This window comes from Salvelinus alpinus, chromosome 27, assembly GCF_045679555.1.
Source record: "Salvelinus alpinus chromosome 27, SLU_Salpinus.1, whole genome shotgun sequence".
NCBI classification, from domain to species: domain Eukaryota; kingdom Metazoa; phylum Chordata; class Actinopteri; order Salmoniformes; family Salmonidae; genus Salvelinus; species Salvelinus alpinus.
The window spans coordinates 35,670,173-35,722,513 of NC_092112.1; the positions used below are offsets into that span (position 1 = coordinate 35,670,173).

The 52,341-nt window shown below is 40.6% G+C and overlaps 2 protein-coding genes and 1 long non-coding RNA gene across 3 annotated transcripts; 2 read left to right on the forward strand and 1 right to left on the reverse strand.

Annotated features, from left to right (window-relative positions):
• Positions 1-12,765: 12,765 nt before the first annotated feature.
• LOC139556472 (phospholipase B1, membrane-associated) lies at positions 12,766-41,547 on the reverse strand. The gene is made up of 16 exons (XM_071370459.1): positions 41,370-41,547; positions 40,710-40,774; positions 39,425-39,515; positions 38,054-38,112; positions 35,022-35,089; positions 34,740-34,783; positions 33,961-34,081; positions 32,268-32,319; positions 31,662-31,742; positions 31,492-31,557; positions 26,642-26,733; positions 25,773-25,854; positions 24,341-24,442; positions 22,469-22,564; positions 21,896-21,967; positions 12,766-14,062 (listed from the first exon to the last, which is right to left on the reverse strand). The coding sequence occupies exons 1-16, from the start codon at positions 41,422-41,424 to the stop codon at positions 13,901-13,903; spliced, it is 1,308 nt and encodes a 435-aa protein (XP_071226560.1). The 5' UTR covers positions 41,425-41,547; the 3' UTR covers positions 12,766-13,900.
• Positions 41,548-41,745: 198 nt separating this feature from the next.
• Positions 41,746-42,951, forward strand: LOC139556473 (protein sel-1 homolog 2-like). Its single transcript, XM_071370460.1, has 2 exons — positions 41,746-42,185; positions 42,270-42,951. Exons 1-2 carry the CDS (start codon positions 42,138-42,140, stop codon positions 42,645-42,647), a joined length of 426 nt encoding a protein of 141 aa, XP_071226561.1. The 5' UTR covers positions 41,746-42,137; the 3' UTR covers positions 42,648-42,951.
• A 3,173-nt stretch (positions 42,952-46,124) lies between these two features.
• Positions 46,125-50,070, forward strand: LOC139556475 (uncharacterized). Its single transcript, XR_011671126.1, has 2 exons — positions 46,125-46,637; positions 47,316-50,070. It is a non-coding gene; the product is annotated as an uncharacterized lncRNA (long non-coding RNA).
• Positions 50,071-52,341: the final 2,271 nt, after the last annotated feature.

Below are 52,341 nucleotides of genomic sequence, written 5' to 3' on the forward strand. Positions count from 1 at the left end.
TGTTAAACAAATCAATATATGTTTTGAGCACCGCATTTTTAGCAAAACAAAATAAATAATAATAAATGGAGCATATGTCTTAAAGGGGAGCTAACTCCGATGGTGACAATACGCTGGGTCTGGGAAGAAACCCCAATGTCAACATTGTTTTTACTAAATGCTTTGCCGCACACGGGAAAGCGTATACTTCTTTTTACAGTCATGAACCGAAAGTTTTTCAGCTTTGGGGGTTGGCAACCCGTCATTCAGGGCAAGTGGGGCATTAATACGTGTCACATATCAGTTTGCAAACATATTAAAAATATATATATATATCATTGAGTTAATAAAGCTGCATACAATCATGGTCTCTTTTTTGTTTCCTTGAGTAAGGCTGCTCCAAAATGCAGATGTTTCAGCCTAGCTCAGTGCTTTCTGTGGTGCTGGGGCAAGCCAGCAGAAAATATGGAGCGTTGCGCCGTGATTGGCTCAGTGTTCTGTCACTGTAATTAAATCTAGACTTGGTTTGCTCTATCGTAATTACTCCTCTTTCACACCAGCTGCCAAACTAACCCTGATTCAGATGACCATCCTACCCATGCTAGATTATGGAGACATAATTTATAGATTTAGCGGCTAGATGTTTGCTCTCGAGCGGCTAGATGTTCTTTACTATTCGGCCATCAGATTTGCCACCAATGCTCCTTATAGGACACATCACTGCACTCTATCCTCCTCTGTAAACTGGTCATCTCTATTTACCCATCGCAAGATGCACTGGTTGATGCTTATTTATAAAACCCTCTTTGGCCTCACTCCCCCCTATCTGAGATATCTGAGTTACTGCAGCCCTCATCCTCCACTTAAAACACTCATTCTGCCAATCACGTTCTGTTAAAGGTCCCCAAAGCACACACATCCCTGTATCGCTCGTCTTTTCAGTTCGCTGCAGTTAGCGACTGGAACGAGCTGCAACAAACTGGATAGTTCTATCTCAATCTCTTCATTCAAAGACTCAATCATGGACACTCTTACTGACAGTTGTGGCTGCTTTGCGTGATGTATTGTTGTCTCTACCTTCTTGCCCTTTGTGCTGTTGTCTGTGCCCAATAATGTTTGTACCATGTTTGGTGCTGCTACCATGTTGTGCTGCTGCCATGTTGTGTTGCTACCATGTTGTTGTCATGTTGTGTTGCTACCATGTTGTGTTGTCATGTATTGCTGCCATGCTATGTTGTTGTCTTTAGGTCTCTCTTTATATAGTGTTGTGTTGTGATGTGTGTTTTGTCCTATTTTTTTTTTTTTTATATCCCAGCAGGAGGCCTTTTGGTAGGCCTTCATTGTAAATAAGAATGTGTTCTTTTAACTGACTTGCCTAGTTAAACAAAGGTTCAATAAATAAAAAAGAAAATACTACATCACTGCCAAGTCTAAGGGTAGAGCTAGAAAATTCAAGCCCCTTGGGTCCTGCCATAGAGTTACATTAGAAGTGCCCATCCAAGAAGGCTCATGGTCATTGGCCACAGATAAAATGATGTCAAATCACATATCTGCAGTATCTATGATTGGACTGAATCAAGTCAACAATCTACTGGCAAATCCTTTATAATCCTAGTTTAAAAATTATAAACATTCAACATTGGCGATGCTGTGAATGAGATGCATGATTTGTGCTGCACTCAAAACAACTGTTAACTTGGAACTGCAAAATCTGACTTTAGTGAGTTCAAGACAACTGGGAACTCAGGGAAAAATAAGCTAAAACTGGGAAAATACGTTTTGAACTTTCATCCAACTCGGAATTCGGAACTCGGGCCTCTTTCTAGAGCTACGAGCTGAAGATCACTGACGTCGTCATGATTAAACTTTATTTTCTTTTTTTTGAGTTCCCAGCTCTCTTGAAAGCATCATAAATCCAGAGAATGCCAGACTTTGATGACAAAGTTTGATGACAAAATTTGCCCACGGAGGACTGCCGAGCCACCTTCCTGTTTAAGTGAGCACAGCACAAAAATGTATTGTATGCTGCTGCATAAATTATGTAATACGCCAGGAAGATATGTATACTGTAGCTAAGAAAGTAATACTAAGTGTATGTTGTGTAGTAAGCTGTTAGTAGCCCATGTGCTTCACCCTAATCATTTGGTAGATTTTCACCTTTTAATTTCACATACTGTTCTGACTTGGTGGTGCACATCGAATATTGTAAGAGCTTTCATTGTCTGCTTATATGCCCCCTTTATTTATCCTACGGTTCTGACTTGGTGTACAGGGAGAACACTGTAAGACCGGTGTCACGCCCTGACCTTAGTTCCTTTGTTATGTCTCTATTTTGGTTTGGTCAGGGCGTGAGTTGGGGTGGGCATTCTATGTTTTGTTCTATGTTGTCCTTTTCTATGTGTTTGGCCTGGTATGGTTCCCAATCAGAGGCAGCTGTCAATCGTTGTCTCTGATTGAGAACCATACATAGGTTGCCTGTTCCCACCTGTGTTTGTGGGTAGTTGTTTTCTGTTTTCTGTTGTTTCACCTAACAGGACTGTTTTGTGTCGTTCACTCTCTTTGTTGTTTTTTGTCATTCAGTGTTCAGTTTATTTGATTAAATTTACTATGAACACTTACCACGCTGCGTGTTGGTCCGATGATTCCTATTCCTCATCATCAGACGAAGAGGAGGAGCGTTACAACCGGCCCATGTTCTGAATTCTGTCGCTGTACATCTCTGGAGTGTCAGGTAGCCTAGTGGTTAGAGCATTGGGCCAGGAACCGAAAAGTTGCTAGATCGAATCCCTGAGCCGACAAGGTAGAAATCTGTCATTCTGCCCCTGGTAGGTGTCACGTTCGTCATAATGATTGGACCAAGGCGCAGCGTGGTATGTTTCCATTTATTTAGAATAGAAAACTCAAAGGGAAAAAAAACAAAAAAATGAACAAACGAAACGTGAAGCTAAATATAATGCTCACAGGCAACTATACATAGACAAGATCCCACAAAGCACAATGGTGAAATGGCTACCTAAATACGATCCCCAATCAGAGACAACGATAAACAGCTGCCTCTGATTGGGAACCACACCAGGCCAACATAGACATACAATTCCCCTAGATAACCCACCCTTAATCACACCCCAACCTAACCAACATAGAGAATAAACAGCTTTCTATGGTCAGGGTGTGACAGTAGGCCATCATTGTAAATAAGAATTTGTTCCTAACTGACTTGCCTAGTTAAAAAAAAAAAGAAATGTCAAAAGTGCTGAACAAATAGTATTGTAATACAAGTAATATTGACTATGTCTGTCCTAGCTCGCTCGTTAATGTCTTAATCGAAATTACGGATTGCCTCTTATTTGCTTGTCGTCCCCTTATGCCATAGTTTGTACATCTCAATTGTCAGTAGAAACCACATTTGTTTAAGTAAGTCAGCCATACCAGCTATGTTTTTTTTAAAGGCAGTAAATGAGGCTGAATGAACTGTTTCGCTGTCAGACAAGGCCCCGCTGATAGCCTGGTGTGGCAGTGGTAAGGTGTTGGGACTGCTGTTGGGACTCTGCTGTTGGGACAGCTTTATGTAGGCCCTAACAGTTTGTTTACCCTAGTTTCGTCTCGTTCTCCACACACGTACACATACAAGATCACGTTTTGTATATGCTTGTACAAGATAGTTTGACTATGTAAGGCTTCTATACTCCTTGTGTCATTGAGCTCTCAGCCTTACACCTCAGAGTGCCTGACTGACCAGGTTCATTATTGCAATGAATGATTGTTTTAAGAAATAACAAAGCCTCTCTCACTTGGTCACAGTGGCGATTTTAGCATGTACAGTTGAAGTCGGAAGTTTACATACACCATACACATTTAAACTCAGTTTTTCACAATTCCTGACATTTAATCCTAGTAAAAATTCCCTGTTTTAGGCCAGTTAGGATCACAACTTTATTTTAAGAATGTGAAATGTCAGAATATGGTAAAGCCTTTACCAGAGCATATGTCTGTGTGACTTATACTATCAACCCTATATAATGACTTTTTTAGACAACTACATTTTAAGATGTTACCTTAATAAATATCCGCCAAAATGTGTTTTAAGTATACATTGCAGCCTTTTGGCTGACTAAATATTAGGCTATTTAACTTTATATCATTAGTATTATATTAGAACATCATAAAAGAGCATCATAATTATACAAGGAGCTGTTACAACAGCAGCAAAATAGCTTTAAATGCTTTGTCCAAATATGGTAGATACAACCAACAAAATAATGGACGATCTGACCTGAGAGGTCCAGGACAGCAGTTGCAAATCAGAGATATAACATCGATAGAAGAGACAGAAAGAAATAGGGTAGGTATCGCTGTATATGTTCATATAGGATAGCACGCCAAAGGTTGTTGAAGTGTTGTGGTTACAGGTTCATGTGCCACATCTAAAGCCTATTCTTTTGGGGGGCTGCTATCGGCCACCAAGTGCTAACTGTTAGCATCTGGATGATATGTGTTGAATGCTTGATAGTGTATGTGATGTTAACAGAGAGGTCTATTTTTTGGGTGACCTAAATATAGACTGATTTTCATCGAGTTTTCTGCTCAAGAAGAAGCTGCTTACTGTAACCGATGCCTGTCATCTGGTTCACGTTATTAATCAAGCTACCAGTTTACAAACAGTACAGGAACTATATCATCCACGTACATTGATTATAATTTTACTAATGCTGCAGAAATTTGTTCTAAAGATGTATCCCACCCATTGGATGTAGTAACCACAATATAATAGCTGTATCCAGAAAAGCCAAAGTCCCAAAGGCTGGACCTAAAATAGTGTATAAGAGATCACGCAAAACATTTTGTAGTAATTCCTATGCTGAAGATATAAAGAAGATTGATTGGTATAATGTGTGTACTGGGGAGCATACAGATGCTGCACTTCAAGCATTTATGAAATTGCTCCTTACAGTTATTGATAAACATGCACCTATTAAGAAACTCACTGTTAGAACTGTTAAGTCTCCATGGATTGATGAAGAACTGAAAAAGGCCATGGTGGAAAGATGAAGCAAAAGGAGTGGCTAATAAGTCTGGCTGCACATCTGATTGGCAAACTTACTGTAAATTGAGACATTATGTGAATAAACTAAGCAAAAATAATACGAAACTGTATATGTCGGCTCAATCGGAAATTACCTATACATTTCAATCGCGATATAACGTGGATCTTCCGGGCTACAGATTGAATCTAGCCCATGGTCTGCGAATTTTGTTGGAATAAACTGAAACTGAAAATAGAATTGATTTGTTATTATATATCTCAATGGACTAGATTCCATTGTCATTGTAGCCTATAATGGACTAAAAAAGCAGGCTACTATTTTATTCTGCTATGATATTCAACAATGTTACAGACAGGCCAACCAACGTCAGACAGTAAAAACAAGGACATATAAGTAGCCTACACTATATAGATACAGGATATAATAAAGTGTATCATTTTAATTACACTTCATGGTACATCTAGTGGTCTGTAAAGTGCTAGTACATGAGGGAGAGAGAGTACAAAGATATATGGGGAATGGGTTATTAAAAGTTCCGGGTTTGCACTGCTATGTTTTTTAGGCGTGTTGTCCTGATTGTTAGTGCTCTGTAAACACCTTCAGGAGAATACAAGTACCCTTCGTCTGAAGGGAGCTTGTTGAGAAAGTGTGAGGGTATGCATTTTGACAGGATCAGACAAGATGAAAGTGATTCAAATGGAAATTTCATGAGAGTGGCTTGTACCACTGTGTCACATGTTCCGTTAAACACATGAGCCATCCAATCCAGGTCATGTTCAGTAGTCTGGTAAAGTAGCACCACCCATAAAGTCGCCTACAAAATAAAATGAATCGGTTAAATCCAAACATATCCACGAAATAAAGTGAGAGTAGTCACTGTTTGCTCAAGGTGGCCTTGGTTCAATAGTGTTTATTACACCCCTGCACTAACTGCATAATCTGGGGAAAGGTTGTGATGAATGAATAGGGTCCAGCAGAGCAGTATCAGGCCATGGCGCTATTGTTGATTTATGGGCACCATAAAGAGGGCATTTGAATTAAGTAGGCCTCTAGTCTTAGCCAGAGAGTGGTGAGAGAGAGAAAAGGAAGAAGAGAGAAGGGGTAGGTAAAAAGCAAAGGGAATAAAAAGGAGGGACAGACAGACATATTTATTGTATATGATCTCTGACACATGGAGTTGCATGGGAAACGGTCCAGGAACAAAGGACAATGCCAAAGGACCAGTCAGCTCATCCCCCCTCTGATGGGCTAAAATGTATCTCTGCTATAGTATCCAGAGGACTATAGAATGAGTGATAGAATAGTACTATATTATCCATGTCTGGTATCTATCTGAAACTAGTTCACTGAGGATAACTCTGATGCTATCTAAAGGGATGTATGATCTGCCACTCTGACATTGCTCGTACATGTATTTCTATATTCTTAATTCCATTCCTTTACTTAGCTTTGTGTGTATTGGGCATATGTTGTGAAATTGTTAGATATTACTTGTTAGATATTACTGAACTGTCTGCTAGAAACACAAGCATTTCGCTACACCCGCAATAACATCTGCTAAACACGTGTATGTGACCAATAAAATTTGATTTGATTTGATCTCTGTGGTTACTTGTGTCTGTATAGGGTGAACTCTGAATTACTATATGCAAAAAGGTTTTATGGTCCTCTCAGGAATTATGTCTTATTTACTTCGGTCTCATTCCCCACACAAGCATTTCAATCACAGGAGGTTGGTGGCACCTTAATTGGGGAGAACGGGCTCGTAGTAATGGCTGGAGCGGAATTGGTGGAATGGTATCAAATACATCAAACACATCGTTTCTATGTGCTTGATGCCATTCCATTCGCCCCGTTCCAGCCATTATTATGAGCCGTCTTCCCCTCAGCAGCCTCCACTGATTTAAATGCTGTGACACCCCTTCGAGTGTGGGAGTGTTTAGGTTACTGTAAACTTGGTATTGTTTGATTGGTCAATGGTGGTTGGTTTTGGGTTGAAAGGTTATACCTTCATTTGTTATAAATGGAATGAAATGCCTTTGTTCTCTCTCTTATCCTGTATCCAGTCCATGGAGGAAGATCAATTATAATTATAATGATCAATTATAATTTCGTAGGCTTCTAGCCTTTGTTCATGCTTTGTCCTGTAAATTAAATCTATATACTTGAAATAATGCCTTGTAATGCTTGTAACTGAAGCTTTATGCATTGTATTTGAACCCATTAATTGTACAATGTTAATGAAATATCGGCCTTTGATATAGACCATTCTCAGAGAAATTCTTGCTAATCTATGTCAACTCATTGTCTAATTTACATTTACATTTAAGTCATTTAGCTGACGCTCTTATCCAGAGCGACTTACAATTTGGAAAGTTCATACATATTCATCCTGGTCCCCCCGTGGGGAATGAACCCACAACCCTGGCGTTGCAAGCGCCATGCTCTACCAACTGAGCCACACGGGACCAATGCTTGCGTGTATATTTTAATTATCTTTATGGAGTCAGATAAACATTTTAATAGGCTAACTGCTTGGTCTTATTACGAGTCACATGGGAGGGGTATATATAATATCGTATATACTGTATATACACATTTCAAATATTACTGCCCACTACACAGACTGACTCTAAACCCATTATGAGTTTAAATCTTATGTATTTCCTTGGTAAAATTTTTATAAAAAGTTGGGTCACTATCTGTATTCAGGCATTCTGTCCCACTGAATCTTAAGTCATTTGATTAGTCAAGAGCACACTCTGTTTTGATTATGGGACCATTTGGCATTCAGTTTAATAACCTCTTGCATCATTGGCCTTTTTAGTACTCTAATGCTCTAACGCACAGATTCATGCCCACCAGCCCATAGTTCAATGAGACAAAAGCTGCATCTCCTCTTTTGTGTACTCTGAAACAGATATATCTTATTTACATGGATGAGTTGCTAGGTGATAGGTCCCTGAAACTGAATTATCTTTGCCATGACAGTGTTTGACAAAGTTTGATCCATTTTGTCAACTTGTGACCTGATTGGAAGGGGGGGTCGGTGGAGGGGTTAGGGGCAGATTGAAAGGGATTATTTTCCATTTCATAACCCATGAATGGGACTCAAACAATATATGGATATCATGAGTTGGACAGGTAAATATTTGCGTTCCATCTCCATCATTCACAGAATAGGAGTAAATATTACAGTGCATATTATTACGACTATTTACAACGTTTGTGTTCCATCAAATGAGCAGGTGCTTTTAGTAAGCCTATGCTACTTACCATCACATTGTTACTGAAGGTCTTTGTTTAGACAATGACTAGTTGTCATGTAAAAAAGCAAATTAATAGAAAGACATATAAATGGTAATAAATTATGTAATCTGATGCACCACTACACTTTTTAAAGTCACAATGTTTCACAGCTAAAATTTTATTTAATGGACACAGCTAATGGATAAGACTTACTTGGCCCAGATAGTCTCCTCCCTACATTGATATGAAAAATACTTAATTGAATTACCCTGAGCTTGGGAAAAATAAAATTGCAGTCATATTAGGATGAATAGTGGCTGGAGCGTCAATAGATAATGTTATGAAATGAATATATGACTATAAGTAGAGATCAAGCACAATGATGGAGCATCACAACTTTCACTTCCTCCTTGTGACCTCATCCTTGACTTTCAGATTGAAAGTTATTGCACAATTAAACACTGATTTAGACAGTTATAGAATATCCATTCATAATGAGACGTGGGGCTCTATTCAATCCGCATCACGGAAGTTCAGCTTTACAGTGTGATTGAAATTTAAAGGTGCAATACGCAGAAATCACTCCGCTATTTCCTGGTTGCTAAACTGACTAATTTCAGTTTATGTGACAAAACAAGTTGTCACGGTCGTCGAATGAAGTAGACCAAAGCGCAGCGTGGTGAGCGTACATATTCAGCGTACATATTTAGGATGACGCTGACAAAAAACAATAAACAATACAAAACAACCGTGAAGCTTACAGGGCTATGTGCCACAAACAAAGTTAACTTCCCACACTGAAAGGAGGGAAAAGGGCTACCTAAGTATGGTTCCCAATCAGAGACAACGATAGACAGCTGTCCCTGATTGAGAACCATACCTGGCCAAAACATAGAAATACAAAATCATAGAAAACAAAAACATAGAATGCCCACCCCAAATCACACCCTGACCAAACCAAATAGACATAAAAAGGCTCTCTAAGGTCAGGGCGTGACACAAGTAGTTATTGTGTAGAGAATCATTGTACCATCTAAACCCCTGTGAAATATATTTTTCATAAGCAAAAATGTAGAATTTTCAGATGTTTGAAGCTGGTGTTTCTCAGATAGCACAGAATCTAGAATGACGTAGCGAGGTCAGCACTTTCCTAATGTGGAGAATGACCTCCCTGCAAAAACAACAGCCCAGACTAACCAAGTTTCACCGAGTTATCAACAAAAATAGGTTTTGAGCGATGTAAGTAAAGTAACGGACCCAGAAGTGTTTTTCGGTTGTAAAGTTGTGTTGAGTTGTTTAAGGTTCCAAACTTATGTAATTTTTTAAAACCCATCTATTGACTAAATGAGAGCATAGGTTTCAAGTATCATGCTAGCTAATCTTGGGTTTTAGCCTGGGAGAAGTTACAGGAGAGACGGGTGGGACCAAAGTAACAAAATGTAAACTGATGACCTGGAATAAAATGTAAAAACATTTAAGCACAGGCCATTGTCTCCTCTAGTTCATATTGCTTTTATAATGTCAGCAAAATATCAACAAGTGACAATGTTAGAAAATGATATGACATCATAAGAATTATCCATTAATCAATTGAGCTTTAATCGACAGGTTAGTGGTACAAAAAAATATATATCTTTATGATTCTGGTGGTCAATTACCTTAGGTCAAGCCATGGAAATGTCATAAGCATGATGAGTTTGCCGTTTGTAAAGAGAATAAAGATGTTTATTCTATCAAGACACGAGGAGCGTGCATTACAAGGACAGCTGGAGCGCACCTGATTGGTAGGGCTAAGTATGAACAGTCATTGAAAATGGGGAAAAACATCTCCTACTACATTCTCATTAAACTGATATGAGAAAATTATGGTTAAATCTGCAATTAGTATCTTTTTGGGCGACCAGACCAAATTCATATAGAAATTTGTGTTATAGATCTGTCATTCTCATTGAACGCAAGTCTAGTGGTAGATGTATTCTATGTGCACTATTTCTGTTTCATTTTTATGTCTTTTACTTTCGTTTTGTACACCAGCTGAAAAAAATATATTTTTGGTTATGGAAAGTATATTTCACAACGGTTCAGATAGTACAAGTATTCTCTACACTATACTTGCTTGTTTTGTCGCATAAACTGAAATTAGGCAAACTATTAGATTTTTAGCAACAGGAAATGGCGGAGCGATTTCTGCATAGTGCATCTTTAATACAGCTATTATGTGATCCAATTTAGTCAGATTAATATTTTAAGGCAAAATATTGTGGTTGTGCAACATTGCAATGTTGACGCATGGTTCATTTTCATAAATTGTTAACCATTAATTAACCAGCATTAATTTTTCAAATCGACACAAACATGAAAGTATGGCTGACAGTACATTTGTTGAAAGTAATGAGCATTACAAACCAGAAACGTGGAGATAAGACATTGTGCACTTCTCATTAGTTGTTACTTCCATCCCAAGGCTGTGTTACTCTCACCCTGCCTGCAGGTACAAAAATAAGGTTGCGCTAGTTCTGTTCTCGGTCTATTTGATTTCAACTCATTTACCCTAGAAATTAAATTACATTTGCTAATGGTAGAGGACATGTAGAAGTCATTTGTCATAAAATATAGTATCTCTAGCTCTATCTACAGTATCTCTGAGTAATTAGTTTAAAAAAACAAAGTGTACTTTCCTGCTGGTTCTCCCCTACAAAACCAAAAGTAAAAGATGCAAAAACAAAACTTAAGAATAGGAGGCATAGAAATAGCACACATAGAACATATCTACAGCTTCTTAGACTTGCTGTCAATGAGAATGACAGATCTATAACTCACATTTCTATGTGAATTTGGTGGGGTCGCCCAAAAAGTTACATATTGCAGCTTTAAAGGTCATGTTCCTGCTTTAGCGGAGACTGCATTCACGGTAAACGCTGCATATGTAGGTTCAATCTGAAATTACCTTTACATTTCTGTCCCAGAATCTTTAAACTTCAGCTTTACAGATTGAATAGAGCCCTTACCTTAGATACATGATTCACGAAAGTTGTGTCTATTTTCAAATGATTGTACATCCAGCGCTCGTCACACTTTAGATTTCGACTGTTTCTGCACAGACTTCTCATTGTGTTAGGAGATGGCACTGTCATAGGATTTATATACAATCATTTACATGTTGGTTATTTAGTAGCAGACACTCTTATCCAGAGCAATTTACAATCAGTAGTCTGTAATACAACACACTGAGTATACTAGATTTACTACAACAATAAACAGGAGGTCAAAGGTCATTCTCCAATCTCCATGGCAAATCATCAAGAATCTGATGCATCCTTCTGGAGTATAAATGCATGATTATGTTTTCATCCTGTTTAGTAAGTATAATCATCTTTTTGTTCGTTACTTAAAGGTACACTTAATTATATTATTTCAATAATGTTCCATATTACAATGGGATGGGAAGTTGTCAAAAGTCCTTTATGAAGTGACAGCAGCTATTTTCAGAACAATCCCTTTTTATGGATGTATATTTTAATGTATTGTTGATGGCTGCTGTGTTAGGTAGGTACAATACACTATATAATTTGAAGGAAGAACAAACCTGATGAAACAACAACTTTTCTCCCGTCTTCTTTCAATCTTATAATGGATTTTAAATTTGCTTTAATGATTTTTAAAGCAGTTCCTGGCCTTGCACCTAAATATGTGCCTGGTCGATCCGTCAGATCCTCTGGCACTGATCTTTTAGTTGTTCCAAAGGTCAGAACCAAAATGTTTGGTGAGGCTGTATTCAGCCACGATGGTGGTCCTGCCGTAGGACCTGAGGGCCTAGGTAACTGTAGACATTTTTAAGAAAGATCTTAAGATGCACCTTTTTAGCCATGCTTTACTTATACTTATATAGGACTCCAACATACAGTATACAAGTCCATACATCAATTACAAATATTTTTTACTGTTTCGACCTCTTCACCGTTCCTGCTGTATGACTAAAATCTTTGATGAATTGGGTGCTCAGATTGTGAATCCTGTTACTCTTTCCACCTCTTTCACCAGAAAAGAAGGACAATTTAATGAGAAGCGAGAAATAGACGTACGGACATTCAGCAGTGTTTGCAGGCTCAAATTTCCAATTGCACAGCACTCCGAGAGCTCAATCGGAGTGCTTTCTTAGAACTAATAAAGGCAGTTTTGCGTCAGAGGTGGACCTGTGTTTGTCCTGTATCAAATGATTGTAAGGTTGTGTTTGCACAAAAACAGGGTTTACAATGAACGCAATAACAAAGTCATTATTAAATCCACTGAAACACTTACACTGATGGCAATGACAGTTACGTAGAACCAACCAAGATAAATTGTCAAAAAGGTCAGTTACAAAGAAGACTATTAGGCCTAATAATCATGGCAAATATGAGACATACATCAACCTTTATTCATTTTACCAAATTAAATGTAGTATTTGTTATACTAATGTTATAGGAATGACCAATAAGACACTTTCCATGAGTTTAATTGCCAAACTGTTTATTGTCCTTTAAAACAGATACACAAGGTTAAGTTTGAATATGTATGAATATGCCTCAGTCAGGAATTAGGAAAAATATCATTAATTAAATTCACTGTGCACGGTCAAAAGCAGTGACTGCAAACTGTCCTTCTGTAAAAGGCTTTCTTTGGGGGGGGACAAAAAGTGTTTCTCAGGTTACCCGTTGAAAAACCAATTATCTCATGCCTATAGCCTATGGGAGACCTCACAGTTTACATGTTCACCTAAATACGTTATTTTCAAAGCCAGTCCATTATACTCTCAATGCAACTCAATGTTTATTATGCGGTTCTTGCTATTCTAGTCTAAAGGAAACAGAAAATGCTAAAATAATTAGCCTCAGAGCAAACCCATTGAAACAACATGAGATGAGCTAAATTTAGCCATCACCTGGCCTTTTTGTTTGATGTGGATTGTTATTGTAGAAGAGGTTCACAATTAGATGAATGATGAACAGGCTCTGCCACAGCACAGGGGAAAATCACAATGCCTATTGACAGTCCCATCCCACTCTCAATGATAGATACATAGATTTCTAAAGCAGCTTGTGTCATTCTGTGTGTATTGGGCGTCACCAACACGCACATATTGCACTGACATATCACGTCCACCTCCAATATCAGATTTCCATTGTTGGTCTTTTTGTCTTCTCAGTCACAGCCATAGAGATAGATAGAGAACTCATATTTGTATCTGTGCCATTATAGTGTCTGTGACAGCATGGGCATCTCCATTTTGAAGTAGTCAATTTTCTTCTTCACGATAAGCTGATTCCTCCTGATGACCCGGTTGGACATGACTCCAACAGGGTCACCAGGAGGGATCAGCCAGTTGTCTACATGAAAATGGTAGAAGACCTCAATGGCGCTGCCCATGCTTATAAGGCCTTTTGGCCACTAGAGGCCTCTATCATTCTCTATGGTCACAGAACACAGGGGTTGGTAGAGACCCAGGGTCAGTGGGCCCTCTTGTGTTCAATACTTGACAATGCAGGCATGGCAGCAACAAAGAAAACACCCACAGTCATTACAACTGCAACCGTAATATTGCCTATATTCACCCCACGTAGAGGTTTATTAGAGTATTATAGAGAGTGTTATAGAGAGGCTAAAGCAGTGATGGCCCAGGACAGAATACCAGCCAGGACCACAAGGTGAGACAGAAGAAGGGTTTCCCGCGTTGGAATAGCCGACCTGGGGACAACGGGTATGGTGGACTGGCCTCTTTTGGCAGGTCGGGTGTAGATGTAGGGGTGATCCTAAACATCCAAAACAGCTTTAGTCACGAAAGAAATTGGTCAACAATGCATTTGAGATCACTGATAAACAGCTTCTATCTCCAGGCCATCAGACTGTTAAACATTCATCACTAGCCGGCCTCCTCCCAGTAGCCTGCCGTGAACCTGAGACACTGTCACTAGCCGGCTACCACCCGGTACTCAACTCTGCACCTTAGAGACTGCTGCCCTATGTACATATAGTCATTGAACACCTGTCACTTTAAAAATTATTTTCCTCACTTTATACAGTGCATTCGAAGAGTATTCAAACCCCTTGACTTATTCCATATTTTGTTGTGTTACAGCCGTATTCTAAAATTTATTAAATATACACAACCGTTCAAAAATTTGGGGTCACTTAGACACTTCCTTGTTTTTGAAAGAGTTGCAAAGAAAAAGCCATATTTCATACTGGCTAATAAAAATAAAAGATTAAGATGGGCAAAAGAACACAGACACTGGACAAGGAACTCTGCCTAGAAGGCCAGCATCCCGGAGTCGCCTCTTCACTGTTGACATTGAGACTGGTGTTTTGCGGGTACTATTGAATGAAGCTGCCAGGAGGATTTGTGCGGTGTCTGTTTCTCAAACTAGACACTCTAATATAGTTGTCCTCTTACTCAGTTGTGCACCGGGTCTCCCACTCCTCTTTCTATTCTGGTTAGCGCCAGTTTGCGCTGTTCTGTGAAGGGAGTAGTACACAGCGTTGTATGAGATCTTCAGTTTCTTGGCAATTTTTCACATGGAATAGCATTCATTTCTCAGAACAAGAATAGACTGATGAGTTTCAGAAGAAAGTCCTTTGTTTTTGGCCATTTTGAGCCTGTAATCGAACACACAAATGATGATGCTCCAGATACTCAACTAGTCTAAAGAAGGCCAGTTTTATTGCTTCTTTAATGAGGACAACAGTTTGCAGCTGTGCTAACATAATTGCAAAAGGGTTTTCTAATGATCAATTAGCCTTTTAAAATGATAAACTTGGATTAGCTAACACAATGTGCCATTGGAACACAGGAGTGATGGTTGCTGATAATGGGCCTCTGTACGCCTATGTAGATATTCCATTAAAATGCAGCCGTTTCCAGCTACAATAGTCATTTACAACATTAACAACGTCTATACTGTATATCTGATCAATTTGATGTTATTTTAATGGACAAAAAATTTGCTTTTTTTTCAAAAACAATGACATTTCTAAGTGACCCCAAACTTTTGAACGGTAGTATACATATGTGATGAGTAAAGCAATATGTAAACATTATTAAAGTGGCCGGTGATTCCATGTCTATGGAGACTCCAATCAAGTAGTAGAAACATCTCAAGGATGATCAATGGGAACAGGATGCACCTGAGCTCAATTTCGTGTCTCATAGCAAAGGATCTGAACACTTATATAAATGCGCTTTTTATTTTGTATACATTTGCAAAACTTTTGCTTTGTCATTATGGGCTATTGTGTGTTGAAAAATATACAGTACCGTAAAAAAAATTGGGGTCACTTAGAATTTTCCTTGTTTTTGTAAGAAAAGCTTTTTTTTTGTCCATTAAAATAACATAAAATGTATCAGAAATACAGTGTAGACATTGTTAATGTCCATAGACTGCTTACAGAGCAAGGAAACCAATATGTTTTTGTAATTTGGGTGAACCATCCCTTTAAAGACGTTGCCACCTGACATTATAACACAAATCACTAGCTGGCTACCACCCGGTTACTCAACACTGCACCTTAGAGGCTGCTGCCCTATATACATATAGTCATTGAACACTTATCACTTTAAAAATCTATATCTATATATATAGTCTCCATGTAAATTCAGTTGATTGCACATAATTTGGAAAGGAACACAACTGTCTATATAAGGTCCCACAGTTGACAGTGCGTGTCAAAGCAAAAGCCAGGCCACGAGGTCAAAGGAATTGTCCGTAGATCTCAGAAACAGGATTGTGTCAAGACACAGCTCTGGGGAAGGGTACCAAAAAATGTCTGCAGCATTGAAGGTCCCCAAGAACACAGTAGCCTCCATCATTCTTAAATGGAAGAAGTTTGTTACCATCAAGACTCTTCCTAGAGCTGGCCGCCCGGCCAAACTGAGCAATCGGGGGAGAAGGGCCTCTATGGAGATGGGAGAACTTTCCAGAAGGACAACCATCTCTGCAGCACTCCACCAATCAGACCTTTCTGGTAGAGTGGCCAGACGGAAGCCACTCCTCAGTAGAAGGCACATGACAGCCCTCTTCGAGTTTGCCAAAAGGCACCTAAAGACTCTCAGAGCATGAGAAACAAGATTCTCTTGTCTGATCTAACCAAGATTGAACTCTTTGACCTGAATGCCAAGAGTCACGTCTGGAGGAAACCTGAAGCATGGTGGTGGCAGCATCATGCTGTGGGGATGGATTTCAGTGGCAGGGACTGGGAGACTAGTCAGGATCGAGAGAAAGATGAACGGAGCGAGGTAAAGAGAGATCTTTGAAGAAAACCTGCTCCAGAGTGGTCAGGACCTCAGACTGGGGGCGAAAGTTCACCTTCCAACAGGACAACGACCCTAAGCAAGTCTCTGAATGTCCTTGAGTGGCCCAGCCAGAGCCTGGACATCGAACATCTCTGGAGAGACCTGAAAATAGTGGTGCTGCGATGCTCCCCATCCAACCTGACAGTTTGAGAGGATCTGCAGAGAAGAAATGGGAGAAACTCCCCAAATACAGGTGTGCCAAGTTCTAAAACCCTTCTTTTGCTTTGTAATTATAGGGTATTGGGTGTATATTGATGAGGAAAATGTAACAACGTGGAAAAAGTCAAGGGGTCTGAATACTTTCTGAATGCACTGTATGTATATACTGTATTCTTATCATGGCTCATCCTATGCAACTACTACTGTACACACCTTTCTATTCCCATACTGTCCATACGGTCTATGCACACTATTCACATACATATACAGTGGCAAGAAAATGTATGTGAACCCTTTGGAAATACCTGGATTTCTGCATAAATTGGTCATGAAATTTGATCTGATCTTCATCTAGGTCACAACAACAAACACAGTCTGCTTAAACTAATAACGCACAAACAATTATACGTTTTCAAGTCTTTATTGAACACACCGTGTAAGCATTCACAGTGCAGGGTGGGTAAAGTATGTGAACCCTTGGATTTGGATGAGGTTTTGATGTTGGTGTGCTGTGCCTTTTTTTTCTCCACACATAGTGAAGTGTGTTCCTTCCAAACAACTCAACTGTAGTTTCATCTGTCCACAGAATATTTTGCCAGTAGCGCTGTGGAACATCCAGGTGTACTTTTGCAAACTTCAAATGTGCAGCAATGTTTTTTATTGACAGCAGTGGCTTCTTCCGTTGTGTCCTCCCATGAACACCATTCTTGATTAGTATTTTAAGTTTCGTAGACTCGTCAACAGAGATGTTAGCATTTCTGTAAGTCTTTAGCTGACACTCTAGGATTCTTCAAAACCTCATTGAGCATTCTGCGCTGTTCTCTTACAGTCATCTTTGCAGGACAGCCACTCCTAGGGAGAGTAGCAACAGCGCTGAACTTTCTCCATTTATAGACAATTTGTCTTACCGTGGACTGATGAACATCAAGGCTTTTAGAGATACTTTTATATCCCTTTCCAGCGTTACGCAAGTCAACAATTCTTAATCTTAGGTCTTCTGAGGTCTCTTTTGTTCGAGGCATGGTTCACATCAGGCAATGCTTCTTGTGAATAGCAAACTCAAATTTTGTGAGTTTTTTTATAGGGCAAGGCAGCTCTAACCAACATCTCCAATCTCGTCTCATTGATTGGACTCCAGGTTAGCTGACGTCTAGGGCTTCACATACTTTTTCCAATCTACACTGTGAATGTTTAAATTATGTATTCAATATAGACAAGAAAAATACAACACTTTGTGTGTTATTAGTTTAAGCACACCATGTTTGTCTATTGTTGTGACTTAGAGGAAGATCAGATCAAATTTGATAACCAATCTATGCAGAAATCCAGGTAATTCCAAAGGATTCACATACTTTTTCTTGGCACTGTATATTTATATTCTCTGGTCTGGAAGCTAAATCCCTTCAATTCTATCCATTTTGCCATGGGGTTTTGTACTGTGTATTTAAACGCTGTATTCTCGACATGTTCCTTCTATTATTTCTACTACTGTACATTTCAGTTACCCTGCTTATACACACTGCATTTGTGTATATACTGTATTCATTTATATACTGGATACCACACTCTAATATATCTACTATTGCACATATTATATCTTGTGTAAATGATTCCGGTGTATATACATATAGATTGCATTTGGCTTACTGTTACAGTGCTACAGTATTTTGCATTATTTTTTGTGTAGTTTGACATTTCACTGCATTTTTAAGAGCTAGTAACATCTGCTAAACTGTGTACGTGACCAATAAACTTTGATTTGAGTTGTATCCTATTCCTACTTCCATTCCCTTATCATAATATAATATATAGTCTGTTATATATATATACAGTTGAAGTCGGAAGTTTACATACACTTAGGTTGGAGTCATTAAAACTCATATTTCAACCTCTCTATGAATTTCTTGTTAACAAACTATAGTTTTGGCAAGTCGGTTAGGACATCTACTTTGTGCATGACACAAGTAATTTTTCCAACAATCGCTTACAGACAGATTATTTCACTTATAATTTACTGTATCACAATTCCAGTGGGTCAGAAGTTTACATACACTAAGTTGACTGTGCCTTTAAACAGCTTGGAAAATTCCAGAAAATGATATCATGGCTTTAGAAGCTTCTGATTTTGACATCATTTGAGTCAATTGGAGGTGTACCTGTGGAGGTATTTCAAGGCCTGCCTTCAAACTCAGTGCCTCTTTGCTTGACATCATGGAAAAATCTAAAGAAAACAGCCAAGACCTCAGAATTCTTTTTTGTAGACCTCCACAAGTCTGGTTCATCCTTGGGAGCAATTTCCAAATGCCTGAAGGTACCACGTTCATCTGTACAAACAATAGTACGCAAGTATAAACATCATGGGACCACGCAGCCGTCATACCACTCAGGAAGGAGATGCGTTCTGTCTCCTAGAGATGAACGTACTTTGGTGCGAAAAGTGCAAATCAATCCCAGAACAACAGCAAATGACCTTGTGAAGATGCTGGAGGAAACAGGTATCTATATCCACAGTAAAACTAGTCCTATATAGACATAACCTGAAAGGCCGCTCAGCAAGGAAGAAGCCACTGCTCCAAAACAGCCAAAAGAAAGCCAGACTACGGTTTGCAACTGCACATGGGGACAAAGATCGTACTTTTTGGAGAAATGTCCTCTGGTCTGATGAAACAAAAATAGAACTGTTTGGCCATAATGACCATCGTTATGTTTGGAGGTTAAAGGGGGACGTTTGCAAGCCAAAGAATACCATCCCAACTGTGAAGCACGGGGGTGGCAGCATCATGTTGTGGGGGTGCTTTGCTGCAGGAGGGACTGGTTGACACACTTCACAGTGACACACTTCCCAAAATAGATGGTATCATGAGGATGGAAAATTATGTGGATATATTGAAGCGACATCTCAAGACATCAGTCAGGAAGTTAAAGCTTGGTCGCAAATGGGTCTTCCAAATGGACATTGACCCCAAGCATACTTCCAAAGTTGTGGCAAAATGGCTTAGGGACAACAAAGTCAAGGTATTGGAGTGGCCATTACAAAGCCTTGACTTCAATCCCATAGAAAATGTGTGGGCAGAACTGAAAAAGCATGTGCGAGCATGGAGGCCTACAAACCTGACTCAGTTACATCAGCTCTGTCAGAAGGAATAGGCCAAAATTCACAAAACTTATTGTGGGAAGCTTGTGGAAGGCTACCCGAAACGTTTGACCCAAGTTAAACAATTTAAAGGCAATGCTACCAAATACTACACTAATTGAGTGTATGTAAACTTCTGACCCACTGGGAATGTGATGAAAGGATTAAAAGCTGAAATAAATCATTCTCTCTACTATTATTCTGACATTTCAGAATTTCATTTCATTTTAAAATAAAGTGGTGATCCTAACTGACCTAAAACAGGGAATTTGTACCTGGATTAAATGTCAGGAATTGTGAAAAACGGAGTTTAAATGTATTTGGCTAAGGTGTATGTAAACTTCCGACTTCAACTGTATATATACAGTGGGGAGAATAAGTATTTGATACACTGCCGATTTTGCAGGTTTTCCTACTTACAAAGCATGTAGAGGTCTGTCTATGAGAGACGGAATCTAAAACAAAAATCCAGAAAATCACATTGTATGATTTTTAAATAATTAATTAGCATTTTATTGCATGACATAAGTATTTGATCACCTACCAACCAGTAAGAATTCCGGCTCTCACAGACCTGTTAGTTTTTCTTTAAGAAGCCCTCCTGTTCTCCACTCATTACCTATATTAACTGCACCTATTTGAACTCGTTACCTGTATAAAAGACACTTGTCCACACACTCAATCAAACAGACTCCAACCTCTCCACAATGGCCAAGACCAGAGAGCTGTGTAAGGACATCAGGGATACAATTGTAGACCTGCACAAGGCTGAGATGGGCTACAGGACAATAGGCAAGCAGCTTGGTGAGAAGGCAACAACTGTTGGCGCAATTATTAGAAAATGGAAGAAGTTCAAGATGACGGTCAATCACCCTCGGTCTGGGGCTCCATGCAAGATCTCACCTCGTGGGGCATCAATGATCATGAGGAAGGTGAGGGATCAGCCCAGAACTACACGGCAGGACCTGGTCAATGACCTGAAGAGAGCTGGGACCACAGTCTCAAAGAAAACCATTAGTAACACACTACGCCGTCATGGATTAAAATCCTGCAGCGCACGCAAGGTCCCCCTTCTCAAGCCAGCGCATGTCCAGGCCCGTCTGAAGTTTGCCAATGACCATCTGGATGATCCAGAGGAGGAATGGGAGAAGGTCATGTAGTCTGATGAGACAAATATAGAGCTTTTTGGTCTAAACTCCACTCGCCGTGTTTGGAGGAAGAAGAAGGATGAGTACAACCCCAAGAACACCATCCCAACCGTGAAGCATGGAGGTGGAAACATCATTCTTTGCGGATGCTTTTCTGCAAAGGGGACAGGATGACTGCACCGTATTAAGGGGAGGATGGATGGGGCCATGTAGATCTTGGCCAACAACCTCCTTCCCTCAGTAAGAGCATTGAAGATGGGTCGTGGCTGGGTCTTCCAGCATGACAACGACCCGAAACACACAGCCAGGGCAACTAAGGAGTGGCTCCGTAAGAAGCATCTCAAGGTCCTGGAGTGGCCTAGCCAGTCTCCAGACCTGAACCCAATAGAAAATCTTTGGAGGGAGCTGAAAGTCCGTATTACCCAGCGACAGCCCCGAAACCTGAAGGATCTGGAGAAGGTCTGTATGGAGGAGTGGGCCAAAATCCCTGCTGCAGTGTGTGCAAACCTGGTCAAGAACTACAGGAAACGTATGATCTCTGTAATTGCAAACAAAGGTTTCTGTACCAAATATTAAGTTCTGCTTTTCTGATGTATCAAATACTTATGTCATGCAATAAAATGCTAATTAATTACTTAAAAATCATACAATGTGATTTTCTGGATTTTTGTTTTAGATTCCGTCTCTCACAGTTGAAGTGTACCTATGATAAAAATTACAGACCTCTACATGCTTTGTAAGTAGGAAAACCTGCAAAATCGGCAGTGTATCAAATACTTGTTCTCCCCACTGTATATATATAATATAATAGTATCAAATACCAACAAAGGACACTCAGTCACAGCTCAGGTCTTACCATGGGTGGGCAGATGAGCTCGATGGGGTCAGAAAAGCTTGACACCATAAACTTCCCTCCCTCTGGCTGGAACTGGGGAAATTAGATAAGAAACATCTGATGGTGACATCGCCAATGTTTCAACTATTGTACCTTTCTGTTATTTCTTGTCATGCTCACTTCCAAATACTCCATGAACAATTACAACATTCCTCACATATGCAGTGTATAGAGTCACAATCAGCATGTATATAAAAGGGTGTTGGGATAATTCTGACCTTTCAAAAGAAAGGCTCACAAATCAACACAATTCAGAATCAGCTACTGTCCCTCTTCTTTGTTGATGTGTCATGGTTTTGGATAGTAGTATGTTTGACAACGGGATCGTGGCATCTTTCATTTTTAGACCTTTCCGGGAATGAAACATCTCGAGTAGGACTAATAACCAGCCTTCACTCAGCCAAAGTGACATAATACCAGTCATTAGCAGCAGACTGAATGGAGAAATTGTATGAGCAATGCTCATGACCTTTGACCCTGCTAGCTAGATATTAGCATCTTGTTAGCATCCTGTTAGCATTATGTAGCGCTCACCATATTGTTCCACAGCCCCTTAGCTAGCTCCTCATGGCCCTTTATGGTGAAGTGAAAGCAGTCATGGGTGAAAAAGGTCATGTCGATCTTGCCATTCTGTTTAGAGAGACACAAACATCACAACAGTGACAGGTCATGAAATTATTCCCAAATATTCACACATAAATGTCTCTGTGAATGTGTTACCATGCATGATTATCTCACATAGTCTTTCATATACAGTATCAGTCAAAATTTTGGACACACCTACTCATTCCAGGGTTTTTCTTTATTTTGACTATTTTCTACATTGTAGAATAATAGTGAAGACATCAAAACTATGAAATAACATATATGGAAGTAACCAAAAAAGTGTTAAACAAATCAAAATATATTTTATATGTGAGATTCTTCAAAGTAGCCACCCTTTGCCTTGATGACAGCTTTGCACACTCTTGGCTTTCTCTCAACCAGCTTCGTGAGGTAGTCACCTGGAATGCATTTCAGTTATCAGGTGTGCCTTGTTAAAAGGCATTTGAGCAAATTAGTTGTGTTGTGACAAGGTAGGGGAGGTACACAGAAGATAGCTCTATTTGGTAAAAGACCAAGTCCATATTATGGCAAGAACAGCTCAAATAAGCAAAGAGAAATTACAGTCCGTAACTTATTTAAGACATGAAAGTCAGTCAATGCAGAAAACTTCAAGAACTTGAACATTTCTTAAAGTGTAGTCGCAAAAACCATCAAGCGCTATGATGAAACTGGCTCTCATGAGGACCGCCACAGGAAAGGAAGACCCAGTGTTACCTCTGCTGCAGATTATAAATTCATTAGAGTTAAATGCACCTCAGATTGCAGCCCAAATAAATGCTTCAGAGTTCAAGTAACAGACACATCTCAACATCAACTGTTCAGAGTAGACTGCGTGAATCAGGCCTTCATGGTCAAATTGCTGCAAAGAAACCACTACTAAAGGACACCAATAATAAGAAGAGACTTGCTTGGGCCAAGAAACACGAGCAATGGACATTAGACTGGTGGAAATCTGTCCTTTGGTCTGATTAGTCCAAATGTGACATTTTTGGTTCCAACCGCCGTGTCTTTGTGAGACGCAGAGTAGGTGAACGGATGATCTCCTTATGTGTGGTTCCCACCGTGAAGCATGGAGGAGGAGGTGTGATGATGTGGTGGTGTTTTGCTGGTGACACTGTCTGTGATTTATTTAGAATTCAAGGCACACTTAACCAGCATGGCTACCACAGCATTTTGCAGCGATACGCCATCCCATCTGGTTTGCGCTTAGTGGGACTATCATTTGTTTTTCAACAGGAAAATTACCTATCACACCTCCAGGCAGTGTAAGGGATATTTGACCAAGAAAGAGAGGGATGGAGTGCTGCATCAGGTTACCTGGCCTCCACAATCACCCGACCTCAACCCAATTGAGAGGTTTGGGAAAAGCAGCCAATGAAAAGCAGCCACAAGTGGTCAGCATATGTGGGAGCTCCTTCAAGACGGTTGGAAAAGCCTTCCAGGTGAAGCTGGTTGAGAGAATACCAAGAGTGTGCAAAGCTGTCATCAAGGCAAAGGGTTGCTACTTTGAAAAATCTAAAATCTAAAATATATTTTGAAATGTTTAACACTTTTTTGGTTACAAAATGATTCCATATGTGTTATTTCATAGTTTTGATGTCTTCACTATTATTCTACAATGTAGAAAATAGTAAAAATAAAGAAAAACCCTTGAATGAGTAGGTGTGTCCAAACTATTAACTGGTAATCTATATATAAACTATGTGAGATAATCACGCATAGCTTATAAATATATATACAGTATATTGAAACAGGCTTGAAACAGCAAAAGGATTCCAGGTAACAGTCAAGAGACTTTACCGGGAGGCGAGGAGGGTCTGCTTGTTTCATGAAGGGCTGGAGAACAACGGCGAAGTCCTCCCTGAAGAAGCTATCGCTGTGGAGGAGCTGCTCCAGCCGTTTCTGGAGAGTTAATGAGGTGTGTGTTAGTGTAGGGCTAGAACAGAAATACGCACACTGCTGTGAGGTCAGACATTGAAAAGACGTATTTTCCAGACGTTGAAAATACATTTTTTTCCGGACATTCAAAATAAGTATTTTCCCGAAGTTGACATTGATAAAACTACATGTCAATGAAGAAATAATTATTTCACATTCCAAAATGTTCATTCAAATTTAAATAGGAATACGGAGCCAACTGAAGATTGCAGTACGGAATATTTACTATTGCTCCCATCTATCACATGTATTTATGTTGGCTTTTTCAAAAGCTTAAGAACTGGCAGTGGTCAAGTTGAAAGTTTCCAGACCAACAGAAAGAAACAACAGAAGAACACTTCAACTACATTAACAATCTCAGTAACGGTTTCAGAAACGTTTTTCTTGTTATGATTGTGATATGTGGTTGTTTATCTACCTTAGTAGAATGTCACTCTGGATAAGAGTGTCTGCTAAATGACAAATGTAAATGCAAAAATTAACACTGGGTATTATTTTAATGAGCTCCGCTCTCCAAACAAGACCATATTTGGTCAGTCCGAACCTTATCTGAAACAATCATAGACATCTACTTTTCACAAGCATGGACAGCAGAGCACAGTAGAGTACAGTAGAATGCAGTGTAGTACAGTACAGTAGGGTATAGTCAGGTACAATACATTACATTATACTGTACTATACTCTACTGTACTGAACTATACTACTTTTCTTTACTGTCCTGTACTCTGCTTTGGTCTACTGTTTTGTACTATAGAATACTGTCCTGTACTATGCTGTCCAAACTTGTTTATGTTTGGGCCAAATCAAGGCCAGTCCGGACCAAATCTTAAACAACTATAGATGTCTGTTTGGGCCAAATCAAGTCTGGTCCATCCCAGACATCTGTAGATGGTGGAATTAAATTGGATCAGATTTGGTCTGGTCCGAATCGGACCAGAAATGAACGGCTGGGGACGTTGAAAACACGTCTGTGAATGGGGTGGAAATCAAGGCCAGGGCAGACTAAGCAAATTTACACTACTTTTCAACGTCCATGGACGTCGGTCAGTGCCCTCGGGCTAATTTTCAAATACTCAAAAAATCTGTTAAAATACTTTTAACGAGTCTGCCTGGAGTGCCAGATAGGAGGGTTTTCCGGGTTTGAGTCTTTTCTATTAGTTTATTAAGCCAGACAGGTTCAAACAGGCACAGATAAAGTACATTAATAGATTTTTTTTGTTTTTGAAACCCAGGTCTGCCGACACTGATAGGTTTGTGTGCTGTAGGTGGCGGCATTAACCGGTACGCCACCCACCTGAAACTCTAGGTTGATCTCCACTAGCTCCTTCAGTTCAGGGGAACCAGCCCCGGGCTTGATCAGGCAGGAACAGAATGATCTGGAACAAATGATGGGTCAAGAATCAAGGTCATGTTCAATAGGCCCGAAATGTGGTACCTTCTAAACTTCTACCAATAAGAAACGCTGTGAAACATTTTGCTACGGTATGTTCTAATGAGGACGACCCTAGGATCCAACTCAGTTACATAACAATTCAGGGCATCCTACGGGTCTTTCAAATATTAACGTGGGGTTCCACATATGCGACATCATCATACACAATAGAGCGAGTTAATCACACCAATATTAAAAATCTGCTACGATTGCCATTATTGGCTTGTCTTAATTTGTTCCCTCCTTAGAGGAACATAAACATTGGGAAGAGACAATAATAGCATCAGAAGTTGCCCTGTTGATGCTTATGGGGAGCCCCTAGAGCCCTCAAACTCAACTCTGGACCTCAAAGCCAGTTCCACTCTATTGTTTTTGTTGTTGCCCTCTAATCAGGGACTGATTTAGACCTGGGACACCAGGTGGGTGCAATTAATTATCAGGTAGAACAGAAAACCAGTAGTCTCCAGACCTCATAAGGAAAGAGTTGAATACCCTTGCCCTAGAAAATATTTTCAAGATGATGTAGGTGCAAGGGAAGAGTGACTGTGTTCATTATGGTTTACATTTCAAGGAGATTTGACAATTGGCTCAAGGAGGGGAGAGGCGAGAGGCTTGAGGGTGCTGAGGGTGTCCTAAATTTATACCGTAGTAGGCTGAGGGTGTCCTAAAATGTACACCGTAGTGCGTAGTGGTTGCATTCTAAGGTCAAAGGTCAAAGCCAGGTCACTCACCGTTGGAGCAGGCAGCCTGGGGTGGGCCTCTGGACCTGCCTCAAGGTTTCCATGGGCAGGATTTGAACTACATTCACAATCATACGGGGAACCTAGACCGCAACCATAGAATTAGAATCATTCTATTTCTATGACCGCAACAAAGAGAAATGCAAATGTTGCCATGTTAACACACACACTATAATTTATTACACAACGGGTGGGTCTAATCCTGAATGCTGAATGCTGGTTAAAACCACATTCCAGCCGGTTACAGAACAAAAAGACTGAACGACTGGGTCGCGTCTCTGGCAACCGAACAAATAGAACGAACGACCAGCCGGCTTGGGTAGCAACCATAGATTTGTGTCGGCATAATTTCTTGTGGAAGGATGAAATAGTATCAATAAATTAATCCAAATAACGTTTTAAATGAAAATGTGTCAATCATTGTTTGAATATGTTGGTAACCTTTGTATGAAAGTGATAATGCCCTCGAAGCCAGTATTCGGAGGAGATATTGGCACGGTTTGCAGGCCCTTGACTTTGTCTTGGGCCTAACAACACCCGTGCCAATATATCCTCCAAACACCGGCTTCAAGGGCATTATCACTTATTTGTACCATGGCATTGTTGAATACTTGTTTCTGATTGGCTTGAAGGGCATTATAGAGCGTACATTATTTAAGTGATAATGCCCGAGAAGCCAGTGTTTGGAGGATATATTGGCACGGATGTTGTTTGGCCCAAGACAAAGTCAAGGGCCTGCAAACTGTGCTAATATCTCCTCAAAACACCAACTTCGAGGGCATTATCAGTTATTAATAATTTTTTTGCCCTTTTTCTCCCCAATTTCGTGGTATCCAATTGGTAGTTACAGTCTTGTCCCATTGCTGCAACTCCCGTACGGACTCGGGAGAGGCGAAGGTCGAGAGCCGTGCATCCTCCGCACCAATGTGTCAGAGGACACACTGTACACCTGCCGATCGTGTCAGCGTGCAATACGCCCGGCCCGCCACAGGAGTCGCTAGAGCGTGATGGGACAAGGACATCTCTGCAGACCAAACCCTGCCCTAACGCGGACGACGCTGGGCCAATTGTGCACCGCCTCATGGGTCTCCCGGTTGCGGCCAGCGACATATTTTCATTAAAAATGTTATATTCTTATCCCTTGCTTGCTAGCTAGCCAACTACGACTAATTTACAGTCGCGTCAATAGTGCAGCCAGAATAACAGCAAAGTAGCTGCATTTGCATTTGTTTAAGCTGTTTTCTAGTGACATTTATTTGGATAAATCCCTAACAATGAGCTAATGAGGCGCAAATGTACCTGGCACAGAAAATGTGCTCACTCATCAGGACACTGTTGTTCAGTGTCCTAGCCAACAACACACTAACACAATCACTTCAAACTGAAGCTGGAAAGACTGCAAATTAGCTGTGTTTCGTTTTGACCTTTATCAAATAATTTTTTATTGTATCCATAAAAATTATGCCAGCTGATTCATGATTTCGATTGGCTGAGAAAAGCTGCCTGCCTGTCTGTCTCATCCTGACTCCCGACAGATTCATTACTATGGTACAGCAGGAGATGGAATTAGAATATTGTAACAATGTTGCAAATGTCGGAGTGACAGACTACAAGGTTTATACAAATCTCCGCTGTTGAAAACAGGGCTGTATCCAGGCACTCCGCGGTTATAGCAAGCTAGGACTGATGGTTTGGTTAGCTAAACTAGCAAGTTTGTTCGTTTAGCTAACAAGGCAACTAATGTAGTTATCTAGGAAACTTGCTAGCTACTTCAGTGGATGTTGAACACATTTTTACCTACAAATCAACACATTTCTAGCAGTACATGTGCTAAATTATAGCCATGGTATATATAGATAGTGAACTCGGGGCTCTATGCTTTCTCTGGAAAATAATGCAACTCTGTGGAAGGTCAGTTCCACTCCGCTAGCGTGTTGTGGAACACACAGTCCACGTCGTTCATTATTTTCCAGAGAACGCATAGCCCCTCGTTGATTATCCCTTACCTATACTCTACCATTCTGAATGTTAAGGGTTGAAAATCGTAATTTATAATGTGATAAAACAGTATTCTATGTATTTTCCCTATTTATTCAGGGAAGACCCATTGAGAAGTATACTTTAAAGGGGCAATCTGCAGTTGCTACGTCCAATTTTTTATTTATTTATTTATTTAACCTTTATTTAACCAGGTAGGCAAATTGAGAACACGTTCTCATTTACAATTGCGACCTGGCCAAGATAAAGCAAAGCAGTTCGACACATACAACAACACATAGTTACACATGGAGTAAAACAAACATATAGTCAATAATACAGTGAAAAAAAAATAAGTCTATATACAATGTGAGCAAGTGAGGTGAGATAAGGGAGGTGAAGGCAAACAAATATATGTATAAATAAATAAAATAAATAAAAATATAAAAGGCCATGGAGGTGAAGTGAATACAACACAGCAAGTAAAATAAAACTAAAAAAAAAACCCTGGAATGGTTGGTTTGCAGCGGAAGAAAGTGCAAAGTAGAGACAGAAAATAATGGGGTGCAAAGGAGCAAAATAAATTAATAAAATAAATACAGTAGGTAAAGAGGTAGTTGTTTGGGCTAAATTGTAGATGGGTTATGTACAGGTGCAGTAATCTATGAGCTGCTCTGACAGCTGGTGCTTAAAGCTAGTGAGGGAGATAGGTGTTTCCAATTTCAGAGATTTTTGTAGTTCGTTCCAGTCATTGGCAGCAGAGAACTGGAAGGAGAGGCGTCCAAAGGAAGAATTGGTTTTGGGGGTGACTAGAGAGATATACCTGCTGGAGCGCGTGCTACAGATAGGTGCTGCTATGGTGACCAGCGAGCAGAGATAAGGGGGGACTTTACCTAGCAGGGTCTTGTAGATGACCTGGAACCAGTGGGTTTGGCGACGAGTATGAAGCGAGGGCCAGCCAACGAGAGTGTACAGGTCGCAGTGGTGGGTAGTATATGGGGCTTTGGTGACAAAACGGATGGCACTGTGATAGACTGCATCCAATTTATTGAGTAGGGTTTTGGAGGCTATTTTGTAAATGACATCACCGAAGTCGAGGATTGGTAGGATGGTCAGTTTTACAAGGGTATGTTTGGCAGCATGAGTAAAGGATGCTTTGTTGCGGAATAGGAAGCCAATTCTAGATTTGACTTTGGATTGGAGATGTTTGATGTGAGTCTGGAAGGAGAGTTTACAGTCTAACCAGACACCTAGGTATTTGTAGTTGTCCACATATTCTAAGTCAGAACCGTCCAAAGTAGTGATGTTGGACAGGCGGGCAGGGGCAGGCAGCGATCGGTTGAAGAGCATGCATTTGGTTTTACTTGTATTTAAGAGCAGTTGGAGGCCACGGAAGGAGAGTTGTATGGCATTGAAGCTCGCCTGGAGAGTTGTTAACACAGTGTCAAAAGAAGGGCCAGAAGTATACAGAATAGTGTCGTCTGCGTAGAGGTGGATCAGAGAATCACCAGCAGCAAGAGCGACATCATTGATGTATACAGAGAAGAGAGTCGGTCCAAGAATTGAACCCTGTGGCACCCCCATAGAGACTGCCAGAGGCCCGGACAACAGACCCTCCGATTTGACACACTGAACTCGATCAGAGAAGTAGTTGGTGAACCAGGCGAGGCAATCATTAGAGAAACCAAGGCTGTCGAGTCTGCCAATGAGGATGTGGTGATTGACAGAGTCAAAAGCCTTGGCCAGGTCAATGAATACGGCTGCACAGTATTGTTTCCTATCGATGGCGGTTACGATGTCGTTTATGACCTTGAGCGTGGCTGAGGTGCACCCATGACCAGCTCTGAAACCAGATTGCATAGCGGAGAAGGTGTGGTGGGATTCGAAATGGTCGGTAATCTGTTTGTTGACTTGGCTTTCGAAGACCTTAGAAAGGCAGGGTAGGATAGATATAGGTCTGTAGCAGTTAGGGTCAAGGGTGTCCCCCCCTTTGAAGAGGGGGATAACCGCAGCTGCTTTCCAATCTTTGGGGATCTCGGACGACACGAAAGAGAGGTTGAAGAGGCTAGTAATAGGGGTGGCAACAATTTCAGCAGATAGTTTTAGAAAGAAAGGGTCCAGATTATCTAGCCCGGCTGATTTGTAAGGGTCCAGATTTTGCAGCTCATTTAGGACATCAGCTGACTGTATTTGGGAGAAAGAGAAATGGGGGAAGCTTGGGCGAGTAGCAGAGGGGAGGGCAGTGCTGTTGTCCGGGGTAGGGGCAGCCAGATGGAAAGCATGGCCAGCCGTGGAAAAATGCTTATTGAAATTCTCAATTATAGTGGATTTGTCGGTGGTGACAGTGTTTCCTATCTTCAGAGCGGTTGGAAGCTGGGAGGAGGTGTTCTTATTCTCCATGGACTTTACGGTGTCCCAGAACTTTTTTGAATTTGTGTTGCAGGAAGCAAATTTCTGCTTGAAAAAGCTAGCCTTGGCTGTTCTAACTGCCTGTGAATGATATGTACCCACTTATTCTTGAAGAATATAACTTATAAATGCCTCATGAGCTTGGTTCAACTGTCGTACCCCATCAGAACTCAAAATATGAGCTTGTTTTTAAACAAAGTAAATGTAAACAAACACTATAGCCTCAAAACATCGTTAAAACTATCCTTTTATATATCATAGATGGTCAGAACTGGCATCCATAGCTCTGTCTATGAATTTGAGAGTGATGGCATTTCTCCACCGCCATCCCTCATCTTTTTACCAAAACAGGGGCGGGGAGTACGCTTGTTTGTTGTTTCAACTGCCGATTGCCGCTTTAAGGGATTATTTAAAAAATATTCATAGATAATATTTGTGAGCTCTCCCGATGTTACCTCATTCATTAGCATTTCCAGGGAGTTGGTCATGTAGTGAATGTAATTGTCCACTGAGAAAAGAACCTGGGAAGGAGAGTGTTGAAACAAGCGCCGAAGTAAACACCTTTGCTCTTTCTTTATGATATGCACATGAAGTTGCATAGCCTGCATATTATAATGACACAGACCTTATCCTTGCAGTAATCACAGATGTCATTCATGCCTATGAGAATGGTCAGTAGCTTCCAGTCCTCATCAAAGTTCAGGCCCTGGGTAAAGAAAGGGATGAAAGAGGGATACAGTAGTCAGTCAGTACTTAATTTACCACTGTAATAAAATTGCTATTCAAATCAATAAAGCATTCTTAGACATTGGTTTGAAAAGAGAGTTGCTGATCTCAAATGTAATCATAATCAAATCCCGGTTGGGTGCCAGTCTGTTTGTCTAGCTGTTTTATTTTGGCAAGATAATGATTCCCCAAAGGTTTGGATTGGTATTGAAATGTATTTATTACCAATTTCACATGTGTTTATGGTATTTCCAAATGTAGTATTACCATAATCTTCACAACCAAATAGAGCACCGATGAGTTCGAGTGGTACACACTTCTAAACACCTGATGTCGTTTTAGAGTTCTGCTCTTCTTTAGTAGGCTAAAGCAGAAACACACCGTCACCTATGCTACCATTTTTTTCAGTGATAAGGTCTAAATAGCACAAGTTGTTATCAGACGAGTTTGAATATAACAGGGTTTTATCCTATACAGTATGTTGGAGACGTAGGGGGGTTCTTACCTTATAGTTTCTCAGTGTGTCGATGAGATGTCTGGTCTGCCCTGGTAGATTACTAAGGGACAGTTACGCAACATTACAATACACATCATAACACTGAGGCAAAAAGCACCAGCTACAGTCTGCTATTGGTACATTCATTTTGGGATTTTAAATTGATGATAGCCATTGATTATTGCGGGAATGTAACTTATAAACACAGATGAGCTTAGTTCAACTGTCTTTCCCCATCCGAACACCAAATAGAAGCTTGTTTTAACGTTGTTGTAAGCAAACACTGTATAGTTTCAAAACTAGGTAAACTATCATTTTGAACTCATGGTTGGTCTGTCTTGGCATCCATAGCTCCAACTCGAGTTATGAGTATATAGTATATATGAGTTTAAGAGTGGTTACATATCTCCAGCCCCATCCCTCAGCTGTTAACCAAAACAAAGGGCAGAGTGGTCAGTTTGTTGTTGTTTTTCTAATCCCAGACTGTAGCTTTAAGCCTGTTAAATGTGAAATATGTCTCCAATAGTATTAATGACGTGAATAAACATTTGCACATTTTATTGAATACCAGAAATACTGAATTTACAAGTGGCTGAATCAGACAAAATGTGTTTGTTTGTAGAATGTGTTTGTTTTTGTTTTTTTAATTAGCAGCATTTTGATATTTCGTGAGTTGTGCATGCCATAAAAATCATACTGAGTGTGTTTTAAAATAATTTTGATTGTGATATTAGTGAAGGTCAAAACTGTGACACAATGTCCTATCTTAGCATGATATAGGCAGATAATATTATCAGGAGGAACACTGGGAAATATGAGTCTTTCAGAACATTATCAGAGAAGGGTTAGTCAAGGCTAGTGTCACCATAGAGTTGGATAGAGAGCAACCCTGGACAGTGCCTTAATTCCAATCACGTCAGCAGGAAGGGTCAGCCAATTAATTATACTCCTGAGCAAACATTCCATAACTGCAGGTGGCTGTAAATCACCAACCTTGGCTTTATACCGGTTCAGACAATACACAATCCAGCACAACAGGTGGTGATATCCACCTTTTCAGTTTATTTACAAACTGACAATACACTCTTGGAAGTAGAAAAATAAGCAATTTACTACTTTAAAATGGAGATAGCCATCAATGTCTCTGTCCATGCCGTCACAGAAGACACCATTGCAAGGATAGGAGGTGTGGCATCTTTCCATATCTAGGATTGTCACATTCATTACTTATTTTCAAAAGTCTAAATAAAAAACTTTAAAACGAACAACCCAAATATCAGATTATTTTGAGCTGTTACAGAATGAAATGAACAATAAGTACACAGACAGAAATTAGTCATGAAACAAAATAAATGAGTGTAGCACAGGCAGCTACACATAATATCGTTGAAATCGTCAGATTGTGTATGTAACTCTGGCCTCATCGAGAAACGAGGTGTGACAACAACGTGATTTCGAGGTATGGCTACACGAGACTAGTGTAACTCAAATGTGCAGTGTCATTTAACTCAAATCTGCAGCCACTTAAAAGTTAGTTTAGATATGTCATGAGACATCAGACCACTGTGTTATACAAGCATTGTGCCAGTACCGTGGCACAAACTAGCTTTTTAGTGCACGCAACTCTATGCATCACTTTCATTGGTTAAATCTCTGGCAGACAGACAGTATGTTTGCATATTTCACCATAGTGGTTTCTTACAAGGTGTTGTGTCCGGTCACGGCCAGGTTGAATCCTGTTTCGCTGAGGGGGGCTGAGGTTCCATGGACAGTCTTGGCCGGTGCAGCACCAAGCACATTGGGATTGAAAAGCCTTACGATATCTAGAGCACATGCAAAGGAGGGTTCACACAGGGGGGAAAAAATCAAATATATATATATATATGTGAGTGCTGGCCTTTTTTATTTGATTGATTTTTGGTTCCAAGCACCCTTTCTATTGGGTTACACAAGAGGATTTAGAGCTGAGCACATTCTCTTCCTTTGTCTCCATCTCTGGGGTGAACTTTCCCCTACATACAGATCTAGGATAAGCTTTCCCTCGCCAATTCTAACCTTAACCATTAGTGGGGGAAATGCAAAACTGACCCCAGATCAGCATCTAGGGGCAACTTCCCCCTACACCTTTACGCTCACACAGGTAGAACATGAAGGATGATAGGTCACTGTGCATTCTATCGTCAAGGTAGATGTTGCCTCTAACCATAGATCAAGGATCTGCTATTACTTCAAACCTAACCATAACCAGGCAAAAACAATGCAAGATAAAGCCTGAGTGCCAGCATTGCTGTTCTATTACGCCCACTCCTTGTCACTCATTGCCATCTATGGCTTTACAATTATAGAAATGAAGTTGGCAAGAGCACAAACAGATCTGGGACCAGGCTGCCCAAGATCAGTCTGGTTAGAATTAATTTGTGCCAATGAATGACTAAAGTTCCTACAAAGCTCAAGGTGCTATTTGAGTCGAAAGGCACTTACTTGCCAGTGTAATGACATCTTGGTATGATCCATGGCCCCCGATGCTGCAAGGCACAAGACATTTTCCACTATAGTGTCATTAAGTTGTCATTCAAAAACAATTGCATTACTTCCAAATTATGACAACAATTGACTGATTATTATTAGACAGAGAACTATCATTCAGAATAACCAAATAACGGACAAGAAAACATACATTACTATGCAAAGTTGTCATCTTGATACAATTCTTATTCTCATCATTCTTGTCATATTCTCATCTAAAGACAATTCATTGGGTACCTCCATGACACGTGACGGAACTCGATAGGAATCCCAAGGACGTTGGTGGCATTGGCACCTATGGCGGTCTGAATAGAGAGGGCAAGACAGTCCATGTAGCAATTCATCAAACAATCAACCACAAGGCGAGTCATATGGTTATACCCATTAATAACACTTTCCTTTCAAGTGAGACAGTAACCACAAAACTGTTAATAGCAAACTACAGTATGTTAATCGAAACAGTAACTTCCAGTATGATACAGCCATGACCGCAATGAATGGTCAAAGATTATTCAACTATGACATTGACATACAGTGCCTTCGGGAAGTATTCGGAACCCTTATTCTAAAATCTGAAATCTACACACAATACCCCATAATGACAAAGCAAAAACAGGTTTTCGAATTTTTGGGAATTGCTTTAAAAATAAAAAACAGAAATACGTTATTTGCATAAGTATTCAGACCCTTCGCTATGAGACTCGAAATTGAGCCCAGGTGCATCCTGTTTCCGTTGATCATCCTTGAGATGTTTCTACAATTTGATTGGAATCCACTTCTGGTAAATTAAATTGATTGGACATGATTTGGAAAGGCACACACCTGTCTAAATAAGGTCCCACAGTTGACAGTGCATGTCAGAGCAAAAACCAAGGCATGAGGTCGAAGGAATTGTCCGAAGAGCTCTGAGACAGGATTGGGTCAAGGCACAGATCTGGGGAAGGGTACCAAAAAAGGTCTCCAGCATTGAAGGTCCCCAAGAACACAGTGGCCCCCATCATTCTTAAATGGAAGAAGTTTGGAACCACCAAGACTCTTCCAGGAGTTGGCCACCCGGTCAAACTGAGCAATCGGGGGAGGGCCTTGGTCAGGGAGGTGACCAAGAACCCGATGGTCACTCTGACAGAGCTCTAGAGTTCCTCTGTGGAGAAGGGAGAACCTTCCAGAAGGACAACCATCTCTGCAGCACTCCACCAATTAGGCCTTCCTGGTAGAGCGGCCAGACGGAAGCCACTCCTCAGTAAAAGGGACATGACAGCCCGCTTGGAGTTTGCCAAAAGGCACCTTAAGACTCTCAGACCATGAGAAACAAGATTCTCTTGTCTGATGAAACCAAGAGTGAACTCTTTGGCCTGAATGCCAAGCGTCACGTCTGGAGGAAACCTGGCACCATCCCTACGGTAAAGCATGCTGGTGGCAGCATCTTGCTGTGGGGATGTTTTTCAGCGGCAGGGACTGGGAGACTAGTCAGGATGGGGAAAAGATTAAAGGAACAAAGTACAGAGAGATCCTTGATGAAACCCTGCTCCAGAGAGCTCAGGATCTCAGACTGGGGAGAAGGTTCACCTTCCAACCACACAGCAATCCTAAGCACATAGCCAAGACAGCGCAGGAGTGACAAGTCTTTGAATATCCTTGAGTGGCCCAGCCAGAGCCCGGACTTAAACCCGATCTAACATCTCTGGAGAGACCTGAAAATAGCTGTGCAGCAACAGTCCCCATCCAACTTGACAGAGTTTGAGAGGATCTGCAGAGAAGAATGGAAGAAACTCCCCAAATACAGATGTGCCAAGCTTGTAGTGTCATACCCAAGAAGACTCGAGGCTGTAATCACTGCTAAAGGTGCTTCAACAAAGTACTGAGTAAAGGGTCTAAATACTTATGTCAATGTGATATCGTATTTTTTCATAAATTAGCAACAATTTCTAAAAACCTGTTTTTGCTTTGTCATTATTTTAGGTTATTGTGTGTAGATTGAGGAGGAAAAAAAAAATATTAAATCCATTTTAGAATAAGGCTGTAACGTAACAAAATGTGGAAAAAGTCAAGGAGTCTGATTATTTCCGAAGGCACTGTACGTGCCAAAGATTAGCAAATGCAGCTACTATGATTAAAGCAATCTGCCTGAACGATTAGAACATTCTGAGTTCAATGTTAACTTTTCTTCTCTCCCTGGCCTGAACAGAATTTCTAATGGCCCTGATCTGCGGTGGTTGAATGGTTTAAATGCATTGAGGTCTTGAGCCCACAACAGCTTTAAATGAATTGGTTAGTTGTATTGGTCCAGTCCAGACAGTTCAGTTAAACTCATTACAGTAACTACTTTCCATATATTTCCATGCAGCGTTGAGTGAAACTGCTCCAATAAGCTAAACGTGGATGCATGGTTTTGCATTTACTAGTTTCAGTTTTGAAAAGGTGACATCAGGTGCTTTAAAGGGGAAATACAGGATTTGAAAAACAACAAAGCAGCCACTACATCACTTGTTTTGGTAAACAGCTGAGGGATAGGGCTGGAGAAATGTAACCACTCTTAAATTCATAGACTGAGCTGTGGATGTGAGGACTGACCATCCATGATGTCAACATTATAGTTTTAAAGGCCCAGTACAGTCAAAAACGTGATTTGCCTGTATTTCATATACATTTCCACACTATGAGGTTGGAATAATACTGTGAAATTGTGAAAATGATGATGATGTCCTTCTAGTGTAAAATAAAATAATGGTTTTGTTGAGATGGACTTTTTCCAAACATCTGCCAATAACAGCTAATTTTCAGTTGTCCCTTCCCCACTCAGACCACTCTCAGACAGTCCTAGCAACATTCTTGCTTGAGAAATTGGTCTTTGCTAAAATGTTATTTTTTTATATATATAGATTTTTTTATTACATTCAAAACCATCACAGTAGGCTACTGAATTGGTACCCAGAAATTATTTGATATAGAGATAAAAATGTCTGCATTGGACCTTTAACCGTGGTTTGAAGCTATACAACGTTTGTTTATAATTTAATTGTTTATAAACAATGGAGCAAAATGAGCTTATATTTTGGGTTTTGATGGGGCACGACTGTTAAACTAAGCTCATGAAGCATTTGTAAATTATATTCTTAAAGAATCAATGGCTATTTATCATTAATCACAAAGTCCAAAATTGGTTATACCAATCACGTCCCCCTTTAAGTAACACCCACAGCCCCAAAAACTCTGGTCAAGAGTCAAGTGTAAAGTGTTTTATGTTAAGACAAACTCAACGTTGAACTCACCGTCAGAGAATCCCCAAGGGCAGCAATGACTTTAATGTCCGCTGCCTTTACCAACTCAACTAAAGAGCAAGAAGAGAGACAAAGTCAAGAGAGAGGACACATTGGTGGATATTGAGAGAGAGAGAGATTTATAATGCTGACATTGCTGACCCAGGTGGCCTCCTACACTGTCCACATATCATATTAGGTTGTAGAGGGCTAATATAAGAGGTGTGTCACTGTGCTTGCTTCCTTTCTTGTCCCTTACTGGGCTTGGACCGGGGACCATGCTTGACAAGCGGTCACGTCTTTGTTTATTACACTAGAAAAGCTAGCGATACAATAGCGTGATTCGATTTCAAGCTAGCGATTTATAGCTGGGGAGGGAGGTTACGAATCCAAAACCATTACACTAACAACATTGATCCAATTGTTCAACTCCCACAAGGAAAACATACAACAGGGTTTCCCAACTGGAGGCCCGCGGATGATTTTATTTGGCCCCCCAAGTTTACTGTGCAAAAACAATAATAATAATAAAAATAAATATATTAAAATATTGCTTTACACAAAAGACTAAAACTCCAGCAAATAACCTCCAAGTGATTCAAATTTTGGAATCTGTTCCAAAGTATTCCCAAGTATACATGCATAGCAGAGAGATGTACAGTGCATTCGGAAAGTATTCAGACCCCTTGAATATTTTCACATTTTGTTACGCTACAGCCTTATTCTAAAATGTATTAAATTGTTTTTGTCATCTCATCAATCTACACACAATACCCCATAATGAAAAAACAAAAACAGTTTTTTATACATTTTTGCAAATGTATAAAAATACAAATAAATTAAATATCACATTTACATAAGTATTCAGACCCTTTACTCAGTACTTTGTTGAAGCACCTTTGGCAGTGATTACATCCTTGAGTCTTCTTGGCACACCTGTATTTGGTCTGAATACTTTCCAAATGCACTATACGTGATCATATACAAATGCAAGCAAGGTTTGAAATGATTATGTTTTAGTCAAATATAATATCTGTTGGGCGTCTTGCAATCAATTTAGTCTACAAATTATTTGTAATTATGTTCCGGGCCCCTGACCATCCACTCAAGAAAATCTAGTTGATGATCTCTAACATACAGTATTTACTCAGAGAGAAGGCAGTTGAAGATGTCTCTGAGGACTGGTCTAGGATCTGCCCCCAAAACCCTGTTCCCGGGGCTGGACATTATGGTGCTGTTTCCTAGCCTTGCAAAGCTGCCTGATTCCACAAGCTTACATTAATACCAGATCCTAGACCACACCTTTGAGTTAGAGAATAAGACTGGCCTGGGAGTTCACATATTGACTTTCTAAATCAACTCTAAAGGATGGTTCCATCTTACCTGATGAGGGGACAGTGGGCGAGCGACTCATGTCAGGACATTGGAAAGGAGAATGTGTGAAGTTCACCGGTCTGGTTTTCTCTGGAAACTCCTGAAACAAGAATGAGAGTGAAGGAGAGAAAAGAATAGATACACAGATAGAAGGTAGAACGCAGTAAATATGTCTGTACATATTTCTGATTATAATGGGGGAAACGATGGTCCCCTGGTACCAATACGAGTTGCAAGGGAACAAGAATCCACATCAGACCAGAAAGATGTTCCAACCTCTAAGATACAACTGTGTGTGTGTGTGCGTGTGCGTCAATTGCTATCAATCCCGAACAAACATTCAGATAACCTGACATGACACTGAATATTAACTTGAATAACAAACAACCAAGGTCATGTAGTCATAGCAGAATCAGTCAGTCATGTCATTAAAGAGATAGTTCACCCAAATTACAAAATTGGTTTTCCTAACCTGTAAGCAGTTTATTTACAAGTTATGACAGCAATCCATGCTTTGGTGTAGTTTCCCTGGCAGTAGCTGGCACTGTTTCCAAATGCTAATGTTTTAGCATGTGGCAAAATCCCATTCAAGTCATGGGACCAAAATGAGCATTTTTCACACATCATGTTCAAATCATGCTAATATCGGTCCCATGACTTAAATGGGATTTGTGGCACAAATGCTAAAATGTAAGCATGTGGAAACAGTGCCAAGGAAACAAACCAAAGCATGGATTGCTGTCATACCTTGTCCATTGACCGTTTATAGGGCAAGGAAACCAATACGTCATTTTGTAATTTGGGTGAACTATCCCTTCAACTGTAGCATGTACAACTACACATACCAATGTGTAAGGGATGTACACACAGACCAATGAAGTATATCTTCAGGTAATTCAAGTCAGGTAACAAATGCTTAATAACATACTGTAGATCAATATCTAGCATAGGTCTCCTTGATGTGAGATGACATAACACCTTTATAAGCACTAAATAACCATTCAATCAAAATGCCATTGATGAAAGAGAATTTAAACTTGTCACATTCATTGCTTTTAATGTGTTATGAAGGCCTTTACATTACCAAAGGTTACGGAAGGCGCATACTGAAAATAAAAGCTCTGGGGAGAAGTTTCCCTGAGGTACAAATCTAGGATCAGCTTCCTCGCCCCCAATCCTAACCTTAACCATTAGTTATGTAAATGTAAAACTGCTCCAACATCAGCGTCTAGGGGCAACTTCACCCTACACCAAGCCTACACCAAGATGATAAAAGGGTCAAAGGGGACAGTACCTTGTGGAGAGCCTCCTGGCTGTAGTGTCGTATGCCTTCCTCATACTGCCACCACCACTTGTTGCCTTAGAAGGAGACAGTATCCATGAAGGGGTGTCTTCCCAGCAGGCAAAACTGGTTGGAATGATGTCATTACAACAACCAGAAACAGTTTTGCCTGCTGAGTTTGTCCTGGTGCTTACATAACCCAGCCAATACAAAAGACCAAGAGAAACTGAAGTCAGGTTATGCGGAAAGCATATTTTTTCTGTTGTGATTACGATCTACTTCTGTAGTCTTCATTATCATCACTGCGAGCTGCCAAACTTTTATATGTCTAACTTTTGAAACCAAAAATCCCTGATGTTCCTTTTTGAACAGGTCCTCCATTATCTAAACCAACATCGACCTACCCAAGCCAGGCCCCTCTTTCAGAAAAAACTGCTCGCCCCAACAATGTGGCCACAGTAACTGACATGTGTGTGGAATGTGTGTGTGTGTGTGTGTGTGTGTGTGTGTGTGTGTGTGTGTGTGTGTGTGTGTGTGTGTGTGTGTGTGTGTGTGTGTGTGTGTGTGTGTGTGTGTGTGTGTGTGTGTGTGTGTGTGTGTGTGTGTAAAATGTGAAATATGCACAGATAGGGACTCTGTGCAGGCCGTTCTCCTGCTGGTTCCAGCACTTACCTTTGGCAGAGGAGGCTAGCGCACAGGTTGCCACGGCAATCAAAAGCCACCCCATAGTGGCGTGTGGTGTGCGGGGACAGCACAATGTGATGCACGGCCAGAGTGCACGGCCATTATATGAGGCCAACCTTATCTCCCCCACCCAAAACAGCTGAGTGACAAAGTCCGGGCCCAGTTATACAGAAAGCATAAAGGATCGGCCATAGAGCTAGTAGCACAAGGGAACTGACCTCCACACACAGCCAATTAGCCATTATTATAGACAGGACCGGCTTTAGTCTTTTGGGGGCCCTTAGCGCAATTTGGTTGCGAGGCCCCCCCACCTAGTGGATACATTTTTTTTTTTGTACATTTCCTGCAATTCTACACATTTTTGCCACGGGGTGTAGAGAAAATGTTGCACTGTTAAAGCAAGCTTTCTGCAGTTCTACGCATTTTGCCATCGGGCGGAGAGACAATTTTGGAATTTTTTAACAAATGTCATGCAATTCTACTCATTTTGCCATGGGGCACAGAGACATTGTTGCAGTTTTAAAGCAAATGTCGTGCAATTCTACACATTTTCCAACATATCCCATTATATGCTACAACAAAGATCATGTTATATGATCCCATGACATTTGGTTTGAAAAACTGGGCCCAGGTTATACAGTGGCTAGGATAAAGCTGGGGGACTACCACTTCTACGGGTACGGTACTGACGTGGACTACGAGACCGCTGTCATCCACTATAGGCTGGCCTCGGAGCAGCAGCACAGCGCTCAGGCCATGTTCAACCTGGGCTACATGCACGAGAAAGGCCTGGGCATCAAACAGGTTGGCACACGCACATAAACAAACTCATTCATACACACATGCAACCCTATAAGTCTAACCCCTTACTCTTTCCCCCTCCTGTAGGATATCCACCTGGCCAAGCGTTTCTACGACATGGCTGCCGAGGCTAGTCCCGAAGCCCAGGTGCCCGTCTTCCTGGCTCTGTGTAAACTGGGCCTGGTCTACACCCTGCAATACCTGCACGACCTCAACGTGAGTGTACAGTACAGAGCGCTTCCTGGATCCGGTGCCTCTGGGAGTTTCATTCCCTGGTTGTTTCCATTTCAACCCCCCAGACATATGTACATTACTTTAAAATCAGGCATAAGTGGTCACGTAGGGCCCCTGGCCGCTATGGGCCCCCGACTGCAAGTTCAAAATTTGGTTGTGCATCAGCAGCTTTTCTCTTCTTTTGTCAGTCAGACAGTCACTCAACTAGCCATGTCAGCTAACAATTTTTAGATTGATAAATCAGTCAGGCCAGTTATCATGACCATGCACTTGCCTCGAATTTTGGAGATCATTAGGGTACAAGGAGGTAACTGCCCCTCCCCCCTATAATTCACCACAAGATGTCACCCAATTATTTCCCCAACATTTCCACTGCCACTGCTCTTGCTAAAAAAAATGTCCTCTGTTGTCACGATCGTTATATGGTGGAAGAGAGGAGGACCAAAGCGCAGCGTGGTTTGAATACATCTTCTATTTTTAATGAAGACAAAAACGAAGAACACTTTACAAACTACAAAAAACGAACGAACGTGACGCTATAATCCAAAATAGTGCTGACACTAAACACTACACATAGACATAGACAATAACCCACGAACTACCCAATGAATATGGCTGCCTAAATATGGTTCCCAATCAGAGACAACGATAGACAGCTGTCTCTAATTGAGAACCAATCTAGGCAACCATAGACATACATACACCTAGACTAGACACTGCCCCATAAACATACAAAACCCCCTAGACAATACAAAACACATACATCCCCCATGTCACACCCTGACCTAACTAAAATAATAAAGAAAACAAAGATAACTAAGGCCAGGGCGTGACATCTGTGTCATCACAACTTTTGGAGATATTTCAACAAAACGATTTTGTAGATATATTCCAATGAAGTTAGATCTATACAAGTAGAAAAGCCTTAAGATAAATAATCCACTTGTTAAGAGATAGAGAAAAATATATAATTTTTTTGTAAAGTAGTAATATGTTGGATGAGTGTGTTGGGGGCAATATTTACACAATGACTAGCCTGGTTAGCGCTAGTTTATGCGAACTTTCTAGCTAACAACTTCACTAGCAGTAAATGCTAGCCAGCTAGCTAGTTAGCATAAGCTACCAGATCGTCTGAGGTAAAATACATGAAAAAAGATAACGTAACTTAATTGCAGTTGCAAATGTTTCCACTAGTGACTGATAGCTTTACAGTTAATGCTACTTTATAGCCTTTTAGCTATTTTACACAGAATTTTATGTTATATAGCTAGATAGCGAGCTACGTTTTTGAGTTTGAGTTTATTTACATTTTTGCAGGGACAGTGCACATTAATCAACGTTTCAATGGTGCCGGATTTATCCAGCTTGGTAAAGTTCTACCGCAGTTCCTAGGCATGTTTTAAGAGAGAGTTTTTCAATTGGCATCTCTCCCCCTGTTTTCAGTCACAGGTGGGGACTGTATTAGGTGTGAGCAGTGTAGGAGGTGGGCTCATGAGTTGTGCTCCAATTTTACTGGGGATAGTTTTATTTGTGACCTATTTACAAATTAGATTTGTGCAATAACAGAGCACAAGAGTTGCCACAATGTTACACTGAATTAATTAGTTAAGTTATGAGTTATAATTATTAAATGTTATATTCCAATGTCATTTAATGTTATCAGTTATATTACATTCCAATGAATATTATTTTATGAATTAAAAACAACTATTGAAAAGAAAGAACAAAGAAAATGAATGTGCAGGTGAGTTAAAAAGAGGGACTTAAAAAGAGGGACACATCAAATCTCCCCATAGTGCAGATATTAATGGTGACATCTCCCATATTTTATTGAAATAATTACAATTGCCCCAGTACTTTTTAAAAACACTCCTTTTCTAAAAACAACATTTCATGAAACACCTATAAAAGTGTAAACTGTAGCCCTTTATTTCCATTTATAGTTTATTCACCTAAGCATGACCTTATATCCAAATACAATTATTTTCCCAAATGTTGCTTTTTTGTGTCAGCAATTATATTTCACATTTAGATTGGAAATGTTGTTATATTCAAGTTTTGCCGCTCAATAAAATATTATTTACTCCTATGTCAAATCCGAAATTCTGCAACTGCAGCATACCTGTCAGATGTGTTGTTGCCTACCCTTACCACCTGGGGGCGGCCCGTCAGGAAGTTCAGGATCCAGTTGCAGAGGGAGGTGTTTAGTCCCAGGGTCATTAGCTTAGTGATGAGCTTTGTGGGCATTATGTTGTTGAATGGTGAGCTGTAGTCAATGAACAGCATTCTCACATAGGTGTTCATTTTGTCCAGGTGGGAAAGGGCAGTGTGGAGTGTGCTTGAGATTGCGTCATCTGTGGATCTGTTGGAGCGGTATGCGAATTGGAGTGGGTCTAGGGTTTCTGGCATGATGGTCCTGATGTGAGCCATGACCAGCCTTTCAAGCATTTCATGGCTACAGATGTGAGTGCTACGGGGTGATAGTCATTTAGACAGGTAACCTTGGTGTTCTTGGGCACAGAGACTATGGTAGTCTGCTTGAAACATGTAGGTGTTACAGACTGGGAGAGGTTGAAAATGAAAACACTTGCCAGCTGGTCAGCACATGCTCTGAGTACACGTCCTGGTAATCCGGCTGGCATTCGACCTTGTGAAGGTTAACCTGTTTAAAGGTCTTACTCACATTGGCTACGAAGTGCGTGATCACACAGTGTTGCTTGCCTCAAAGCAAGCATAGAGGACATTTAGCTTGTCTGGTAGGCTCGCGTCACAGGGCAGCTTGCGGCTGGGTTTCCATTTGTAATCCGTGGTAGTTTGCAAACACTGCCACATCCGACGAGCATCAGAGCTGGTATAGTAGGATTTGATTTTAGTCCTGTATTGACACTATGCCTGTCTGATGTTTTGTCAGAGGGCTTAGCGTGATTTCTTATAAGCGTCCGGATTAGTGTCCCGCTCATTTTGAGTGCTTTTGCCGGGACTAAGGTAATGGCCAGCAAGATGTTCTCCCTCCAGTGCCAATTTTTAAACAACATCTTGAGGAGCACGAAGGAGGGGAGCATAGTTCGAAATGGACTGACCCAAGCCTGCACTATATATGTGTTGTGGTCAGGGGAGGAAGTAGAGGTGAGTGAATGACACTTTCCATCATGTGTTTTCCATCCAGAGGTCATGTTATTAACACAAACCTGTACTGTTGTCTTATGTGTTTCATGAAATTAGTGCATCTACTATGTCAGCTCCATCCCACAGACACTCTACAGCCCGCAGCATATCTCACTCAACGCGCAGTCGCTCTCCCCCTGCCAGTAGGCCCTCTCCTCCAGCACCCAGTCGCCGTCCCCCTGCCAGCAGGCCCTCTCCAGCACGCAGGCCCGCTCACCCTGAGGAAGAGAATGTTTTGGGGGGAATTTCTGTTACATTTAAATACAATACTAGGTTGGTCAGATGATAAATCACACTTACGATGTAGCATGTATTTTTGTGCCCTCTTTAGCGAGTTTAAAAATAGCATTTAGCAGTCAGTTAGTCCTTGCATCCAGAGCTACGTAAATGGATTTGAGTGATACAATTTCTCAAAACCCAAGTTTTAGTACTATGTATGACGGGACTGGAGTTATTTAAAGTGATGATTAAGGATTGTTACTTTATAAATATACAAAACCTGTCATCTTGTTGACACAACTGTGATGCTTCTGTTTCAGACCAGACCTGAAGGATTGGCTGATGGCCCTGAGGTCAAAAGTAGATTTCAACAAACCTGTCGGCAATGTTGTCAATGTGGTCAGGGCAATGGTTCTGGAAAGTGCTAAACGGACTTTCAACTGAAGCTAAATGTTATTCTTGTGGACACGTGTGGAAAAGACGAAGAAGCAATGGAGGCTGGTGGGCCGTCCCGTGAATTCGTCAGGCTTCTTATTAAAGCCATTCTGAATCCAATTTTTTTGTTGTACGAGAGGACCAGAAAAGCCTGGCACTTGACTCCATAGGTATGGTCATAATTTATTTTCATTTATACCCTAAAGACAGCTTGTCTGTCGAAATGTTGGACATAAATATTTTTGCATCTGAGCTCCTAGAGTGTGCGGCTCTCCTTTATTTTTTTAGGGGTGGGGCCATGCGCCTTCTCCGATCGACTCTTCTGCCAGTTATCAGGAAAGCTGACCCCACCGCGCACACTGGCAGAGGTGGATGATGAGGAGCTGCGTGGAATCTGTATGGGTATGTACGACGGTGCCCACTGCTGTTTGAAGTGTTGTACTAAAACATGCTCTTCATTGGCAGCCTCTAACTCTATTGATGATGCATTGTGTGACAGCTGCCAAGCCCAGAAACGGCACCTTCAAGCTTAGCGTCAGTTTCATGTCAACATGGCCCAAGCAGTGGTGGGGCAGCAATGTTTGTATTCTGTTGATTTTGGATAGCAATTGGCTGTCAGTGGAGCACAATAAAATGACATTGCTGTCCCTGTATTGTAAAATGTCACACTTAACAGTGATTCTGCTTCGTTAACATGCAATATGATTGAGGTGACTAAGTTCCATTCAGAATCACATTTTGAATAACAAATTCCTAATTGTACTTCTCAATCACAGCTAAAACAGACTAAATGACTCAGTGGTGGATCATAGTGTAATCTCAGGTATTTGTGGAGAAATGTATTCTGCAATTTGTTTGTCATCTATGCTAATGATCACATTTGCTCTTTTAAAAAGGTTTAAAGAGGGTCTAATGACCCTTGGTGTCCTCGACACATTACAGTCCAGCACCGCCGCAATGAGAACTGAATGGTGGCTTTAAAACAGCCTTGTTTAAGACATGTATAGGCATTCATCTAGGTTGTTTAGTTGGAGCATTTAAAAGTAAAAATGGCTTAATTTATTATTTTTTATTTCATAGGGAGAGATGCATTCATCAAGCCAGAGGAGGAGGGGGGAGAAACTATCCCTCTAACTCTTGAAGATGTACTGGTTTTTGCCACTGGGGCATCAAAGATCCCACCGTTTGGTTTTGATGACAAGCCAACCATCGAGTTCCTACACTCAACAGTGTTGCAGGAACAAAAAATTATCTTCCCAGAGGCCAACACATGTGCGTTAAAGTTGTGGCTCCCTGTGCATGCCACTTAGGAGGACTTTATGAAGTGGATGACCTACCTCCGGTATCCAACAGTCACCAACCTTTGGAAAGGCCTGAAAGAGGCACAGACAATCTGGGGAGTAGTTGCTGTGTGTCTTTCAATATCTGGAAATGTTGTTCCAGAAACAGACAGCAGGGGAAGTTATTTGCTTGTATGTACATCTGTTTTGTTGATGGGAAAAATAGCAGAGTGAATAATATGTGAATGCTTGGTCGAATAGAAACGTGAAGAAAAATGCACTAAGGAACATAATATACACTGTGTACAAAACAAGGACACCTTCCTAATATTGAGTTGCACACCCCTTTGCCCTCAGAACAGCCAAAACAGCAACATCACGGACAGCAGAAGTCTTAGCATCGACCATTCAGTAATCACGCACCGAGAAGACACTTGTTTTCCTTATCTGTCTTGAAGATATGTGGTATCATGTGATTACGCTTTAACTGATTTGTGCCATTCTCAATGTCATTGTTGTGTCACTAAGATATCCTGGCATTTCCAACCAGTAGTGTGTGATCTTCTTTGAAATCTTAAAAAGAAACAGGATATAAAAAATGTATTTGTTATTCCACAAAGCAATATGGGGTATGTTCAACCCATCATTTTACAATATTGAAGGGGTTCAGCACGGATTATGTCAGTGTGGTTATGTTGACCCATATACCTACACTGCAGACAAGTATGTTTTTGCTTGGTCATTTGTCTGCTTGGAGGGGAATAGAGATGTCTGCCAAGTGAATGTTGTTAAAGTAAGAAATATTGATGCCGTTTATCTTTAAGGAAGGGAGTCGATCAGTTTATCACCAGCCTCCTGTCCCTACACCCTTTACAGAACTGTTATGTAACGGTCTTAAATTGTTGTGTTTAGTCCTTGTTATTGCTAGAAGGGATACATTTGAAGTTTACTGAGTTAGATCAAATGGTACAACGTTTATAATGTAAGTAAACCACTTAGGAATTTATGTATGTCCACAGAAGTGATATTTCCTTTTGCCATAGCTCTTTGCCTTGGCTTTTGTTGTTAAGCAGGACCATTTTTTTAGCTCTGTTATATCTGTAAATATAGTACAGATACAAGTTGTGTTTGAGGAGTTATCAAAATTTGCAAAAGCTCAAAAGTTTGAACAAACATGGAAGTATTATTACAAAAAGGTAACACATGTATGCAGTAAGATGTTTCCTTTGGTTTTTGTTCATACCACAAAAGTCGCTTTTACAGTTGTAATTTTGTAAACATTATACTGTAATACAGTCCTTGTATTTGTACAGAAGTACTCAAATTGCATGTTTTACAAGGGACATATAGTTGTGCTTGGAAGCCTTGTGAACAACCATGTAATGCCAGCATACTCAAAGTATTTCAACTAAAGTATGTCCGATCTCAGTTCTTATAAGCATAAGTATTCGAACATAAAAGAGGGATGTTACAACAGTGAGGAATGATATTCAATGCACAAATGTGAACAGAGCTACATTTCTAGAACATAGCTGAGGAAAGCCAATTCTTTGTCAGATTGGTGCCAGAGCTGACATGTCCACTAATCCCGAGCCAGGATCAATCTAATCTCAGAGAATGAGTTCACGCCATTGACAGAGCACTAGAAAACACACTGACCCTCCTGAATTGTCACAGTACTGAACAAGGATGCTGTACTGTTATCTTTCCACTGTTTCTGCCCCCTGACCTCTAGTTACATTCTCTTCCCTCAGATTCCCTGTAGAGAGGAGGGAGGGAGAGGCAGCAGCTGGCAAATGTAATCCATTCCCATGTAATAAAGTGACCTTGGGGTCAGTGGTGCACTGAGGGTAGCTACGTGTTCTACTGAATGAATCACCCTCTAACCAGGTCACCACTACATTATCCACTGTATTGTGTTTTGGCACTTTACCTTTTTCACTTTGACAATCTATTGTATCTCTTTCACTCCAACTGATGTCTGATGAATTCCATGGCTCCAAATGGCATTACATATTACCCAGGTGGGCGCTACGCATTGGTGGTGAATGCGGAGAGTTTATGCTGCATGCGATGTAAAAGCCCTTTGAGCACCTGATGAAAGACCACTATGTAAATCCAATCCATTATTGACTGAATGTTTAGGAAGTGTAACTCCAAGATGCACTACAACACCACCATTTGGCCTACCAGTATGTTGAGCTAAATTACAGAAAAGCATTTATTTGAATAATTCAGTTTTATTTAGTGGCTGTTATTAGAGCATGCTTCTTGAATGTTTTTTTTTACAGAAAATTGCTTCTTAGAGGAAACACTGGCTCAACCTTTTACTGGTGAGAGCATTTCAAAATTGTGGATGTAGGCCTGTGTGACTGTCAGATTATTTAGGGCAGGGGTACTCAAGTACTATTTAAGAAGGTCCGGTCACACACACATTTCCTAGGTCACAAAAAGGTGTCAATTATCTGCATAGTAACAACCCCCCACCTCGCAATTCATGCGACCCAAAACTTCACACCCCTCTTGATGGCGAATAAAACAGTTTGCAGTTGTAAAGCTCCTTTCCAGAATTCGACACATCCATGTCTTGTGTGTTTATTTGATACCAGGGGTCGAAGCTCTACCGAGCTCCATATTAACCCCATTCTGGGTCCGCGCGCCGTACTGACCCCGTTCTGGGTCCGCGCACCGTATTGACCCCGTTCTGGGTCCACGCACCGTATTGACCCCGTTCTGGGTCCAGACCACGGTCCGCCAGTTGAGTATGGGGGGGGATTAATGTAGATCTTATTTCGTTTAGAATGATTCAATTATTTAACTTATTTGGAGGCCGTAAAACGCTCTGAGGCCCAATCATTGCCCTCTTTCACACATCCGAGTAATGCTCGAATGTAAAAAATAATGTAATCCAATACAAATGGATCTACTCCCTTCACAGCACAAATAAGTGCCTCATTGAATTGTTTTCCAAACAAGGATAGACTGATTCCTCATCTCATAGAGCATCATTATTTTAATAGGAGCCTTGCTGGGGAGAGATAGTGGTGGAGTAGTTATTGTGATGGCCAAATACCGACCGGACACGTGCTATGATTACAACTTTTAATAACTGGCTAGAACAATTTACCAAACTAAAAATTGTTAGCTGACATGGGTAATTGAGTGACTGACAAAATAAACTGCTGCTGCACAACCACATTTCGAACTTGCACCTCGTGTACTATTCTAACTTAACAGTAAGTTGAGACCCCGACTGGTCGGGGCCCCCATAGCATGACATAACAGAATTCTCATGTCCAACAGCTGACTTTACCATTGTCCTTAAGAGGGTTTGGGTGGATTGGAACTCAATCAGGAATCTAAAAATCCTTGTTGGAAAAAAATGTATCCCATCAAATCTGGTCATGGTCATTACACTTAAGCAGATGGCTAAGGAATACCAAAAACAAACATGTTCCTAAATTGGTTTCTGTAACAGCTGTATAGTCAGTTATCAACTGCCCAATGTGTTTGTAACACGTTATGTCATTATTATGAAAGAAACGTCAAGAGTCACTATAACCATAACATACACTGAGTGTACAAAACATTAAGAACACCTTAATATTGAGTTGCATTCCTCCTTTTGCCCTCAGAACAACCTCAATTAGCTTGGACTCTACAAGCATTTCGCTACACTCGCATTAACATCTGCTAACCATGTGTATGTGACAAATAAAATTTGATTTGAGGTGTCGAAAGCATGCCACAGGGATACTGGCTCATGTTGACAACAATGCTTCACAGAGTTGTGTCAAGTTGGCCGGATGTCCTTTCGGTGGTGGACCATTCTTGATACACACGGGAAACTGTTGAGCATCAAAAACCCAGCACCGTGACAGTTCTTGACACAAACCAGTATCTTGCCCATTCAACCTCTGAATGGCACAAATTCACAATCTGGCCGGTACTGGCAATCCTTCCGAGAACTGAGAAATATGTCTAAAACTTATTTGAAAATATAATAAATCAGATTTCACTTAACACTGTAGCTGACTGTGCTGGAAATCCATAGAAATACTGAAAAAATTAAATCATTAAAGGGTTGTACTTCCTCTACTCTTCCCTTACAAATGAATGTAGAGTCTGGCCCTATTACTGATAACATTGATAGAATTAATTGAATCACCATTTTATATCTGCAGGTTCTCTGTCTCTCACTGTGACAATGTACTGGATGTTAATGGGGGAATTTTACAGAATCATTTTGAAAAACGTCAGTCAGGGTTTTTCCTTTCGGCAATTGACAGACAATGAAGTCCTTGATGTGTTGTTGACATTAGACATGTATATTTCTTCAAGGGCCCACTATTTGGATCCAGGTCTGCTCAAGTGTGCAGCGTCCCTCATTGTTGGCTCAATAACCCACATCTTTAATTTAACACTTATCAGGAAATCTTCCTAGTGTGGAAATCAGCTTATGTGACGCCACTACATAAGGGAGGTGATGACTGTGATCTTGACAACTTAAAGCCTGAGCCGAGGGAAGCAGAAGCTGGAGAAGCAACGACCTGCTCTATTGGTGAGGGGGTGAGGCCTATAGTCACACCCTGAGTGGAACCACATATAACAAAGTCAAATAGTCTGAAAAAGTCACTGCTTTCTTCTAATGAGTCTTGACAAAAAGGCCTCCAACTCTCTTCCTGTTGCAGTTCAACTTATCAAATCAAACAGTTTAAAAATGATTAAAAATTAAACACGATTCCACAAACTCAATTACTAGTAGATGTAACATATCTCAAGGATATTATCCGTATTAGGCAATATGGATAAAATATCAAGAATCA

What these genes read in the sequence shown, in the direction of transcription:
- LOC139556472 (XM_071370459.1), bottom strand. Translation starts at nt 41,424, where the DNA reads ATGGGGTGGCTTTTGATTGCCGTGGCAACCTGTGCGCTAGCCTCCTCT. An exon ending in GTGACCGGACACAACACCTT is followed by an intron (nt 32,320 to 33,960) that starts GTAAGAAACCAC and finishes ACTGTCCCTTAG; the next exon opens with TAATCTACCAGGGCAGACCA. An exon ending in AGGGGCTGTGGAACAATATG is followed by an intron (nt 21,968 to 22,468) that starts GTGAGCGCTACA and finishes TAATTTCCCCAG; the next exon opens with TTCCAGCCAGAGGGAGGGAA.
- LOC139556473 (XM_071370460.1), top strand. Translation starts at nt 42,138, where the DNA reads ATGTTCAACCTGGGCTACATGCACGAGAAAGGCCTGGGCATCAAACAG. An exon ending in AAGGCCTGGGCATCAAACAG is followed by an intron (nt 42,186 to 42,269) that starts GTTGGCACACGC and finishes CCCCTCCTGTAG; the next exon opens with GATATCCACCTGGCCAAGCG.